At 42.6% G+C, this 71,854-nt stretch overlaps 2 protein-coding genes across 2 annotated transcripts; one reads left to right on the top strand and one right to left on the bottom strand.

The window, feature by feature from the left end:
* Nucleotides 1-25,930: 25,930 nt before the first annotated feature.
* On the bottom strand, nt 25,931-50,104 carry NUFIP1 (nuclear FMR1 interacting protein 1). The gene is made up of 10 exons (XM_027815648.2): nt 49,795-50,104; nt 49,465-49,553; nt 48,214-48,318; nt 47,539-47,601; nt 47,131-47,207; nt 39,817-39,909; nt 35,694-35,956; nt 31,666-31,794; nt 29,684-29,916; nt 25,931-26,370 (listed from the first exon to the last, which is right to left on the bottom strand). The coding sequence occupies exons 1-10, from the start codon at nt 50,018-50,020 to the stop codon at nt 26,032-26,034; spliced, it is 1,617 nt and encodes a 538-aa protein (XP_027671449.2). The 5' UTR covers nt 50,021-50,104; the 3' UTR covers nt 25,931-26,031.
* Nucleotides 50,105-50,220: 116 nt separating this feature from the next.
* On the top strand, nt 50,221-70,367 carry GPALPP1 (GPALPP motifs containing 1). Its single transcript, XM_055701584.1, has 8 exons — nt 50,221-50,411; nt 57,886-58,030; nt 59,018-59,113; nt 63,079-63,187; nt 66,745-66,879; nt 67,104-67,268; nt 67,680-67,778; nt 70,040-70,367. Exons 1-8 carry the CDS (start codon nt 50,327-50,329, stop codon nt 70,256-70,258), a joined length of 1,053 nt encoding a protein of 350 aa, XP_055557559.1. The 5' UTR covers nt 50,221-50,326; the 3' UTR covers nt 70,259-70,367.
* The last annotated feature ends 1,487 nt before the right edge of the window (nt 70,368-71,854 follow it).

The following is a 71,854-nucleotide window of genomic DNA, read 5'->3' as shown; positions in this document are numbered from 1 at the left end:
CAGCTTTGCCACCAGCTTCCAGAGCTGCTCAACCATTTCCTGTTGAACACTCCTATTCCACAGCACATTTCTACATGGATAGGAAAGATAATTGCTTTAATTAAATATGAAAGAACCCATTATTCTGCAACGCACAGAAAATACAAAAAATATCCGGGACTTAAACCACATTTTTTGTGCACGGTACACCTGGCAGAAGTTGGGTTGGCTCCATGTATTTCACGTTGCTCAGCTTCACCTCCATGAACCCTCCTGGAACAACTCACAGACAATTTTTTAAGTGCTTGGAAGAAAACAAAGAGATTGATAACAGCCAGCATGCATCAAACTGATCTAATTGTGTTATGTCAGACCAATCTAAATTTGTTTTCACAACAAGATAGTGGGAGAATCAGTAAATGTCACATATCTTGACTTTCCAAAGATGGGAAAGTGTAGTCTAGATTAAATTATTTGAGATGGTTGCCAGAGTGGCTGGAAAATCATAGCTGAAGAGAACCCTCAGTGCCATAGTCTCACCTCACAGTCAGACTGAAAGGACATTCAGGCAGCAGTCTGTGTGCTCTGGCCCAAGTCTGATGGCACTCCACATTTTCAATAACAACCTGGGAACAGAAAAGAAGGGACATTTGCTAGTGATGTGAAGCTGGAAGAGGTTGCATGTAAGTTAGTGTACAGATGAAAAAAAATTATTTTAAGAAATCCCCTGCAAAACAGTGTAATTTGGTTTTGACTAGTCAAACACGAAGTTCTGCAAACTTCACAAAATCACACCAGGGAATTACCAGGTCAGGAGGACTTTGGGGAAAGTGGACCCCAGGCAGAGCATAACTCAATGATAACAAACCTTGTTGCTGTAAAAATATAAAGTTTGTACTGGATGTATAAACACAAGTGTCCCGATGTGAAAACACAAAATTATTCCACTCTTCTCTGTTTAATGATCTTCTTTCAAAGCCCTCAGTGGGCTTGAACTGCTCAATTTGGGCAACAGTACTTCAGGCACAAACTGTATGATGGGTAGACCAAGCAGGGAGAGGTCAGAGGAGAACAGAATTACTTAATGGTAGAAGTGAGAAGTTAGACGTTAGGGCATGGACAGCTTTCTAAAACTGAACATAAGGAAGCACTGTAGAAGATTGTCTGAGAAAGCTGTGGTTTCTCCATCGCTGAAGGTCTCTACCAGGTGGGCAGACATCTGTCAGGAATCATGATGCCTTTGTGCAGAAGATGGAAGATGGACCAGAGACCAGACCCTCTCCCTGCAGAGCTGGTGCTTGCCCTGGGACAGGCAGCATTTCAGAGAAATCCAGGCATGAAGCCAGGCTCCTGGTTTGAGAGGACCAGAATGCTAGCTTTAAAAATGCGGTGGAGGTGCTCCATCCTTAACTTCAGATCAGCATTGGCTGTCAAGGACTTTGAGAGGTGACATGAAAGGCAGCAGTGATAGCTTCATTTTCACTCTCCTCCATCCATTTGTGTGCACTGTCCACATTACGGCTCAGGGGTTTGTGCCAGCGCAGCTGATGCACAACCAGAGGAGGAACATCAAAGCAGTAGCTCTAATTTTAATTTCACTGCCCGGGAAGAATGTCAGCCTGGCAGCTCGGAGTCTGGCTGGTTTGTTTACAAACCAAGTGCACCACGAGTTTGGTGATGCCAAATCTGATGGTGCAGAGTAGGGTTGAAGTGCCTGGGCAGGGAGGGAGCAAGGAGTAATGTCTCTCCAGCCCAGCCACAGACCTCTTGGGCAGCGGTTCTCGCCATCAGAAGGTTTTAACCCTGTGGCCAATCACTGCATTTCACAACTGCTCAGCACACAGCCAGTGGCGAGGTCTGCCAGCCAGTGAAGCTGGGCTTGGCCATATGTCTGGATTGGGGATAGTCACCCGCAGCTCGCTCTGCACTCAGAAAACATAGTCCTTGTTTCACAGCCTGTCCACCTCCATCCCTCCTGTTAGACAGAGACATTTTGTGGCGATTTCACACCAGGTCCATCTCACTTCCAAACACAGCCTGGGGATCGCAGCCCACAGGAGATGGTGGTGGCCAGGCATGGCTCCTGCCCTTGCAGGGAGCCCCAGTGAGACCTCAAAATAACGTGCACCGTTGTGGTCTTTACTATTCAAGCTTCAACAGGACAGAGGACAGATGGACAGAGCAATTTTTTTTAGCCTTCTTTAGCAAACACATAGTAAAAGCTGCAGAGAAACCCACATGGCTGCATCCAGACGTATTTTTCACCCTGAAGAAAAAAATCAAGCTGGCTCCAGTTCGGAAGGTGAAAACCATGTGGTAGCTAGTTAAAGAGCACATGCGATTAATAATTTACCGCAGCTATTTAGGGCTTGAAGCCCTTACCCAGCTAATACCAGGAAGGAGAAAGGGAGCCGTGCAAGCCACGCGTGCTGCCCTGTGACCCACAGATGATGTTTTGCGTAGGTCAGAGGTGGAAATGATTTACAGCTGCTTCAAGCTAGAAAACCACAAAGCTTGGAGGGAGTGGCAAACTTTGCTAGTTACCATCATTTATCTCTCCTGTCTCTTGTGTTAGTCTCTAATTTTAAAAGTCAGTTTCTTTTAAGAGCCATCATTATGTTTTCAATTTCCAAACCTTTCGGTTTCTCTGGAGAAACAAATGAGGGGAAAAAAAATTTCAGAGCTCAGGAGGAAATAATGGGTTTAGTGTGATCATTTCCTTCTAGGAGATGGGTTGGTAAAGGATTTCTAAGAACAGACTCAAATCAGTGTGGGTTTTGTGTTCAGCAGTATTGCTGGGGAATTTACACACCTGTCATCTAATTGCTGCTTCCTTTGTAAAAGAGAAATGACAAACCCAAGTCATTTGCTTTTATTGTCTTTTTTTTTCTTTTTTCTTAATAGCAAAGTGCTTGACACCCTTTTGAAAAGAAACAGCAGATTTCCTCCGCACTTTGGGATTCAACATAGGCTGCAATCTTCAAGGTGTAAGCAGAGTGGGTTTCCTTTGAGTCAGCGCGGTATCAGATGGTGCAATGTATTATTAAAATCCAATTTAAACTTCCTATTCTCAGGTGCCAGATGGCCAAACTATGTTTGCAGTCCTGGAGCAGAGCTAGCATGGGCTTGTCACATGCTTCTGTTATTGTCACATCTATCTAAATAGAAAATTCTAGTATCACTTTGGTTTTTAAGTAGTTTGAAGCCTCTTGATCATTTCAGCTCTAGGATGTCTAAGTGCTTTACAGGTCTCGGTCACGATGCACAAATATTCCCAAGACTGTAGAGATCCTGCTTAATTCTGGCAAAACTGAGGTTGTCCTTTACCGAGTGGTGGGAATAAAACTGGGGCTGGACTTTAGTATTTGTCTCCTGTTCCTCTGCCTTCATTGCAAAGCCATGAAAAAACAGAAGCAATGTGCACAAAGAGACTGCATTCCCAGGGCCCGACCAGACTTTCCAGCTTGTAACCAAACATGAGGTTGGGAACAGCTTGTTAAACAATAAAAAGAGAAAGAAATCAAGGAAATAAATTTTTTATGTCTCCAAAGCTCAGCAGATTTCTGCCAGGAAAGTTTTCTTATTTTTTTCATCTGCATGTATTTCTCACTGGAATTTTCTGTGCTCCATTACGTTCCCCGTTGCTTTGTAATTGAGGATTTTAGAAGACAGGACAACTTCTGAGCTGGCAGGGTAACAAGGACTAGAAAATTATATAGGACATGGCTTGGGTGGAATTTAGTCCAATGACATCATGGCTGCACTACAACACCTTCTGAAAAAAAGCGGCCTCCAGGTCACCTATGGAGCAGGGCATCCTCTCTGGAGAACTGTCCCACGGTTGTCCCTGGGACAAACAGGATGGGGCAGATGCAGATGCAGTGTGATGACAAGGGAGGTGGCACGTACCTAGCTACAGTGCCATGGGCTGGAGCTCCTCCACTGTGCTCAACCGTATGTACATTGCTTCCAGGGAGGGATACGCTGCAGCTCTGGGCTCATGAAGAGCACTCAAGCACTTCACCACTGAAGGCTCCACACATCTAAGAGTTGTCTGCATCTTCCTCAGAGAGAGGAGCCAAAAAACCCCGCCCCATGAGGATGTCTCATGGAGCCTCCTGCAGGCTTTCTCTATGTATTTCCTTCAGAAAAACAAAGATCAAGCCGGGTTTCTCATCTGTAATCAGGAGAAAGGAGATCCCTCATGGAAGGGAGGAATAAGGAGAACCCCAATCACTACACAGGTCATCACATGTGGATCGGGAAGCACTCAAAATGTTTGGAGGCACAATCTGCCCTCCCTCACAGCTAACTCTGTGTTCAGTAGCACGGCAACATGACCGAGCCATCCTTGAAGCTAATACCACATGAGGAGATTAACTGCAAGCAAGCAGGCAACAATAACAGGCTCATTGAAATGCAAGGAGAGCTCTGCCTCGGCCACATTGAAATATCCATTTTCCACTTTGAGCTTCTCTCCTGCTGCTGGCGCAGGTGCCCTGCCCATGTGGCACGGGGAAGCCCCCCCTTTATGTGGTGGTTTCCACCAGCTCCGCGCCTCTGACAGCAGCACGCCCAGGAGGTGTCGGAGAGGGATGTGAGACAGTGGGATGATGACAGGGAAGTCCCCAACCTGGCACAAAGTTGGGGCGGGAAAAGGAGAGCGGGGAAGGGGTTGTAAAGCTGGGGGCAGATGCCAAACTGGGATGCAATTCCCAGCAGGGCTTCCTGGAAGAGGCCAACCGACACACTGCAGAGAGGGGATTTATCCTCTCCTCCTCCTCCCTGCAGGCCCCCAGAATAAGTTAAACAAGGCATCAGATGTTTCTATTTTAAGAGCAACCAGGGCGGCTGGCAACTACAAAATGAAAAGGAGGGGAAGGCAGAAGCTGTCTAGTAAAATTAGCAACACATTTCCTTCCCTGCCTTCCAGAGTGCGTGCCCCCTTCCAGCAAGCCAGGGTCTGCACAGCATAAATTATTCCTGTCTAAATTTGAGCCTGTGCTGTTGTTTCTGCCAAGTGTTTACTCTTGAATGCCATATTTTTTCAGGCGCAGATGACAGTGGGTGACATATGTCATCACAGTACGTGTCCTTGAAAAATATGCACTGTGAAATTGCACTGACGTTCTCCAGGATGGGCTGCTCACGTGTGCAGGGAAAGCGCTCGGAAGGTCTCGGTCAAGAGACTTCTTGTCCATCCCACTGTGGCAAGGCTGGACTTTGGAGGGCTGGCAAAGCTCTCCGCTGCCAAATGTCACAAAGTTCACAGATCGTCACTGAACAGTGCATGTGTTTGGCTTATACAGATAAGACCTCTGGGCACCTTCTCCCTCAGATATCTCTGCACTGTTGCTTCCCTTGTGAGTGAGACCTGTCCTCCTCACTGCAGTGAGTGAAGCCACAACTTCAACATCTGCCACAGGTTCCTTAACATTCAGAAGCTGCTTCAGGTGCCCTCCACACAGCACGGTGACCGTGCACCACTAGCAATCACCGTAAGGGAAAAGAGAGATGCTCCTAAATATTTAACAACTATTTTCATTCTCCCAAACACACATTCCTGTTAACCCCTGTTGGCCACATGCCACCTGCCAGCACTGAGACCGGAGCTCTTTGAGAAGGTTGGATGGTCCCTTTTCAGTCGTATTCAGATTGCTGAGAGTCCAGATCCATGCAGTATGACCAACAAACCAAATCACTCCAGTAGTGTACAGGTCTGCTTTGATTGTGCCAAGTAACAGGCTTTTACAGCTGGGGATGCAGCGGCAGTATTCTGTCACCAGAACAAAGATCTCTGGGCTGAGCAGGCCCACCTGGCTGCTAATTAGCTTTGGCTTTTAACCGCTCATAGGTTTCTGTCCAATATAAGGCACATGGATTAAAATAAACTGTACATTTAAAGAGAAGGCTTCAAACCCCCAGTTATGGAAAAATATTTTAAGTTACTGTCTTAAGCCCCAGCATGTCAAGATAAGAAAAGTTTTTATTTCATTGCTCTGACACCATATGGCCAAAGTCAACAAGAGGCTGATGTGTTTGCTGTATGGCAGCCCAGCATGATGTCACCTTTGGGAGGTCATGGGATTAGTGCATTAAACAACCAGATACAATCAACATTAGGCACTATATCTGTGCAGATGGATCGGTCCGTTCACTGCGACTACAGATGGGAAGCCAAAGTTGGATGAAGGTCATACAGGGCACCGTAACTGTCAGAACCTGTGACTTCCTATCCCATGTGGTGCTACTGGTAGAGGAAAGCCACTTGTCCCAGAATGTCTCTCACTGCTATTAGCATTATTGTGCTTCGCAGCTTAGGTTCACCCAGCACACCTGTCTGTTCCAACAGCACACAGCAAATGGAGGAGGACATCTGTGCTGGGGAATTGGTTTCTGCCATCTTCTGCTATTTTTACAGGGTGGCTGTGAAAGCTTCCAGAATGAGATGCATTGCCACAATTAAACTGAATGGATTTAATAACAAACTGTATCGCAAATTGCAGAGTGAAGCCACTTCATATTTCCGTGGGGCTTGCTGGAAAAATAGCTCCAATTAATGAGGCACATAGTAGACTTGTTTATATTCAGCTGACTCTGTTTGAGCAACAAATTATCTCTGTGTGATTATGAGGTCAAATTTGCCCTATAATTTTTCATTTAGCCTTCTTTTACTGCCTGGCCTGCTCCACCGAGCTGAGGAGGTATTCGTGGAGCAAAACCTCCCTGTCCTCACCCCCAAGCTTCAGAGGACTTTACAGGTGTTGTACAAGTCACAGCATCCCGTGCATAGCCCCTGCTCATTAGTACCACCTTCCAGGCTCAGAGTTAGCAGGCAGAGGGCTGGGTCACCCTTCTGGCTGGGTTTGCTTCTCCCTGGGCTCAGTAACCAGAAACAAAGCAGAGAGGATATTCTGGCGTCAGCTTGGAGTGGTAAAACTCATTTCATGAGTGTGCACCAGCCCCAGACAGATGTGGGGCCTCAGCATTTGGAGGGAAAGAGCATGGTGTGCTTTACCACCTTCCCCATGACACCCGTGGGGAGGCACGTCCCCGGCATGCCCGCGCAGGCCATCCACGTCCCAGCGCTGTAATTCAAACCACCTAATGCTGCAGCACCCGGCCACGAAAAGCAGCAGAGGTTGCATTTTATCCCTAATCTTGTGGTTTTGCTCAGAGCTACAAGTAGTCTTCCCAGGAAAACAGGCGCAGGCAAATTTTTGTGTGCTTTTCACGTAGCCGTGTGGGAGGGTCTCTGGGCAGAAGCCTTCCCAGGATTGAGTGTTTTGGCGTAATTCAGGTCTCATAACGATGTTTCACTGCACGTTTTAGAACAAGCTGTCTCTGCCCCAGTCACTCACTGCTGTAGGCACACTGGGATTTCCATGATAGGGCAGGGATGAAGAGAGGAAAAATAGCTGTATGTTACAATCCTGAATTAGGACAAATGTCCCCAGCCCTTATATAGTCCCATCGCTTGGCCCACATAAGCAGTACCAACCTCAAAACCTCAGGTTTCTCTTTTCCCTTCCCTAAGCTGCTGGAAGAGGCATCCCAGAGCAGCCCAGTAGCAGAGCCCCCCATCACGGCACCTATGCCTGGTGCACACCTTGGCACTCAATCCCAAGCACAGGGGCATGGGAACCCTCATTTCCATAGTGGAAATTGCACAGACTCTGTGTATTTATAGCCTCCTACAAATGTCCTGAAGAGGAAAAGGGACAACAGAAAAGCACCAACCAGAAAAGCAAACAGAGAAGAGCAATGCCTTGTCCATGTGGTTCCACTTGTTGCTCAGATGCCTTTTATTTTTGGTCCTTGTTCTAGCAGTTTCCAAGAAATTTTCCCCTATCCTATTTCTATGGGAAGGTATAGCATTACATTCCAACCCTTTAGGCACAAACATTTGAAGACAGAGTCAAGCCACAAGGTCAAGCCTGTATGTATAATATGAGATGTGAGTGGGGTCAGGTCACTGGAGCAGGCTGCACTTTCCTGAAAAACTAAAAGATACTCCAAGGGTTCCCAGGACGATCAGGAATTACCAGTACAGTCCTGTGTAGGTTCTGTAGGTTTGCATCATGCAGAAGAGCCGGATGGGGAGTTGCACTGCCCCGCTGCCACCAGACACATGTCACCTCACCCCTTCCCTGAGCAAGCCAGCGCCTCTCGGTCGGGGTCAGCAGGGGATGGGCAAAACTGCCCAGCTCTAAACCCAGGTCAAATCTTGAGTCTCTGCTGTTTCACCTGGTTTGGTTTTTAGTGGGAAGACTTTCTTTTATTATACCAGTAAAAGCATGTCAAGTGACATTCATCATTGTTACTTCTACAGGATTAAAGCATGGGGTGCCTTTTGCCATTTCAGATTTTTGTTAAAATTTGTATAGCTTATCAATTTCTCCTTGGCAATAAGGACCAAGTAAGACAGAGACAGACATAAGCCAGACATACCAAGAGCAAATTTACTCGGGAGCATTCCTGTGGGCAAAGCTTCACCTAAGTGCCTCTTTTTCTTTTAATAAATATGTCTTAGAGACATTTTAATGTGTGGAAGAAAAACACCTCTTATAGGTTCCACTGATCCTGCTCATTTCTCACGTGGAGCCACAATCCTTTCCAGTAGTAACTAGTTGAGATGTCACAAATAAAGGATTATACCTTCAGGTGAGGCAGAGCTTCTTATGAGCTTACTGCTTAGCTATTATAGTTACTGTTCTCATGCAGAAATTACATGCACATACAGATGTGTGCATTAAGACAGAACAGCAAGACTGTGTACAGATGGATAGCTCAGGAAAGCAGGAATACTAATTATTGTTCTTCTCATGTAGCCATTCAATGCTGATGTGGGGAAAATTATGTACGTGGCATTAATCGATCTTTCAGATATACTTTTTAAACAGACTATTCAGCAGGGGAGGAAATGTTACCATCAAGATGTGTTTCTTGTAGTCAAGTAACCAACACTGGATTTGGCTTGATGTTTTGACAGGCTGCAGTTGTCAACCCCACAGGCAGGTTATTCCATTTGGATATTTCTGACCTTGTGCTAAAATTTCAAGACAAAAGTACACTTACATTTTTAATGTGCATCCTGCTGATATACTACCTTTCCCGGTGGGAGAAGCAGTGCACGAGGAGGGAAGAGTAAAAAAGACGATAAGTTATTCCTCTCAGTTGGATAAAGTAATTGACTTCATATGCACAAGTTAAAAAAAAAAAAAAAAAAGGAAGCCATCATTGTATGGTGTTTATTATTTCAGTATGTGGCAAAATTTCATTCTAAAAGTAATAATAACCTACCATGAGAAGCCACATAATTTTTATCAGGGTAATTGATAAATCAGACCTCTACCTAATGTTTCTCTTCGTAGCAAATTACAGCCTTGGAGAACAGCACATTATTACAGAGAACATCAGAGTGAGCACTGAAGAGCTGACAGCCCTGGCTGGAGACAGAGGTTGCTTTTCATGGGTAATGCAATGTTTTACCAGCGCTAAACTGATTTGGACCATATGACAACCAAAGTAACAACATTTATAAAGCTTAATCTGCTCTACAACCCAAACAGTTGCAAGAAGCTTGCCCTTTCACTGCACTTATCATCGAAACGTGTAATATATTTAAAAACACAAAGTTGGAGGAAGTCTCCAATGATCATGTGTTTTCCATCATTTCTCCCCCAGAGAAGAAAGACCTGCCACTCTGACACCAGATGAAACCATTCGTGGGACCTTTTTTCTAGCATCGCCCGGGCAGAAAGCCCACTGCAACGGCAAGCGCTTGGAACAGCTAGTCTGCAACCGCTTCCGACAGCCTCGGTCATGGCTCCCCTCTTCCATTTCCTCTTCTCCAAAAGGGAAGCCAGACAGCTGTTTAGGAAGCTCTGGAAAAAAAAAAAATGTCAAGAATTTAAAAGAAGAAGGAGACGGTGTGAGAGTGTGTGTGTGTGTGTGTGTGTCTCCAGGTCTTGGCCCATCTCCAGCTGGCTGACAGTATGGCACTGGCTTTCTTCTTTGTTTCCAAGCTGCAAAATAACCATAAAAACAAAAACCTAAGTAATGTATTAATGGGCCTGCTTAGTTTCACTTTTTCCATGTATTCCGGTACTCATGCAGCCCCAGAGATGGATGTTTCACTGTGTAACTATAAAAATAGGAGTCTTTAACTGTGGAAGGGGACAGAAGAGCTTCAAGAGTTTACCAACAGTAAATAACACTGCTGTTTCACACCTACAGCTTGCAAAAAATAAAAAAGGGGAGGTTTCAGTTCAGGGAAAATTAAGTACTCTCTGAAATTTTCCCTGAGTGCCTGAGAGCACAATAAAATGCAAGCAAGCATTTCCAGGAATGCCTGAGAAGATGGGTACACGCTGCCTTGGGTTCACAAGGAGACTCCTGTTCCTTTGTAGCCCTAGAAGGGCTGGATTTGTACTGCTCCTGCTGACCTTGCGATGGTCATCCTGAAGGCCAAGCCTGCTTTTTAGAAACTCTTTTCTTAAGAAAGCAAGTCCCAAGAAAGGCAATAGGGAATAGTTTATCTTTTGCTTCACTGCTTAGCTGAATTCTGGTTAATATTTTAAAAAATCACTCCTGAATCACTCAAAATTATTGTTGGTATTCAGATCTTCATAAGCCAGAGCAAATGTTGCACCTTGCCCTTGACCTGCCACTTTGTAAGTTCCCCATAAATTTACAAATCTAAACTAAATTTAATTTAGTTGAGATCCTAGCTCTGTATCCACCAGAACACACACAAGCAGACACACCCCCTTTCGTTATCTGCGTTGCAGAATGCACACACCATTTTAAGTGACACAAGAACCCACTAACACAGTTATGGTCAGCACTACAGACAAGAATCTTTTAGCGATGCTTTTATTTCCTCTGCTGGCAAATTATCACTTCTCGTGGTGCTTTCCCCAAATATTACTCATTTTCTGTCACTGAGCTGCAAGAAATCATCTGTCTTCTATCAGAAGAAATCAGCAAAGGAAGACAGACAACCTAAATCCTGACTCTAGTCCTTCTGCAGAGAGGGGCCGGGTTAAGGAAGCAGGGTTTGACATAGCCTGGCATCCACCTGCGTTTTATGCCCTTCTGGCTTTACTGGTCATGAAATGTCCATGCAAAGCCAAAGGACCCTCCTAAACACTTGATTTGTTTTGCTGTGAGTTTTTTATTCTGCAGAAGACCAAATTAACAGCAATGCTAGATAAACTACCCAGTCTTTCCCAAGACATACCACTACTGTTTTCGGCTTTGGAGTCCACAAGAGCAGCATGATGCCCTTGCCTTTTAATTAGCTTAAGCCAGAGGGAGCGAAGATCTGAGCTCTTGGACTGTACTGGAGAGATCGAGAGCTGAAGAGCAGAGGCAGAGCTGCTGCCACCCGCCATAACCCCCCCGTGCCATCAAGTCCCCATCAGTGTGAATTCCCATCAGTGGGTGAAATCAGAGCCCTCGTGCAATTTCTGTCAACAATTACTTACTTGATCACCCTATTTTTGTGCAGGTCTGATGATTGCAGCACAGCATCTCTGTCAGGGGACGGGTGAGAGGCTGGAAGAGATCAACCTATTGCTTAAAAACAGAGTGTGACAGCTAGAAGTGTGTGTTTTGCAGAGCTTTTTTATTCATGTGCTAAAATCATTTCATATTAAAGAAGCTAAGCTAATAGATGTGGCAAATTAAATGCTAAGTCAAGCCTGCCTTGGCCCGCTGCTGCAGCTGTTAATCTGATTTTTGAAGCCACCAGCTTACTGGGCGGTATGAACACAGTTTGCTGGATGCTCTCATGGCTGGTGGTGCAATGTAAGCACAACACTTGGAATACAATCCACCAGTGTCCCCACGCCAGATCCCATAACCTACTTCCTAGGCCTGCTGCCAGTGTTGTGCTATGAGTCACGAAGAGAAACAAACACAAGGAATGTCAAATTAAATAGGACGCAATGCTTTCGCAGCATTTAAAAGCAGAGCAATTGTGCTGCAGTGTACAAACCTCCCTGGACTCCTCTTGGACTGCTTCTCATCTTGGTAATAAGAAACATCCCTTTAATTAGTTCCACCTAATGAAATTCATAAGCCAGGGAGTGGGAGTTTTGCTCCTGGGTAGAAACTGAAAACTTCTCTCCACTCGATCTGCCCATTTTCTGCAGCAGTCATTAGCAAATTTTATCAAATCTCTGCATTAAACAGTAACAACTATTGTTCACCAGAACACAAGTCCATTTATGAGCTGCAATACAACACATCTTGGAAACCCCAGACTGAAAGGCACTTGTAAAAAAAAATTAGGACTGGCAAGAAGAAGTAGTTTCAAATTTTCAAGAATAAACAATAGAGAAACTTCTACCTGATCTTTTCAGCTGCTGAGATCGGAGAGGTTCTTTTACCTTTCTGAGTTTGGGCAAAATAATTTACGAAATATTCCAGCTTTCCTTACAGTTCAAGGGCATCCATTACCTCTCCAGCTGAAGCTCTGGGTGCTTCATCCTCCTTGCATGAGGGACAAGTAAAATAGTTCTAGGAAGCCTCAAGATATGCATTTACTCCTATGGAAATATTGACCCACGAGGGTCTGTTTAAATCAATTTTGGTTATGTGTCTCTCAAGACAAAGTGATATCCATGGCAACAAACAATTTCACTGCAGAAGAGAGAGCACATCCAGAAAGAGCATGTAATCGCTCTGTTTATTGATGACTAAAAGCCTGAAAGCACAAAGTTTGAGCCCTCAGGCGCAGCACCACTGCTCTGCAGAATGCCAGGGCCTTTTATCAGGACACTTTTGCAAATGTCCATCACAGAGGACAGCAAGGGAAATCGAAGCCTTGCCCACTGTTTTCATTTCCAAACTCTTGCAAAGAGACACGGCTCACTGTGCTGCTGCTGTTGCCCTTTGAGAATGTAACAGAGGAGGGTGAGGAGGAGGGAGCCGATTCTCAGCTGCACTCGGAGACAGCAAAAGCACAAGTCATGATTAAGACAGGCTCTTAGGATGATCGGGATTTTGGTACAAACTGTTTTCAGCTGGGGCCCTTCGGTGTATTTGCATGTTTTCCTCAAAGTGGCTGCTGACCGATATGTTCATCCTGTTATTCCACGTTGGGTCCCATAAATACAGAGCCTGATTTACAGGGTTGGTTATAGCTGCTATTACGGGAAGCTACAACGCTGGATGCAGCTGTAATGCTGGTGGGGAAAAGAGGGAGGAAGATCACACACGGCAGCTCTTGCATGAACACTTGTTGCACTGGGCAATGTCAAGAGAGAGAAGGGAGGAGGAAGCCACAGCCGCCCTAGGGTCCTCCCAAGACTCCTACCCATTTATAAAGACAACTTTTATTTGGGCTGCAAGGCGTGATTTTCTAGTTTATCAGTCAGGTGTGAGTTTCTCAGAGCTCAAACCAGCTCTGTTCTCAGGACCTGCTAGAGAAAGGTATTGGTGCAGAGTATGTCTTGCTGTGCTCCCACCGGAGCTAAGGGACTGCTTTTCAGGTTCTGTGCATTTTAACCCAGGAGTGTCTTACCCTGACCTGTATCCCCTTCCCCTCCAAATCTGGCTGCCTGCCAACACTTGCTGTGCTCTCTAACCTCTGTGCTCTGGTCTCCACCCCATTGAGATAAAAAGCTCCCACCAGCATTGCTCAAAGCCTTCAAGACAATTTCATGAGCTGTTGGCATGCTTGTACCTGCAAACCAGAGCCAGCACTCACTTTTAACCTTGAAGACTTGTGGAGGGTGGGTGCGGGTTTGCCAGCCAGCCAGATACTGCTGTGGAGGGAACACAAGAGAGACCCAAGGCTAAATTTTTCAAGTAGTGTTCTGGTGCCATGACCCATCTAAACACTACATATCCACTTGAAAATGATTTGATTGATTACAAATTACATCAACACCACCCCATCGGACCTTCTTGCCTACAGTGGTGCTGACAGAACACCCTCCAGCTTAATTTCCAAGAACCCATAAATGCAAAAGCTATAAGGTCATCACCCTCACAGGCAAAAGAAGGGACCCTTGTTTTGAAAGCCAAGGTGGCTGTATTAGGAATTCAAAGTCAAGATACTTGAAGGGGCACACACTGTCCCCTAAAGATGTAGCCAGGGTGAGCACACCTCCCACAGAAAACATGAAGGACAAGAAGTTTGCTTGGTCAGGGAGAAAGACCAGGGGTGATGGTTTCTTTCAGGGGTTTGGCTTCTTATACTGGGGCTTCTTTTCCCAAAGAAGAACAGGTCCTACTTCTGGAGGCCAAAGTTTATCCATTGAGGAGAGCAAATTATTTGAAGACTAATACTGAATTTAGCATCTCTAGTTGAGTTCAGGAGGTGATTTTAGGGATTAGACTCACCTGAGTGAAAAAAAAACCACAAAACCAGAAGCATTGCCTCCTCCACCCATGCACTTGCAAGTGCCTATGACTCCCCCTCCCGTATCCACCTCACCCCACCACCATCCATCCGAGAAACCCCACCTCCGTTACTGCAGGGGTTTCCATTTCAGCTGCAATAGAGGGTAGCCTCTCGCTCTGCAGCAGCAGTGATATATTACCCACCCAGGTACTGACCAGGCTCTGTGCATCAGCTTATCTGCCAAGGTCTAGTCCCATGACCCTTTGTCCCTGTTAGCCTGCTGAATTTATGCTCCTTCTCTGATGTATTGCTACATGAAGCTGAAGGCAACAATGAAGTTTTTCCTGGTGATGCAGTTAAAACCATTAAGGGGAAAAAAAACAAAACCAAAAGCACAAGCAACTGTGTCACTTTGCTGAGAGCAGGTGGGGTGCAACCTTACTCTCTTGTTTGGAACACAGCAAATATCAGTTGATCAAAACAGCTTCAGGTATAGCATTTTTAATACAAATTTGAAAGAGCTACAAGAAAACATCAGTGCTGCCTTGGGGGGATGCTGGCCTGAATTTTGAGACCTTCAAGTGACTGGAGTTCAACTACATGGCTTAGAGTGAAAATCTCTACTTCAGTGATTCTCAGTGAAAAGACACAATGACAAGTTAGGTTTTTATTATATTTAACCCTTTTGCTGCTTACTGTTGGAGTAATGGATTTAGAGGCATATTTAGATCCTGTCATTGGCTGCTAGTATAAACAGCATCTTCTTGAGCCCAGGAACTGATGGCTGGCTGCCCTTCTGTCTGTGGGGTCTCTTCTCCCAAGAAATTGTGGGTATTTATAAGTCAGCACCTTCTCATTTGCTTGCCCTTACTAGGGCAGTGCATTCCCAAAGCCATCTGTCAGAGCTGGGCTGGCTGAGGAGACTGAACTGTCTCCTTCTTCTCCCTCCCCTCCTCTCCCACATCATACCCTGTAATGCCTCCCTTAGTGGTGGCCAACATCCTGCTGAAGCAGACCAAATTTCAGACGCCTCAGCAATCCCAGCTCTCAGGGGAGCACGAGACACAGGCTACAGAAGCCTCTCCTATCACTACTCCTTGGAGCCACTAACAGTCAAGAAGTAGTTCTGCTGGATCTCAGCTCCTCTCTGCTTACATCTCCACCATCCATGACCCTAACCAGGAATCCCAGACTTATAAAATTAAACAGACCATTCCCACAAACCACCCTGGGACTCCACGGTTGGATGGGATCAGGGGAAAGAGCAGAGAAATGTCTGCTCCCAGAGCAGTGCAGAATAAGCAGTGTACAAACGCAGGCTCCAAGATTCCCTGGTCCTGTTTTTCCCACTGCAAGTCTAACTGGACATGGATGTTGCACAGTAACCTATTGAACCAGATCTCATTAGCTAACTACAGAGCAGTCTAGCAGACCATTAAAAATTCAGCTAAATATAGGCACACATCAAAAAAACCATAATGCTAAAGCTCTGAGCCTCATTCATCAGGGAGCAGAAAATCATAACACACGGGATGTTCTTCAGAGGAGCCAACTGCAGCTCTAGTGAGCCAGAAAATTTTAACCAGATCTCCCCAGAATCACAGTGAGGAATGCTGTGCCTCTGCTCTGCTGCCAAAAAACCCATCCTCCTGCATGCCTGGTTATTTTCCACGCTCAGACATGCACGAGCTCACACGGCAACCGAGGGATGTGCTACCCTTTCCAGCCTCCTCTGGCTCACTCCTGCTTTCAAGACTTGCTTGGTAGCCCAGAGGACAGCACAGGTCATATTTCCCTCAAAACCAGACGTGTTGGTGGCAATCAGTCACGAGTAGGACCGGCAACCGGGGACAGCTTTCAAACAGCCATTGTCACTGGGACAACCTCCTGGTCTGACCCTGTGAAGCCACTGCTGTCGCTGCTGCTTTTGGCTCACACCTGGGCAGTAAGGACACCCGACTGACAGTGCTGGGTGTCACGTACAAAGAAAACATCTTTTAATTGAGAGGCAGGTATTGTGCAGTGCTCTGAGCACAAGGCTCAGTGGCAAGAGCTACGGACCTCCCCACCTACAGCCTTCAGGTTTCACCAGGATCTCATGGAGGCAGAATTAATGGAACAGACCAAGGAGAGACCCTACCAGATATAAAACAGGACCCTCACAGTGGTCACATAGGGTTAAATCAGTTTGTGCAAAGACTTTGGGATCACAAGTAATTTTCTGGTTCAAACCTCCAACATTATATGCAACACAGTCCTTTGATAAGGGCTGAATTACTCCAGGAAACTTCAAAGCCATCAAAGAACTTGTGCTCAGTGACGTTTGTGCGCAGGGCTTTGAGTGAGTTTTCTCTGTTTTTCCTAGTCACTGCACAACAGTCAATTAAAAAGCACTGCTCTCTTTGTAGCCTTTGCTGCAGTACCAGGTTTATTATCCTATTTATCACCGTTGAACTGCCTCTAGCTGAATTATTTATAGCGCTGGAGAAGATGAATTAAGTGGTAAATTCAAAGTGGGTCACAGGGATGTTGCCTTGGCCTTACAACCCAGACATGTCGGTGGGCTGATGCCTCGGCATCCTTGGCTTCACAGGAGGGAGCATCATTGTCTGTGCCTGCCCTGAAACCTCGAGCTGCCTGCACCCAGCCAGTGCTCCCCTCCCTTTGGGCCAGAGGGGTAGGAACAAGTACCAGCACCCTGCGTTATCCTCCACAGGTGACTTGCCCCCACCTTTTTATCTGTGCATACTCTGGTATTTCCATTAAGGAGATCACTGCATCACCCTCAGGAAGAAACTCCATGACAGAGCTGCATTTCTAGCATGCGGCACGGCGTGCCACTACACTGCAGTGCCGGTGACAGGCTGCAGTGTGAGTCAAAATGCCCCAAAAATTCAGAAAGCAGCCCACCAGCCCGAGTTTTTTAGTTTTTAGCGTAGGAACAAAACAGCTACTTAAGCACGGGGTTTTTAAAAGGAAACCCTGCATGCATTTCCATCCCTAAACCCCAAATGAATCTTGTAATCCCCCAGCCAAGAACAGCCTGTGCTCCACAACACCTCCAATTTCGATGACAACAATGATTCAGTTGTATCCATAAGAGGAGAATCGCTATTCACATTACTGCTTTTCTTACACCACATCTGACTGCGTAGCAGAGGCTCCAGCAAAATGCTTATGCTGGGAGTCCCCTGGATACTCTCCATGTCAGAAGGTGGGGAGCCTTCCCACAAGCAAAGGGGATGGGGCACCTGCCTGGTATGGCCCTGGAACCACCAATATGAGGGCATTAATCTCATAATATTGGAGATTTACATTATTTTACCAATATCTATGTTCAAATATTATGCCCAAGCATTTTTTAAATCCACCTTAAAAATACATACATATATGAGGTGGAACACTGCTCCCTCCACACCACCCTTGTTCCTTGGAAAGAACCAGATGTGTTGATTCTGGTCACCTTTGGGTGTCATGGGAGCTCAGAGACCAGCTATGACCTCCTGTGTGTGGATGGAGGTCCTGGGCTAACAGGCACCAGGTTCTCAGAAACGGTCATCTGAAACTGAGATGGAAAACATGCTTATGGCCGTGAAACCAAAGGGCAATAAAAGAAGAGTCTTTTTCCTGTGTTATTGGTATTTTCTTTCCGTGGTGCAAGGGCAGACAAATTTCATTATCTCTTGAGAAAATCTGTATCAACAGTATCACCTAATAGCACAAAAGACAAGGCAGGCACCAACATTCAGAATGAATTGGCTTTAATAGAAAGGTTAGGAAACAACCTCCACTTTTGGAAAGCTGCAATAACATTTGGTCGCTGTATGATGCAATCACCTTCCCTCCAACATTGCCTGGTGCAATACTGACATCTTGCCCTCGAAAGTCAAAATCTCTTGGCTAAGAGACCAAATGCAAATAAAGAAGAGGGTTTAGGTTTAAGTACAGCAGGATGAAGAGTTTTAGCAACAGCGAACTTGCTGAGAAATGTGGTTTAAGTAATCCCACTGCTATTTTCAAATTCAGGTTGAATTTACTTAATAGCTCCAGCAAGCGGGAGAGCGTGGACCAGACTCCCCATCCTGGTCAGAGACAGAGGAGGAGGAAAGCAGACAACTTTAATTAGGAGGCAAGTCAATGAAAGCACTTGCTCAGGAGGGGATCATCCCAAGGACGTGGACCCCCACATCTTCCTGCTCAGGAATACTCCAAGCACCACATTGCCTCCCTCCAGCATCCTCTGGCTTTTTGTTTGTTTTTGTTTGTTTGGGTTTTTTTAATTCCATTTTACAGAGGTCCAGCCTTTCAGATTTGTAGCCAGTCAGCAAAGCAGCCTGGTTCTTCCTCCACTGGGAGGGAAGCACTTTGGGTCAAGTGAAGTCATGAGGAGGCAGGAGATGGGGCTGGCCAGACACACATACCCCAAGGGCACCGCTTGGGCACCCCTCTCTTGGGAGCCTGGGGATGGGGGTCACCTCCTCCCATGCTGAGGATCTATTCTGGCTTCCTCATTTCTGTTAAAATGGAAACAGAATGCTTTTGTCCCAAGTGAAAAAAGAGGTTTCACCAATCTAAAACGAATGTCTCCAAAATATTATACTCTGCTCAGACATATTAGAAAGAAATCTCTGAAATTATTACAAACTGGCATACTTGGGGATGTTTCAGGCTATCACTGGAACTCCTTGCTTGCCCAGATCCATCCCTAAATCAACCCAGTGGGAAATCTAGTTCTTTCGCCCCAACCATTTGCCGAGGAAGCAGAGTTTAAAAGGCACCCAGTCTGAACAGATGCCTGCTGGTCACAGGAGTAGTGGCCCAGCACAGACAAATATTGGTGGCAATTTTCTTTCAGCCTCCCCAAAACTAAGGCTACACTTCCATTATTCAGGCAGATCACCCCGTGTTTATAAAGTAAGTGGAGAGACTGGAGTGGGGGAAACAGGTTTAACAACTTGGTATCTACCTTGCTGCAACAAAGAGAAAACAAATCTGCTGTTTTCCTCCGACTACATATTGCATTTGTGCCAATTTCTTGTCTCATTTTCCAAAAGTACCCAGATCAGTGTCTTCATGGTGATGCCAGAGGCAAAGCATCCCAACAAAGAGGAAGTCAGGAAAAAAAGTCAGGAGGCCTGCATGGATGAACAAGGAGCTCCTGGAAAAACTCAAACACAAAAATGAAGCCTGCAGAGGGCGGAAACAAGGACAGACAGGCTAGAAGTAATACAGAGAAACTGTCTGAGCAGCCAGGGATCAGGCTAGGAAAGCTAAAGCCCTGGTAGAATTAAATCTGGCCAGGGACATCAAGGGCAACAAGAAAAGCTTCTATAGGTATGTCGGCAATAAAAGGAAGACTAGGGAAAAAGCGGGCCCTCTCCAGAAGGAAACGGGAGACCTGGTTACCTCAGACATAGAAAAGGCTGAGGTTCTCAACTTTTTTGCCTTAGTCTTCACTGGCAAGTACTCCAGCCACACCAGCCAAGCTTCAAAAGGCAAAGGCAGGGACTTGGAGAATGAAGAACCTCCCACTATCGAAGATCAGTTTTGAGAACATCAAAGGAACCTGAAGTTGCACAAGTCCATGGGACCTGATGAGATGCATCTGTGGGTCCCAAGGGAACTGGCAGATGAAGTTGCTAAGCCACTATCCATCATATTTGGAAGTTGTGGCAGTGTGGTGAAGTTCCCATGACCAGAGAGGAGGAAACATAACCCCCATTTTTAAAAAGGGAAATAAGGAAGACTCTGGAAACTATAGCCAGTCAGTCTCACCTCTGTGCACAGCAAGATCATGGATCAGATCTTCCTAAGGCACATAGAAAATAAGGAGGTGATTGTTAACAGGCAAATTGTGCCTGACAAATCTGGTGGCCTTCTACAATGGGGTTACAGCATTGCTGGATAAGGGAAAAGTGGCTAATTCTGCATTTGCATGTGCAAAACATTTGACACTGTCCCACATGACATCCTTGTCTCTAAAATGGAGACACAGGGATTTGATGGATGGACCGCTTGGTGGATGAGAAATTGGCTGGATGGTCGCTCTCAAAGAGTTACAGTCAACATCTTGATGCCCAAGTGGAGACCAGCGATGAGTAGCATTCCTCAGGGGTATGTACTGGGGCTACTGCTGTTAACTTCTTTGCTGGTGACACAGACACTGGGATTGAGTGCACCCTCAGCAAGTTTGCCAACGACACCAAGTTGAGCCTGGAGAAGAGAAGGCTCCCAGGAGACTATAGCAGCCTGCCAGTGCCTGAAGGGGGCCTACAGGAAAGCTGGGGAAGGGCTTTTACAAGGGCATGTAGCGATAGGGCAAGGGGGAACGGCTTTGAACTAAAAGAGGGTGGATTGAGATCAGGCATTAGGAAGAAATTCTTTCCTGTGAGGGTGGTGAGACCCTGGCACAGATTGCCCAGAGAAGCTGTGGATGCCCCATCCCTGGCAGTGTTCAAGGCCAGGCTGGACGGGGCTTTGAGCAACCTGGTGTAGTGGAAGGTGTCCCTGCCCGTGACAAGGGGTTGGAACTGGATGATATTTAAGGTCCCTTCCAACCCAAACCATTCTACGATTCTATGACAACAGTTAACCCGAAAAATGTTCAGCTGAAATGTCTACTGAATTTCCCCTCACCCAAAACAACAACTGCTCCTATGACTACTTAGGGGTTTCAGCATGTCAGATACACCTCAACAGAAGCTTTATTTTTCTGAGCTCGTATTGCTTTCATACAAGAGCCCGTGCACATACAGAGCCTATACAGCTTCCTTTAAATATACAATAAGGATAGAAAGATTATACCAAGCCAAAAAAGCTGTCTAACCAAAAAAGGGCTTCCACCTGAAGAGTGTATTTAGAAACTAGAGGACAAATGAGGAAAAGTCACACAGCATAAGCCAGAAGAGTGATGAGATGTAGGGAGAGTGGGAGTTTCTTTCAGGTACTGAGCACTCCCCGACTGCATCAGCGATACCAGCCTGACAACTCTTTCTCACCTCACCCAGTAACAGCAAAACACAGCACTTAGATGCAGCATTTTTCATTCATCCATCTCAAATTGCATCGCAAGGGAAGCAAAAGCACTGTAATTAGCATCCCGGTCTGCAAACTGATGCATGGACCTGAAGTCCAAGGTCATGCAAAGGCAAACACTAGGGACAAACATAGGCCATGGAATCGTGTCCATTGTCATGGATGCCAAGTTTGGACTTTCTCTTCAATCCCTGAAGCAGCCTGTCAGCTTTGTAGGGGCCGGGCAGCCTGCGCGGTTTGACTGCTCAGTCGTTTCAGTAGGGGCAGCGCTTCCAAGGCAGGTGTCTTACACTGGGAAGTAATTTCAAGCAGCACATCCAGTTTAGCCCACAGTCCCAGGGCTGCTGAGGCTGACAGGCACCTCTGGAGACCATCCAGTGCTCACAGTGGGGTCAGCCACAGCAGGCTGCTGGGGGCTGCGGCCTGTCAGGTTTTGACTATCCCCAAGGATATTCACAAGCTCTCTGGGAAACCCATTCCAGTGTTTGAACCCTCTCAGAGTAAAAATGTTTCTTCCTGTATTTAAAAGAAATTCCCCGTATTTTGATTACTGTCCCTTGCCTCAAGTCCTGGGCACCACTGGGAAAAACCTGCCTCCATCTTGTTTACTTCTCCCATCAGGTATCTATCCACATGGATAAGACCCTCCTGAGTCTTCTCCTCTCCAAGCTCTCCCAGCCCCATCCCAAAGATGCTCCAGGTCCTTCATCATCTTTGTGGCCCCACACTGGAGTTGCTCCAGTACGTCCCCGTCTCTCCTGTACTGGTGAGCCCAGCACTGGACCCAGCAATCCAGGTGTGCCTCACCAGTGCTGAAGAGAGAGAAAGGACCAGCTCCCTCAGCCTACTGGTGACTGATCACAACCCTCTGAGCCCACGCTTCAGCTAATGTTTGATCTATCTCAGCATCCACCTAACTAGCCCACACTACACCCATGAGGATTTTACAGGACACAGTATCAAAAGCCTTGCTAAAGCTACAAGCAACATCCACTGCCCTCACCCCAGCCACCAAGCAAGTAATCTCACTGTAGAAGACCTGCCAGTTGATCAAGCATTTCTCCTTCATAAATCCATGCTGACTAAGCCCAAACACCTTCTTGGCCTTACTACATCTAGACATGGTTTCCAGGCTCATCTGTTCTACCACCTTTCCTGAGGTCAAGGTGAAGCTGATGACCTTTAGGTCTCCAGATCCTCCTGAACTGGTATTCGTTTTCCTTACAGTCCTCAGGAACTCTCTCCAATTGTCTTGTGCTTTTAACGATATTCAGAAGTAGCCTCATGATGACACCGGTCCACAGTATGACAGATTGCCACTTCTAGATAGCTTGGGGAATACAGAATTCTAGCCCAGACTTCTGCCTTTAACAGAACAACCTGCCCAAAGCGTTTGTATTTGTGCCTCAATACTTTTCAAACACTTAAGATCTGCTAGGACTTTACGACTGTTATTCCTGAATAACGACTGCACCGCATGACTTGGACTAGTGGTGACAGGAACAGAGGGAGCAGAGGGACACCCCTTGTAAGGAGATGACACAGAGGATTGGAGCCAGCCCTGACAGCACCTCCCTTTGGAGCAGAGCTAATCAAACCGCCCTATCCCCTATGCTCCCAATGCAAGGACTGCAACGTCAACACACAAAATCTGTTGCAAAAGCCCTCTCTGACCAAGAAATCATAGGTTAGAAATGCACACCACTTGTTTCCCTTACCCTCATCTCAGGAGTAGCTAGCTGTGCTGTAATGTCAGTGATTTTGTTCACAGGGAAGCCTAGATTGCCTAAGCTGCACCACCACGACTGAGTAAAGCCTGATTTTAGTGTTTTTTTCTTCTCTCAACTGTTCTAGCTCAGTAGGTGAGATGGATTTAAAACAAAAAAAATGACCAAAGCCCAGGAGTACCAAATTTAAACTAGACACCCACAATTACATATTCAGTAGCCAAGTTAGAAGATAAAAATATTTCAGTGACAACCTTCACACTTCTGAAATTTTATTTTTATCTGAAGTGAGTCAAAAGCCTGAGAAGTAGGATTTTTTTTTTTCCTAATAACACTTGAAAAAACCTCACCACAAACCCACCACCCTACACCAAAACAATGAGAAAGTGAAAAACTACACAAAGCTTAATCAAGACTTTGGTTCCTGCAGTGTGTCAGAAGCAACAGGTTCTTCTTACACAGACACAGAGACCCGTCTTATTAGAAAGGAGTAAACAAAACCCACCCCTCTTAACACAGAGCAGGAAAGCTGCAGGGACCAGAGAAGCCTATAGGCATTTGATAGTACCAGAAAAAGGTCATTGTGGTAGCTTTCTTATCCTAAGGCTGAATCCAAAGTACTAAGCACATTCTTGAATAGCAGGAAGGGGTATATGATGTCTGAACACAGCCTGGAAGAACAGGAAAAGTAGGTGAGAGGAAGGGGCAGAGACCTTCCACTCATTGATCAAGACTGCAATTCAGAGTTTAACATTATTGCAGCAAATGCCTCCACATGCCTGAAATGGTTCAATATGAGAACAGCAGCAATTCTGCATGTACGCAGCAAGCCCTAGGTTAAAATGCCTGATGCATGCCATAAACTGACCTTGCCCCAAAAGAAACCTACCTCCTCCCATCTACATTGAATCAGACTTTTAATATATATTTCTTCTGACAGTTTTTGGTTTTGTGTGAAAGTTTAATATGCTTAAGTCCATAATGACAACATCATAAAGAATTCAGGTTAAAGTTTTTTTCTGGTTCTGGGGATTTTTTCGGTGGGTCCCCTCCCCCCCTTTTTTTTTTTTAAAACACAGGGTTAGCACACAATCAAAGAAAGCTCTGCCATCAACTCAATAGGGACAGAAACACATTAAGGGTTGTTTAAAGTGCAATTTAGTAGCAGTCCTAAGACATCCATTTCTTTTCCTGCAGCTGTTACCCATGCTTTCAACAGCACTGGTACCACTCCACTCCAAAAATCACGTTCTGTCCGAGTGCCAGATCTCCGTGGCTGAGAGTCCTTCGCTGGTATTTTCATTGCAGTAAAACTGTAAGAGCCTTAAGAAAGTCCATGAGATTGAAATGGCTCGTGGGATCATCATGGGAAGAATGAATCATCTGCCTTAGAAATATAATGTTTATGATCAGTGCTTCTATTCTGCACATATATTCTTGAGACACAACTTTTACAAGGGTGTTGATATTTATATAATTCCATAAATTTAGACAGTGCATTACAAACACAATATGCAGTCATAGCTATAAATAGCAGAGCAGTGGGACAGAATTTTCAACTATTTCTTGTTTTCTGTGCACCACAAATGAGATGTATGGCACAAGTTAAGGAACTAGAGGAAAGAAAATCATTATTAGGCAACAAAACAACCCCATGTGAGCCTGTATTTTAGATGGTGGAATAGAAGGCTAGACTTCTACCAAACAACAACAACCACCAAAAAAAAATCAGTCCCCAAGATTTAACTCCAACATTTAGCCATGACTAAAAGACAAAGAGCAGAATCTTTTGTCAAAACCTCCACTTCAGAATATTTTCATGGCATTGTTTTCAGTTTTCAATGTCAATGTGACAAACTAACATCTGCCCTTGACAAGGATTCTGACAAACAAATGCACAATGTAATCAAGACTAAACTTGTTTCTAAACCTGGGCTGATGCTTTTTTAGTGCTCACAACACTATGGATGTATGCACAGATCGGGGGGGGGGGGGGGGGGTAGGGGGTGATAAACCACAGGATGCTATAGGAGCACCATAATGTACCAAGGAAGACATTCTTCCAGAAGGCAAACTAATAAATTCCCAATGCATATTAAAAAGGGACAAACCGGTAACTCTTGGTAAGCCTACAAACCAGTAACTCCTAGTAAGCCTTCTAAACTTTAATACCAAGAGTTTTCTTCAAGAGTTAAGATTTGTCAGGCAATGACTGTAACTGCAGTTAAGGCCCAAGGCTTAATGCTGGGTACCCGAGGTCAACCAGCAACCTAGCACTGATGCAAGCAGTTACTTTGTTAATTTTTTAAAAACGCCTTCTCACATCAGTCTGCACCCTCACTCCTGTTTCTCTGCTCAATTAACAAACTAGTTCAGAAAGCAGGAGACTCCTGGTACAAGCAGTACTTTTACAGCCAGGTCAGTTGTATCTTCCATTTCATACTAGATGTATTACACTTGTATTAGCTATATTGTATTAGTAACAGCTGTGGAAAAAAATGTTAACTGAATCGTCATTTCAAGAGTACACCGAAACACTTTTGGATGCTCAGATACATGGCAGACCATGATTTCACACAAGGAAGACCCATCCTACCGCAAGACTACCTGGCTCTGGTGATGGACTGACACACATTTCACAATGAGGTAAAACAGAGCTCTGAAGCTCAAAAGCAACAATCTGCACCTACTCTAGGGAAGGTCATACTCTGTGCCACTGCTGCCTTTCTGCCATGGAGAAATGCAATTACTCAACACAGATGCTGTTTTCACAAGGAAACTGCCACTTCAGACAGACCCGATCAGAAAAGTGGTTTCAGGGCTCTCAGGATGTACTTAAATGATTATTTTATTTTGCTTTTTGAAAGACACCAGTATGAGTCAGGCAGAAGATGTTAGCCTGTGCTTTATTGTCCACAACAGACATCCATTCTACACTGCATCTTCACACTGAATTGATGGGGTTTCCCATGTGTCCTCATCTGCCACATGAACAATCTGTGAAGTCTGATCCATGGGCACTTTCTCACCCTGGGCTATTAATAATGTATCATCTTCTCCTCCTGCTAACTGAAGGTCAGAGCTACAAGAATGATTAGATTCATCAAGTTTGTCCATCAAAGACTCTGTTGTGGTTGTAGTGGACTGTTCAGTCTCTGATTCAGCTTGTGGTTCTGTTTTACAATGAAGTCCAAACATGTTGTTCTGGATGAGGTATCGAACACACTGTAAAATCACATTCCTTTCATGTCGGATGTCCTGGGCCAGTAACTGGAAAGAAAGAAAAGAAGTTGACGCACATTTGCTTCTGGCTTTGTAGCTGATACAAGCCTAGCAAGATGTATGGCTCTACTCAGTGATTTTGAACATCTCTAAAATTAAGTATTGATTTGGCACTCTCACACAAGTCCTGGACACAGAGCAGGAGACTGCCTTACCAGACACAACACAGGAAAGCCATATATTCCCACCTTTCGTGCCTTTCCACTGACTGACCAGGACTCTGGCAGAGCCAGCAAGCATGTTTGACAGCACTACTATGCAGCTTGCTGAGCTGGGTGATCCAAGGGCTCATTCCCCTCCCTCACACCAGCTTGGGCTAATCAGACCCCTTACTATATCAGTTCATCTCACCAGCCAGGAGAAAATGAACCTGACAATTAGCAGCAAGCAGTCAGGTGTTCTGGGATTTTTTTTATTGTTTGTTCAGGCATTTTTTTTCAGGGGCACACATGTCAAAACCTGACTAGTGTCAGCAAAAGGCCCAGCATAGCAGAGAAGAGGTGGGAGGAGGCAGCAGGGAGGGAGTTGCCCTCCTGGGCAGCAGCAGGCTGCTAGAGCAGCGCAGGCTGGTGGCCAACCACCACATCTAGTGATAGAGGTTCACATTAGTCATGATTCACTATGGTACTGGCACATGACTATCACTGAAAAGGATGAAAAGTACGTGCCCAAAGTGCACGTTCCAGCACCGCTCACTCAGTGCCAATAACACACTAAGGCAGGTAGAACAAGCCAACAAATCTGATGGTACCTTTGGATTAAGCTTTCAGTCTCAGTTTGCTCAGGTGATGGAGAATGTCACTGAACATACTGGAATATTAGGAATTTCCTCCCCAGTTACCTGACTGTAGACCCACGAGATAATGTTCTCATATCACAAATAGTAGGCCATGCATGCCAGTACATCAGGATAGCAAGTCTATTAACATCTCTTACACTTTCCAGGTTATACTGCATCTGTAATTTAATATCCTATGCATTTTTAATTAGAAAATCCCTATGAGTAAAAGATAAATACAAGGAAAGGGCATGTTTCATATCAGGTACCAGATTGCAGATTTAAATAGCAATAAATGGTTTGGGCTATAATCCACCAACATAAGTCTAGTAGCTTAAAGTGCTGGAGGCCTCCCTCATCTCCTTTAACCTCACTGAAGTTCATTTTGGTATTTTAAAATAAGAAAAAAATTAAAGAAAAGAAATCAGCCAGAAGACTAAAGGACCTTTTGTCATTGAGTGTCAGCAGAATCTAGTACTCTGAACAAACAAGTTTAAAGCAAGTAGCTAATCTGTAACCATCTGATCATTTGCGGGAGATCTGTATTACACATTGCAGAAGATCTAGCTAAATTTGGCTTGTAATGTCACAAATAAGCTTTCTTGGTTTTGTTCTAAGTTTCAACAGTGGTTTAATCAGCCACTTTAAAGTGCATGTTTCTCTTTAGACTAGTTACTAAGAGATGTTACAAGCACCTGACACCCAGAACAGGCCTTCAGAAACCTCCCATCTGAATTAAGAGGTGCATGTTAGGGCAGATGGAACAGCACAGTGATGTTCTCTCTTTGCCGGACTGACAGAAACTGCTTAATTCCCAAATGGCCAAATAAAGGCACAGATGGGATGCCCCATCACCCTATCGAGACTGTATCATTGCATTGTATCTTTTAATGCAGGGATGGATCTCAGTGGAGTGATGCTACACAAGCTTTTTATTTTGTCAGCATACAAAATGAATAAACACACATTACTGTTTTTGCATGGCTACAATAAACACGTTTTAGTAGTGCCCAAGCTTACTGCCAAATGACTGCCAATAGACGTCTGCTGCTATTCTCTTACCTCCCTTTTCATATTATTTTTTTACAGCACCATTTCACTGACACAACATCCTTTTCTTAGCAGTTCTACTTCCTCGCTTTTTGGATAAATTCTCAACAGTGACTCCTCACTGTAAAATTTCAGCCTTGCTTCCTTGAAGTTTTATATGCTGACCATTTGCAACAGTGGAAGCCTACCTGTGAATCTCAGGCACTCCCCCCGCAATTCACAGCTACAGTACATGCCCTTTAACAACAGTTTTGAGCACTATTAAAGGCAAAAAAACCCACCAAAATGCTATTTTGAAAATGGACTATACTGGCAAGCTACAATTCAGGCTTCCAATATTCTGTCAGCTTCTCTTGGCATGTGGGACTTCATCGAACTTTCTTCAAAGCAGTGAGGACTCTGGATCACCAACAGCTTTGAAGAGCAAGAGATAGACAACTGCATGCTTAGGGAGCTACACAAAGGGCAAATACTTCCTTTTCAGTCACTAGGAGCTTTAATTCTTGGCAGCAACAGTACTACATGCTAAAAGGACTATCAAGGGATTTCTCCTACATCTGCAGCTTGGGATATGCTTTATCAGGTACCTCTTGCCTAAACGTCCTGTGTCGTTTCAGAGCCCTGATGTCAGTGGCACGCTGCTTTCTGCTGTGTTCCGCCCACAGCAAGTCTTCCCTTGATGGAGGAGCTCTTCACTGGCTATTTACAGAACCACAAGGGTAATCTACCTATCCGATAATCTTTTGAACACTAAATGCAATAAAAGCTTCGAAGTTTTGTTTACACTAAAGCAAGTCACCAAGCCTCCAAATAAGATGCTTTGCACTGCTATTCAGAACAGACTTATAACACCTTGGACTCACCCCTACAACCCTCTTCTTGCTCCTGTAAGACACCAACCTGCTCTTCAAGGTACCCGTGCTATCACTTCCTCAGATTGAGTTAAACATGTCTACAAAGAAGAAACACACATACCCCTACAGATTGCAGCTCAACACCACTCCACAGTTCAAGGCACCAGCAGCCTTATCAACAAGATCTCTTTGCATCTGAAAAACTTGTGTGCTCCTCAATCAGAGGAAGGCAGCTGAATAGCAAAGCTGAAAGCTAAGGAAGATCAGAGTAAGGCCGATGGGATCACACACAAACAAAAACCTAATTGATACTACCACAGGGAGCAGAGAGGAAGGAATAAAGGTTCTGTCATTTGTGCAGCTCATTTTAGGCACACGATTAAGTTGTCACCTCTTGCTCACTTTATGAGCTTGACATCAGTCACTACCTGAATGCACCCCAGGGTATTTCTATTTGTTTATTTAAGCCATCTACACCTTCTCTGAGTGAAATGCTCGCTGGCTATTTTTAAGACAGGACCTTTGCTAACAGACTGCTCTAACCTCCCACAGCAAAGAGAACCACTCACAAACAGTGCTAATCCTGCACAAGAGGCATTGTTTTAGTACTAAGACTTACCATTTCCAGAAGAGTTGGACGGCGCTTTGGAAGGAGAGGTAATGTTTTCTTGCCCCAGTTATCAGGCCTTCTGGGGCGACGTGCATTTGAATTCGAGCTTCTTAACATTGTGCCTGCATATTCTGAGCGTTTCTGATTCCAGTTTCGACTCCAAGTAACAGAAGTAGTTTGCGGTGTATTTCTGAGCGCAGCCTGGTTTTTCTCAGCTTTTGTTGCAGTCTTGACAGAGATTTCTTAAAGAAAAAGAACACACTTTCATCTCAAACTTAAAAGCTTCTTTAACGTGCTTGTATCTCCATGCACTGGCAGTTTGTTAGTACTATTCTTGCTCACATAACCTGATGTGAAGATGTTCAAGGTTTACTTAGAGGAAGGGTGGGTTTTGTTTGGTTTGAGTTTGGGGCTTCTTTTAAAATAATAATCTCTAAACATTCACAGAAAGGAAAACAAGATATTTAAATTCTGCAATACAAAAAAGTAGAAGTAGTACGAGCTGAACAAGATTTTTTAAACTGCAGCCTTGTTATCACTTAGCAAGTACATTGCTTCCACTTCACAATATAGTTTGCTGCAAATTTGGCTGCTGAGAAAATCATGATGCAGTTAGGGCAGAGGATGCCCAAGTTCAATCCCCTGCCTGCCAGATGCTCTCTGTAACTTTGGGTAGGCTACCTAAGGCAAGTAAGCCATAGTAACTACCTGCAAAAACAAGAAGTAGCAGCAGTTCTCTACCATACACTGATGGATACACTCAGAGAAGCACAAAATCTACGCACTAGAGAGTTCAAGCCTTACTTCAACACCCAGCAGCTTTGTGGAAAAAGCCCTTAAAGACATGGAAATTAGGGTGAGCATAACAGCTTTTTCCTGGCACTATTCAAACATGATTTGAAGCAAGGCTGCTTCCCGCACCCCCCCACGCCCACCCCCCCCCAACTAAAGGAAAAAAGGCTTGGGAAACTCAATGACACACACCCTAACCAAAGACATTTTATATCCCCCACTTCAACCCAGGGCATGCTGCTGAGAAAAGGCAAAGATGGGGGGAAAAACTCCACCCAGTCTTTCAGGAAAGTCTGTTTGAGGCTTTCTAAAGTATGCTGTAGAACTGGGGCAGTGGGGGAGGGAGAAGGCATTAGTGTGACAGGTCAAGTGGACAAGGCCATCCCCATGCAGCAACTGCCTCCACAAATGCAGTGTTCTGTCCAGGTGCTTCTCTGAGACTGGGAGCTATCACCATACTGGTAACAAGTAATGGCTCACCCAGTAACCCCAGCTAACGCTCAAAACTAGGAGGGAGGAATGGGGAAACAAGAGGAGCAGAACAACAGCATACCCTTTTACACGTCCTAGCCTGTCTTTATGCATAGCTTACAGCAGTACTAGCATACACTGTCACGGAAAGCAAACTGGAAAGAATGTGTACATGGACTGCAAAAACATCCCCGTGCATAACTAACAAGCTTGTCTGTTTACTTGTATAAGCGTAAAAATCAGCAGGTACCAGGCAGCTCTGAATTACAGCAGTGGCAGAGAGGCCAGAAATCAAAAGGCATCTCCACAGCCAAGAGTTTCAAAGATAAAGCCACTGAACTACTGGTTACTTTAACATCTTTGCTAAATGTAAGCCACAGCTTACATGCTATATTTTCTTCTGCAACACCTTTGATTTCTTTTACATTTTTTCCTCAAGAAATTGTAAGTACTGCATAGGTTCTGACCGATAGCCTGCAGCTTTCAGCAGCTGGGAACGCAGCTGTAAAGAGCTACTGCTCTCACAAATGCTGTATTTATAAATACACAGGGATGGGACAACGGGGTGAGAGAGGGCAGAGAGGAGATACAGGAGAGGTTAAGTCCCCAGCCCTCCCCAAAGAAGGGTAATTTGCCATCAGGTTTTATCATTACTTGCAGTCCACACCAGTGCAGTGATGCAGGGTAGAAGGGGAGGGGAGAAGGGCAGAGGATGCGCTTCTACACACCTTCAGGCTCACTGTCAGATGCGCTGCCGTAGTTGGCCGACAATGAACTCAGGGCAGAGGTGACCTGCTTGGGAACAACAGTCAATCCCAGCCTCCTGTCTTCAGCTGCTGCTTCATCCTTGTCGGACTCTACAGGGAAAGAAAAGGCAAGAGGAATTTTTTTCCCCAATACTCCTACAACAACAGCCAGCTGCCCATCCCATCACTACAGAAACCCAACACCAGGCACCGTTTGTTGCTCAGCACCATGAACTGACAGGAAAACCCCACATTTGCCTACCCTCTAGAGGCATTCAGCTGCAAGGTTGTCTCACCGCTGGTTTGCAGTCCTGCCAGCAAAGCTACAGAAGCAAAAAGTTTCCTGAACAACAGCTTGGGCTTTCTGGTTCTTTCTTCACATACCAAACATAATTATAGGTTTTATTATCAAGTGTAGGTAAAGAGAGAGAGAGAGGATTTCATAACACGTTTTGAAGTCTTGCTGGATGTAGTCCTGCGGAGGCAGGGGGTGGGGGAGAAGTATTCAAAAGCTGGTAAGGGAGGTGGAGGGAAAGAGAATTAGGCTCATTCAAAGTGAGAATTGAAGAGCAAAGAAATTTTTTGATATTAAAGTTGTAAGGGACATTGAGAACCAAGGCTTCAAATTAGAAGATTGGTTTTCAGCAGTACTTCAGACTGTCCGATACTTAAATCCCTGCTGAGCATTATGAACATGCCTAAGTAAGCAAGATATTACAGTCTCAAACTACCCCAAAAGAGAATACTGGGAAGATAGGAGCCAAGTGGACCAAAAATGCGGAAATTGAGGCTAGTAGGAAAAAAGAGCCCTACCAGAGAAAGATTCCTTGAAAATAAACATGCAAAAACTGTGATGGCTTTAGTTTGAAACAAATCTATATGCACTAAAATCCTGGACTCAAGTGAACAGTGCTAGAGTTAGCAGGAAAACTAGGAAATGCTTTCCAGCAATACACCTGCACACAAGTTTCATACATATATACACATACATACGAACTCCCCACTACTAGTAACATTCTGAGAAACCAGCCTGTTGAGACTTCTAGAAAAAGACCAGTTGCAATCTTATTTTCACAAAAAGAGTTGGGCCCTCTTATTCCCTGTCTGTCTAAGCCTGCCCCATAGGAAAGCTGCCTCCTTAAGAAGATTTTACCAAAATAAACACTTTTGAGATCTTTTATTTTGAAATCACAAACGTTTCTCTATTCTCTTCTAAATAGCATTAGCAATTGGCAATTTGATTCACTGGCACTCATGCTGCTGAGTAAAACAGTTTAGAAAAATACAGAGATATTTACCTAAATACCTGCCTCTTTTTACTTTGAGGTCTTTTTGAGAAAGGTTGACTCTTGCTCATTTACTAAATCATGCCAATTTGCAATTACATTGGAAGCTTATGCTAAACACAGTGCACTTTCCTCATGGAGAACACACAGCACTTGCATATACTTTAACAATGATAAAACCAGCATTTACTTCAAATTATTTTGATTCATTGCTGCTTTTTTCTATCTCATGCAAAATGCTGAGTGCATATTGTAGTTGGGTGCCTTTTTTTATTTTCTTCAAAACTTAAAGAATTACTTTTAAATTGCTTTTCAGGAAATTGGAAGAACACATTTACTGGAATACATTTTCTCTATGACGGTAACATGTGGAGAAAGTGTTATGCACTACTGAATACAACCAACTTTCTAGTTAGTAGATCCCTCAAAATTTTACACCTGGCAGGCTCATCACCTTACCTCATTTCTGCTTATCATCTCCCATTCAATTTCTTAGCTTTGAAGGAACTAGCCACTAAACAAAACTGAAGTGAATGCATTATGCAAAAATATATTCCCTCTAGAGAAAGGGCTGCTGCTGTTAGAAAGGTTTAAATATCCAACAAAATGTATCTGTACAGTAAAATCACAGACTTCCGTTGTAGGATTTTTTAAATAATTCTACTTAGTTACGTTGTGTTTGTTATGACTATATTTCTCAATAGTATAAAAAACCAGCAACTGGCTTTAATAATATGTAATAAGCAAGTACTACATTCCTTTTCCATCTATTATAACAGAAGTTACTAGCTGTACTTTGGTATAATTAGACTTCTTATCATGAAGTAGAACATAAGCACTTGCAGGAAAATAGAGTTATATTTAAGTATACTCAAGTTTCTCAACATGCAGAGATTAGTGGAATAAACAAATTGCATAGGGATACTGGGTTCTTGTTCCCACTAATTGAAGATTACGTTTTCAAGCGGAAAAACCCAGCATCAGACATCTTTCCAGGGGATGCATTCTAGCCTTGCTACTAAAAATAGCTAGAGTATAAGTCAGCTTACATGCCATATACTAAGAGTACTGCAACACTGCTGACTATAAGTAGTTATATCTGGAGATTTTATATTGCTGCCAGCATGTGGAAACAAGACATGCTCACCAAAAAAACCTAAGCAGCGATACTTCAGAAAACACACACATATGGAGAGTATCAAAAGTAATAATACAGAAAAAAAACAGAATGAGAAGAAAAATACTGACATTTTACGTAATTCACTTAACTCATACAAGGAAATGTATTTGTTTTCACATTTTAAATACTGTTATTTTCAAAACCACAATGGGTAATTTAACAGTTTTTCAAAAAATAACTTGATTGTTGATGTACTTAATTCTTCTTCTGGCTTTATAAAGATTTTCTTATTTCACACAGTTTAGCAACCTAAGATGGTACACGTTCTTTAGATTACTGTACAGTACTTACATCAGAACATGTAATGCTGCACACAAACTTTATGGAAGCACTTCCAAAATCCTGACTTGTAAGCAAAAGCTATTTCTTCTCCTCTCCTTCATAATGTTACTACAGCATCACTTCCCTATGTAACAAAGGGCTTTCCTTGTGCTGCCTCTCCCAGCTGTTTTGCACAAAAAAGCATTCCTAGGCAGGAGATTACAGGTAAAATAAGATTATTATGGCAAAGTACTTGTTAAAGATAAATTGAGGTGCTCCATTAGGAGCCCAGAAACCCTCTTTGATTAGTTACATAATACCGATTTAAAACTAGTAACATATTTCAAAACATACAAAGCTAAGAAAACTAAGTATCCAGAGTAGTTATTTTTCAAATCCAAGACACACATCCTGTCTCCCAGCATCTTCTCCCATTCATATAAACATTTTCTGATGACAAGAGAATAAAATTTAATGCTTCCTAATTCTCAGAGAAAAAGACAGACATAAAAGTAGTCTGCTAGATTTTCCCTGTGTTTATAATACAATTAACATGGCTTGCAAGCAAGTTTATGTAGAAGTGCTTAACGCTGGTAGTATCTTAAACGTTCTTGTGTCAGCCTTTCTAATCAGAATTTTTCTTCAGCTTTTCCAAAACTTATCTCAGCCAAGTGCACATGTGGACACGAATTCAGTAAGACACATACATGTATCTCTAAGTCCTCTAGACTACTGAGATATTTTCCTCCATAACAGGCCAAGTCTACCAGGACAGAAGCTCCCCAAAATGCATTTACCCCATTTTAGATAAAGCACTGACCAACTCTTTTACAATAATTACACCAGGAATTTCCTTCAAAGACCATGTCCTGAATCGGGATATGTTTCAGTAGAAATTTCCATTTAAAAGGAAGTTTTAAGTGCAAGTTTTAGGCACAGGGATGTTGGACTACATTCAAAGCTCATAACCCTGTTGGCCCTGGCACTATTCTAGCCGCAATACAGCAATCCTGAGCATTTTTGTTAGTAACAATGAGGAAATAAGCGTGACAACAGGCTTCCCAGTATTCTTCTCCAAGAATACTGTAAAGCTTTGAATCAATCTTCTGTTAAGAGAGTTTCCCCATTTTAAACGTACACTGTTAGCCCTCTTTCAATCAAGGACAAAGTTTACACGGTTTTGGAAATCCCCAGCTCTCCCCAGAAGTTCCTAGTTACACAAAATATCTGTAATCACTTCAGTAGTACTACTAAAAATAATTCTCCAAGTTCCTTCATCTTACCAACATCACTGTTTGCCAGAAAACTCAGAGGATCTGTGTCCTTCACATCGGGCTGAGCTGCTGAAGCATGCTGGTTTTCATGTTCCTTTTCACACATGCTGTTTTCTGGTCCATTGGCTTCATTTTGAGTTCTATGTACATTATGATCACCATCATTTTTTCTAAATTTCTTCCAGAACGGGTGCCTTTGTCTTCTCCTTTGCCTTCCTCGCTGCCCAAACTTCTCTTCATTTTCTGGAGGTTTCCACATCCCCTTCATTTTGCTGGAGAATAGAAACACAAAGCTCATACAAGTGACAAGCTATGAGAATAAAATCAACTGATGTAACCAAATCGCTCAGGCCCACATTTAAGGTTCAGTGACACAGCATGATGCCAGGACTTACTCCAGCTCAGCTAACATGTGGTGACAGACCAGACAGGCAGTCACAGCTCATCTCATTGGCAGTGCAATGTGACAAAGCTGGAACATAAATGAAGAGTTTGAAGTTCATTACTTTTATTTTTTAAAAAGGCAAAGGGCACACAGGCTAAGCAAGCTCCTTGATCTACAGTGTGAGGACACTGTTTTCATTTCACATTATGAAGTTAACAAATATTCTCTTCACTTAAGCAATTAGGTCATTCAAAACAGGAGGAACATGGAATTCAAAGAGAAGCACCTACAATAAACATACTTCCACTGCTTAAGTCTCCTTTTTCCAGTTACAGCTCAGAGAAGGATCTTGCTGCACTAAATCCATTCAGCCACCTGACACCATCAGTCGCAATGACTGCCTGCTTTTGCCTCCAACTAACATGCCATTCATATCTTTCACTCCAATGGAAAAGGAATAAAAAACTTCTGATCAGGACAATGGATTTTTAAAAACCTGAAACAAAACAACAAGTTCTAAACGAGGGGAACAGCACAGCATGCTGGTTCCATAATCTTCCAGGTTACCCTATAACCACAAAACATGTTTATAGGAAGGTACCTGGAGAGCTTAAACTCTTGTCAAAGTCTACATAGAGAAGAATAGGTACGACCTAGAAAAAAAAAGCAAGTAATGAAGGGACAGCCTAAGCTTTCTGAAAATACTTCTTTTCAAGCAACAGAAACTTAATTCAGCAGAACAAGACAACCACAAAAGACACAGAAGATCTACTGTCCTGGATGAGCCCCACGGTTTGTTCTGCCCAGTACTCTCCCTCAGCCTCATCTACATACATGGCAGAGGTCCTGCTACCCCTAGTCAACCATATAATGCCATACTGGGACAAGAGCTTCTTCCTGAAACTTCTTCCTGGGTCTAGTCATGCATATGCAAGCAATCTCAGGTGTATTTCTAACCTGGTACCTTGTCACTGATAAGCAGCCAGTGAAACAGGCGAGGAAAGGAAAAAAAAGCACAAAAGCAGGGTAAATGGTCACCCTTCTTCTCACCTGCTTTTCCATGGTGTACCACACAGAGACCCTCTCTGACTAGAGATGCTCCCAAGACACTGATGGTTTTGCATCTCGTGCTGCAGGATGCAGTGTGAATGTCTGGCACACTTGAAATCTTGCAGCAAGGTATTAATAATTTGTGAAAAAGGATCTCTTTCAGTTTGCCTTCATTCTGGTGTCTAAAATAGTCATTTGGTACCTCCATCCTTCCCAAGTTACAAGAACCAGCGTATAACTGCAATCTATTCACCTCTTCCCACCTGTGTAATTCTTCTAGACCGCCATCATGCAGCCCTTCCAAGCCACACACTTTGCTTGTACAGAAACGTTCCCATTACCAATAGATCTCTCTTCTGATCCTTTCTAGCCTAATTAGGTCCTTCCTGAGAGAACAGCACCTGCAATAGCATTTAAAATGGCTTTATATCACAACAAAGGATATTTCATTCCATTCTCCAGTCATTTCATGACTGCGTCTAACACTGGTCACTCAGCCAGGATAGTGCCATCCACCAGTGCTCCTGTGGCACACAAGGCAAGCCACCACTTTCATGAGCATCAGTCTCTCACCCACAAAAGAGGACTAATATTAGCTCCCATAATTCAATTCCATCGAGCACAGAATTGCATTTCTGAAATTGTACAACTGGGCTCAAAATTTAGGGTATTGTTGTATAACCTAGAAGACACTGAACAAATAAAGGCTGAATTAGAGGTGTTGTCCTTGACCAAGGGTTAAATACAACATTCCAATTTCCCCGAGGCCTCAAACACCTAAAAAGAAACCCCCAAGGTCACAAACACATCCCAACAAATGTCAGCCTGGCACCTGCCCTTCCTCTTGTGAAAGATATACTACTCTTCACTTCCCATTCAGACTGGATAGAGCACCATGCACTGTTAACTCAGCTGTTGCAAGACACCAGACAGACTACTAAGGCAGTCCTTCTGCATCTCTAATCTCACATGTGGGGACAGTGAGAATTAGCAGTTGTAAAGCACTTCAGAGAACCACAAATGGAAAGCACCGTAGAAGCGTTAAGTATCTAATCCTTTCTAAATCTTACTTAGCTATTTGCTTTAATAGTACAGCTTGCAGAGAACAAGCTGTATTCTATTTTTGCCTCACACATCAGTAAATTTGCCAGATAAGCACCAATTTGAGAATCTTTACTGTTGACATACAAAGCAGAAATGACAGCTTTTTGGAGAGTTCATCAAGCCTATAGTGCTAGCAGCTCAGGGGAGGGGGGTGGAGATTTCTAGAATCAACCAGAGTTAAAGGTCACTAAGTGAAAGCAAACAACCTATAATTTCAAGGGCTTTTTTTCCAAACAATTTTCCAGATATGAAGTTACTAGAAATGTAATAGTATGGAATTGCTGATGGACATTTAAGACTACATAATGCATCCAACTCACAGCCACAAGAGCCACCAAATAAATTGGTAGACACCAGTTGTGTTTCTGTGACAAGAAAAACTCCTCTTTGCTCATAACAATCTCCAAATACAGTATTACATGTGTGCAGCTTTAGCTTCTGTGTCTAGGTTTGGTTCCTTGGGCCCAAAGCACTTCTGAAACTTTATATCCTTAGAAGGAAGTTTTACTTCAGTCTTTTATATACCTTTCCTTTCAAAGTCACGAAAGGCAACCAGCTGGAGGGGGTAGGTAGGTGCTGGGTCTTCTGAAGCACATGCTGCACTAAAATTATACTAGCCTGACATGAATCCTGTTCTGCCCTAGTTCAACCACTTCACCATGGTGCAAGTTTTATTTTGTTTGCTGTCATCCCCTATAGAAAGGGAAAAAAAGAAAAAAAAGACTCAACTAATCCCAGGTAAGCTCCAGCTTCACTTCCATGCAGCAGCAAATAGATTTTAGCATGAGCCCCTTAGGACTGAGTTCACTTGTGCCTTCCAGCTCAGTTTTTCTAGTTTAGTGATATTCTAGTAGCATGGATCACAACAACATTTTTTTTAAGAAGTCCTCCCACAGGCTTTAAAGTACAGCTAATGAAGTTAGCTGGGTCCACATAACACTGACACTGAGGGGGAGAAAAAAAGAACAAAGACCATACTGGAAAGCAATTCACAATACAAGGGAGAAAAGGTAAAAATCCAAAAGGACTAAGTATTAGGCTCAGAACAAAGGTAGCAGACAGATCAAAATGATAGAGGGTAGAAGAAAAAAACAGCACTACTTAAGTTACAAAAATAAAGTTAAATCTCCCTCCCCTCTTCACTTGATTATTGATTTATCATCTGAAAGGAGAGAGTAAGACAAATCCACTCACAAATGCCATTTTCAGGCATTAAAGGATTAGACCACATGGATTCATTATGTTGCTTGACTTCTGTCCCCATTACTTCTTTTTCAGAGACTAAGGTTACACGGATCTAATGAATGGCCACTAGAATGTGATTCTCTCAAACAAGCCAGAGTGCAGAATTCAGCAAGAATTCACCACTCTGATTTCTAATACAATTATTGTTTAATTTAACCGAAGTGGACTATGAAGAACTGTAAACAAAAGAACATTACATCTGCAGTTTTTTCAAATGACCTGTCCTCTGTTAAAGGGTAGCTAGATCATGTGTACAGTAGAAGCAGTAAGTGCTGGGAAAACAAACTAAGAGAGGATACTTCTGAACTCATTAGCAGGAAAGTGACAAGCTTGTTTCAAAACACTTACCCAAACTGTTGGGTAGTCAGTACTTCTCCCCTTTCTTCCTTCTCTATCTGCATCGCCTTCTTCCTTTCGATGTTTGCAAATGTAGGATAATTTCTAGAAGAAAAAAAAATTACTGGCTCGTAAGTGATTCACTGTTCTTTGTAAATTCCCCCTTTACCAAACCAGCATCCTCTAAATGTTAATAAATCTTTAAGATGTTTTGTGGAAGTTTAACAGACTGTTTCCTTCTTAAAAAAGTTGTTAGCGAGGAAAAGAAACCCTAGTGCACTTACGCTTACATGCTCAGATCAAATAAATAAATAAGCCTACCAAATTAGCACAATTAGATCTACAAAACTATCAAACAAGCTACAAACGAACAGTTCAGTAACACTTATGGACCTTCTGCCTACCCCTGCACATAACAGCACTATTTCGTCCTGCAATGTGACTTTTTATGGTGCGTCAATTGGACTATTTGAATTATCTCAAAAGGTACAACATGCCTTTAGCAAACCAACTGCTGAGTTCTTGGAATAGCAAAAAAAAGCTTATAAGAACAGCTTCTGGGTGCACAAGATTTCTTTAATGTGACAGTTCAAGAAAAGCATCCAAGTTTCCTCTCGAGCAATATTCAGTACTGTGCTTGCACACTGACCTCTAGTTCAAAGTTACTGCCCCTTTTTCATTGCAGCTTCAAGAAAAATTGCTAAGTCATGCACATCAAAACAAATCTACTGTTATAACCATCTCCCAAACCATCCCTCTCTTCCATTCCCCACACCTCCCTCACCATCCCTCCCTACAGACAAACCCCATGCTGGTTCTAACATGCAAAGCCTGCTGCAAGTTACCACCAAAGCCCCAAAATGGCTACACTAGTCGCCCTGTAAACATTAGCTAGCTAAATCCCAGTGCTTTGCGATAAAGGAGGTAAATGATAAACACATGCATCCACACACACTCCAGCTTCTGGATAGAAACACAAATTATAAATATTTGATAAGTCTATTAAAATAGAGTAACAACAAACTTAGAGCAACTGCCTCCTAAATATAGGTATCAAAAAGGACACATATCTTTCTTTAAATATTTAATCTTATCACATGCATCTTCCCCAATTTACAACATGAACGTTAAATGTCACACCAATGCAATACAGCCTGACCACATACCAAGGCAAAAACATGAGAAGCATTTCCTACAATAGACACCTGAACACACTACAGAACTTTTCTCCTTTAAGAGGATTTGAACACAGGCTGTCAGTGTCGATTTTCATTGGATTTCTCCCAGAAATCCACCATACAGTTCAAGTGAGCACAGGGGTGTGATGTTTTATCTCCACTCTTTCCTGTTAGCTACATTTGTTCATCCATGTTATAACACTCCCAGCACACAGCAAGCAGGATTAAATAATTCATTGCACAAGAGCTTTGTGTTGACAAAGACCCCCGTGCTTGGCACCTGTACACAATTTTAGGATAAGGTGCCTTCCTTCACAGTAATAAGGCTCACTGGAGGAGAGCAAGCTATAGAATAAGTAGTTATGCTCAAAAAAAGCCTCAAGCTTGTGCTAGAAATTTTTATTTTAAAAAGACAAAAGGGAAGACCCTTAGTCCTAGAGCAAAGGAGTCTTCAAAGTGCTGTTGTAGTTATGCTGATTAAAGACATATTCAGACACGCTCTCACAACATGGTTTGAGACGTCACTGCCTCCCACTTTCATTCCTATGTGTTACCACTCCCTCCACTGAGCCACCATAATGGACTCCACGAACACTTTCAGTTCGATTCAACGCCAAGACAGACAGATTTCTCCTAAACCACCCTTCCAGTTGACACAGGCAGTAACTAACAGCTAAGGAGAGCTCAGGCCATAAGTCCAAGTATTGCTGCAAAAGCATATCTGAGAGCACCTGAAGTAGCTGTGGGTTTTTTTCTCCAGCTCTTCTCAAATAAATTATTCTCAAGTAAAATAGCATTTTACTCACTGCCTTTACCTTACACAGAAAACTTACCTATTTTCACAGCACACGTGCAGTGCTTCATTCACAGCGAGCAAACGAGCATCTGCTAGTTTATTTTTCCATCTAAGGGCTTGTCAGGCAGCAAGCTCTAGATGTTCACAGGTCACTAGCCTCACTACTAGGTAGACTGAGTTCACTTCTCCCCCAGGTGCTCTCCTATGCAACAACGTCTGGGCTAAGCCCAGCTGGTGTGACCTAGCCAAGCCAACCCTAGCTGTCCCTACAAAGAGCAAGTGGATGAGATAGGCGCAGACCAAAGTTACCCATCCACCCCAATGTACCAGCTCCAATGCAACTCCACAACTGGTCAGGTACCGCAGCCCCAGCACAGAGGTCTGTACGCCTCCTAGCATCAGCTAGCTCTGCCCACAGAGGCAACAAAATTCAACCGGACCCTAAGTGGAGGCAGACGTCTACAATGGTAACAGTATGGTCTTGAAATACAACTTTACGGCACACTTTGCAAACTTCACTATCTAAGGACAGCCACAAAATACTCAATAGAGGTCAAAAATCAACAAGAGGGGATTTTTTTTTTGATACAGAGAATTCTTATTCAGGAAGACAACATTTAGGAAGACTGTTTCTGGACAGAGGTGTGACAAAGCAAAAGGAAGAGCCTATACTGAATCTCTGCACATAAAAGGGTATGTGTTAGTCTGAAGAGCTGATTTGGGTTTGAATCCTTCTCAGAAGGCATGCCCTCCTCCTCCTCCCCTAACAATATGAGGTTCTTAAGACGTTACCTACAAACATCAGTGAAGTAGAAATATGCCAGCACCTAAACCCTGCAAACAACTTGTCAGAGCTTGAGTACAGACAGCTTCATCAGTCACCACAAAGGCTTTATGAGCCTACACAACTCACAGTAAGAGGGAGTTAAACCAGGATGTAATGATCTGGCACAGCAGATTTCACGGAGGGGCCAGTACTGCCCAAGAACGCAGCCCCATTTCACAGCAGCTGCAGTTTCCAACCACAGACACTTCTATAATCCATACTGGAAGTTCCTCAGTATAAATTGTCAGGTTAATAGCCTGAAAACCCATTTTTCTGGTAATAAGAGTATATTACTTACACACCAATAGGTAAAGGATACCCTAAATTTCCAGAGATGGCACTGAGCATGATCACTAACATGTGCCTTAGTGAATAGACTTTTTTTTCCAATAAATGAGTGCACTAGCAGGAGTCATACATGCTTTATAGGCCAGCATACTCCATCTTGCTCACATAAATATCAGTGAACTAGCTTTTAGCAAGAAGTGGAAAAACAGAGCTTTACCAATGTCTAACAGAAGAAAAACCTGTCTCTACAGCAGCTTACACAATAAATTTCTGAGTGAAAAGCTATACAAGTTTATCTTTATAGGAACAGCACAGTGATCAAATTGCCTCAATTTCTTGAGCTGGTCTTCATTGCATGCACACAACCAACAGCAAGGAGGACATGGATAGCCCAAAGGGAAAAAGATGGCCCAACAGAGAGCTGATAAAATCATCATTTTAGACTCCCTGGCACTTTACCAAGCATTGCATCTCTAGCGTGAATTTATCGTATGTTAGCTGAGGCAGTCTTATTGCCAATACATCCCTGCAGCTTAGAAGAAACTTTACTGTATCTATGTTCACCTTGATCTACCAACACATTCCTTCTACTTTGCTTCATTGTCTCTACTTTTACCAGGTGCTAAGAAATTACTTTCCTTATTTCAACTACTATGAATGAAACTCTGGAAAGATTCCAAGCAACTCTAAGATTATCATTATTCAACCAGAGAACCACAAATTAATTAAAAGTGGTGTGGTTGACAGTACTGGCCTTCATTCACTACATACATGTCAGCCTACGAGATGCACTGCAAGGAAATACAGCTGTCAATCCCTAACTGAACAACAAAGCCCTCAACAGATTAAAGAAGGGAGGGGAGGTGGGGGAGAATTTACAAGCGATACACAAGATCAAGAAAATCCTATGGTGTTGTATTAGGAACTAAGGAAAAGTAAATTTAACAATTCAGTTTAACACCACAGCAACCTTGCCACATTCTTTCTAATAATCTTTGCTCAAGAAGAGCTGGTTAGAAACAGATGGGCTAGCAGGACCCAGATCTCACTTGGTAAGAAGGGAACACAGCAGTACCCCATTCTGACACATTATGGAAATGTACTGTAGAAAATTCCCTTTAAGCTCATGTTTAAGAAAAAATATGCTAAGAACAGCACACTTATTTGGAAGGGAAAGACAAATCAAAACAGGAGAAGTAATTGTATCACCAGAACTGATGTCAGACTTCACAACCACCCAACTGCAAAGCATAGGGAAGCCCTGAGATCTTGGGGAACTTTATCTGTATTGCTCTTCACTTAGATTGCCTCACTCAGCAGGTTCAATGGGCCACAAACCATTAAAAAGTCTTTTAGGTAAGCACATATGCTTGTTGCAGCAATGAACAGGGCATTGTACAGAATCAAAGGAAAACATAATTCTGACCCAGCATATTTCATTCAGAGATGCTCACCCATTACCAGCTCTCCCCTTTCTCTTCCCTCTACATGAGTAAGGCTGCACTTTAAACACAAGCTCTTTCTAAATGACTTTAAGTGGGATACACAACTGAGCAACACAAGAGCTAATTAAGAAGAAAAATCTAGCTCTGTAAGCAATTATTTATAACGGCTGAAAGAACAAGGACAGGAATGTTAGGGATGCAGCATGGAAACACACATGCTAAATCACTGCAACCTAATTAGAAACAAACTACTAATGACCTAAAAAGATTCATTCTTAGCTCTAACTGGAGCTTCTGGAAAGAAAAAGGCTTTTTCCTGTCACCATAAACCAAAACTGCCTAATAGCTCAGACTCCCTCTGGTGTCCTTTTTTTCCTGTACAATGCAATGTTTATTGCGAGTCAACAACAAACCTTCAGTACTAAACTGATGTTTTGCTGGTGACCCAATTAAAGCTTCACAAAAGTTTCAGCTGGGTTTCTCCCACTTTTTTTTTTTAAAAAAGGATGTTAGTACAGCTACCTTGGTGTACAAAGAGTAACAAAAGCCACCCAGGTAGTCATTCTACACTCATCCTTTATAGTTAAGATGCCCACAGAAGAACTAGGTACCGAAATAGTCCACAGCATTACTCCATCTAGTGGCCTTGGCTTAGAAGGTCCTAACCCCGTATTGCCTCTTTCGGTTGGCGATCGTGACGGCAAGACTTATTTCCATGGATTTCACTCTGCTGTAGTGAACAAAGGCTTTCAGCAATGTTGTAACACAGCCAAATTACATTCATCTGCAGAAAACCAACAATACCCACCATGAGATCCTCTAGAAACTCAGTAAAAAAAAAATCTCAGGCAGAGTATCATCCTTAATATTAACTGCAGATACAAGTTGCTTTGATTGGCTGCACCTATTTCTCAAGCAAACAGCATCTAAAACATGACTATATATTCAGTTCCTGCTTCCCTAATGTTTTACTGTACAGTAGAGCTGGTATTGACACACACACCTTAAACATAATTTCCACACTTAAACCTTAGCATCAGCCACTAGACATGAACTCTCCCAAACATCCCCCAGAGTGTATGAAAAGTTAAAACTGAGTAGGAAAGACTGCACGCAAGTATTCTTGCTTTTCCTCAGAGCTACTGTTACAAAATAAAGTGTAGGCCACCAGAAAGACAAATCTAAGGACATTTTGGGCTTTGCTAATCTTGGTAATGCTTCGTATTGTAAGTGATAAAGACATGTAAGCATCACTGTTGGGGGAAGGGGAGGACAGCAACACATAGACCGAAAGCAAATAAAAAACAAGCCTTGGAGTCATCTTTTCAATAAAAGAATAAAAGGGAAACCTGGAACCAAAACTAATCTAACACCAAACCATACCTGAACAGACCACAAGCAATTTTTTTCTGGTTAACTGGCATTTTAAACACAGGAGAAAAAATTTTGTTTCTTCATCAAGAACAGCCATTTTTAAAAAGAGAGGAGCCTACAGATTCCCTTGATTTTTAAGAAATGAACAGCAGGTGCAACAGTTGACTGCTGAGATGTGCTGACACAGTGGTAAGACTTCCCGTTGCCTTGCTGAAACCATGTCCAAAGGAAAGGTAAAACTTGCAGGGATGAACTTACATGGGGAAGAATTTTGCTTCTCAATACAGCAAAAACTGATGGAAAGTATTAAAAAAATCTCCTACCATACATTCCACTTTTTTTACAAAGCCACTGTGTAAAAATTTGTTAAGGGAAGTCAGGTTCAAAGCAAGAACGCTTTAACATTACTTTGTGACAAAAATTTAAGTTGGATTCATCCGTAAGACTGCATTACACAACTGTGCTTATTTTAATTTAAAAAAAAAACCAAACAGATTACTTGTACATTCCCCTAGCTCTTTGCCAGTGATCTTGAAATTAAATTTGTTGCACTTCTCACACTGCATATAGGACTCTTGCTCATGGAAACAAAACCCATGTACTGATCATTCACTTGCAAAACTATATTCTAAGTCACAAACAGAAGCGAAGACAACCTACAGCATCTTTCACCTGCTGGGAAAGGGAGGATTTTAACCTGTTCAACTCAGGAAAAAGAAGTGGAAAAGGTCTATGGAAGTACAGCATGAATTTTTAAACACTTCAGTGCTGGTCAACCATAAAAAAAAGTTATACCACCTCACATCACAGAACGAAAAATAATGAGAAATACTGCTTACATGGGAACTTCACCTTGCACCCTAGGTACAATATCAGTTAAACTACCTGAGACAGCATCACTCATGGATTCTGTTCTCTTTCAGCAGAAAAGTGTCAAGCGATGCACAAAGTTCCTTAAAACTAGGAAAACTCACTGTTGAGGGTCTATTGGGACAACTTAAGCTGTAGAAATTAGCACACATTGGGATGTGTTAAGATTACAGTCAGTATAATAGTTCCAGGTTTCTTAGCTATTAAAAAAAATCACCAAGCACACACAGTTTTGTGACCTAAAATACCTCAGCAATCAGACTAAAAGGAATCAAGTCATTCAACTAAGCTGTGGTACCAAACCAAATGTGTGGGAAAGCTACTTCTTTCTCAGTTGATATCTTGCCTTCTACTATAATAAAGCAAATGATTATAGTCTCTGCAGCTCGCACTCTCCTGGCTCATTCTGACACAGGCCACTCATGCAGGAGTTCTGTGGAGTCAAAGGAGCAGCCGTGGCAAGTATATGCTGCTGCTGCCTTTCAGCTGTCATCTAATGATCACACTGGGAAAATATAGTACAACAAATTCATAGGTCACAAGTCTTACCTTTTTCTTTCTTCTCTCCATCTAGCAATCTCTTCTGGACTATCTAATTTTATTCTTTTAGCACCAGGTGCATGTGCCTAAAGAAAAAGTATTCATAGGTGTTTAAAAGGGGAAGGAAATAACCCATAAGGAAAAACAAAAAAAGCATAATTCTGTCAACTGTAGTAGTATCACACCGTTTCATCTCCAAAAGAGGTGAGACTGTACACAGCGATAACAAAATGAATCCATTAAGAAAAAGTCATAGCATTCAACATCTTTTCATCCACAATATTGTCTTACAACAGATCCTACTCAGAAGCAATACGTTTTCCTTTCAGGATGAAAGCAAGCCTCTGAAGAATGAGAAAAGGGGACTAAAGTAAAAGATTGCGTAGACTTGTATCTTGGGCCTGGGGAGATACCTACATTCTTCCAGTGTATCTGAACTATCTTCTCATGTGCGCTGAAACTGCAACCTTCTTCTGTGCACTGCAAGATAAGGAAGTGAACTTAAGACACACCAGATCATGCAATTATAAACAAGTATTCAAGCACACTTCAAATAAAGTTGGTACCAGACACCTGTACAGTTAGTTATACAGCACTTCTAAGCTACCCAGTTTCAAAACAAATGTGATTGTCAAAACAGTAAGAAGGGATAATGTACTTCTAAACTTAATCTTGTTTCAACATAATCAGTGAAGCTAATGTATCCGATAATTGGAGATAAAGTGAAGTTAACCTAAAAGAAAGATTTACAAGACTCTCCAATTTCAAATTTTGATACTTCTTTGCAATAAAGGAGTGGATTTTTGAAATATGTTTTTCACACAAAAATTTTACATGCTATACTGTCAATAAAGTAGTTCCTACCACTTTGTAATACATCAGGAGAAAAAAAGATTACTTCAACAATAAAACCAAACATACAACTAAGACCTCCCCTACACAGAGCATTCAGAAAAAAAACCCTATGAACACTTTCTGTAGCTCTGGAATCTCTTTGCCAAGTCTTCCATTCAAAAAGTGACTACAGCTAACTACTTATCAGGCAGAAAGTTAAAAATCAAAGTGTAAATAAAACAAGCTAAATTCATCAACCTGTTTGTGTTGTGAAACATGCTCATCATACTTCTCCTGGTTTTTATAGCCACGGTCACAGGTATCACAATAATGAGAGAAAATAGGCTCTTTTTTCTTTTTGGTCTGAAAGAAAAACAAGAAATCATCTCAGGGCTGCAGTAACAAGATTACTAGATATTTTTAATTAAGTGTGAAACACATGAATAAGTATTTATGTTAATAAAACCGTCAATTAAAACAGGCTTCAAAGATAAGCTAACATAACATGGAAGTGAAGTTCAAATCCCTTACCTTCCAAACAAAGCGCCCTGCACTCAACTCTTTCCACTACCACCTTTTCCTCAATTATCGCTTCTGCAAACACACCAGGCTGGCACAGATTTATTGAGGGCTAGGAAGTGAGTTAGGCTACAGCCTTGGGTATCTTCCCTACAAAGTCAGACCACGCCTGTTCTCACATCACATGTAAGAGCTCATAGGGTAGCAGAGATCCTTCCTTTTCCCACTACACACATCAGGGTGATCTGGCTGTCTGGCCCTGATAATATATAAGAGCACTAATCTAATTTAGGCACTCAGGCATCACCACAGCAAGGGCTTTTCTAAAGTAAACCTGTATTAGGATTTGGTTGAAGTGTATCTTTCTTTCAGCAGGCACAAGATTTGCAGACTGATTGTCATCCATCTGCTCTCTTGCAAGGGCAGTCACATTAGACAAGAGTATGGAGTCTCTGCGGTACCATGGGGCAAATCTCACACACCTGCTACCACCACAGAATGACAAAAAGGTTTGGATTGGAAGGGACCTTTAAAGATCATCTAGTCCCAACCCCCTGCAATGGTCAGGGCCGCCTGTCACTAGACTAAGTTACTCAAAGCTCCACCCAACCTGGCCTTGAACGCTTCCAGGGATGGGGCATCCACAGCTTCTCTGGGCAACCTGTGCTAGTGTCTTGCCACCTGTACCATAATACGTTTCTTATCTCCAAACTAAATCTACCTTCTTTTAGTTTAAAACCATTACTCCTTATACTATCACTACAGGTAACCTGCTAAGAAGCTTGTTCCCGTCTTTCTTTCGGTGCTCTTTAAGCACTCAAAGGCTGCAATAAGGTCTCCCCAGAGCTCTCTTCTCCAGGCTGAATGCCAGCTCTCTCAGCTTTTCCTCACAGCAGAAAGGTTCCGGTACTATGACCATTTTTGTGGCACTCCTCTGGGCCCAATCTAATACATCCATGTCTTTCTTGCACTGGGGACTCCAGTTCATACCTTTGGCTTGTTATTTTCTTCTGGAAGATGTTTAGTAAACCCAGGAGCTTGCTTGCCTTGCCATTTCTGGGAGAAATTACCATTTCCACCTTTGGAAAAAAAAAAAAAAAAAAAAGAGCCAGTCACACATGCAGCCGGTACAACACCCCCTGCTACCTCGGTGGGCCCACCAGAGACGAGACGGGCCTGCACGACCAGCACGAACATGCCTGGAAGGAGGGAGAGTCCCCCACCCACCCTCCAAGGCTTAGGGAAAGCTCCAGGGTCCGTGCCGTTAAGGGATGGGAAGGAGCCCACGGGCCCGAGAGACGCCCGCCCCACACCCCTCACCAGCGTGCGGGCCCTGCGGCGGCTCCCCGTAGGCCGGCGGGTTCCAGGCAGCGGGTGGCGCGCAGCTGCCGGGCTGCGGGTAGCTCTCGGCGGGCTGCGGGTAGCTGCCAGGCGGCGGGTAGGGCCCGGCGGGCGTCCAGAAGCCGGGCTCCCAGAGGGGCGGCGGGCAGAAGAAGGGCGGGGGGAGCCCCGGCGGGGGCGGCGGGTACCAGGCGAAAGGATTCATGTCGGGCCCGGACGCAGCCCCCACTCCGCGACCCGCTTCCACCACCACGTGGGGCCGCACCGGCAGCCGCTACGAAAAGACGTCACTTCCAGGCCTGAGCCACTCGCCTAGCGATTTATCAACCCCGGCCAGCGCAGGCGATTGCGTCATTCCGTAGCACCGGAAGCGAGGCGGCGGGGGGCGGGGAAGCGGAGCGGGACGGGACGGGGCGGGACGGGGCGGGAGAGAGGGGCTGCGCCGCCACCCCGGGCCAGGCGCGACGCCGCGTGCCCCCCACCCGCCCCCTTCCCCGCCCCCTTCCCCGCCATGGCCCGCGAGCTCATCGGCCCCGCTCTGCCGCCCGGCTTCCCGCGCTGCGCCGAGGCGGACCCGGATGAGGACTTCAGCCAAGGTAGAGCGCGGGCTGGGGGCGGCTGCGTCCCCGTCCCCGGTCCCCGGCGGCGGGGGGCGCCCCCCGTGTTTCACCTCAGGCGGCGCGGCTGGCAGCGGGGGGCGAGCGTGGCCCCTCGGGGCCCCGGGGCCGCTCCCGAGGCCGGGGGGACGTGGCTGCGCGGCGGGTTTGCGTGAATCTGAGCGTCGCGAGCCGTTCTTACAGCGGCTTCTTAAGGAACAGGAACAGAAGTAGAAGGTCTTGCCTGATGGGGTGCTATCGATAGGAGACGGTCTAAAACTTTTTTTTTAAAAAATACTGCGTCGATCCGTTGATGATTTTCCTGCTCCAGCTCTACATGTGCTCTTCGGCCTGAGTTCTTCAGTAGCTCGGTGTGGTGGCAGGAGGGAGGGCCGCTGGGCAGGCGGCTGCGGCCTGCTGGCCTTTGTCAGAGCAAAACGCTTCACGAGCCTGTCGTTTCTCGGTCGCTTTCCTCGGCATGCGGAGGCGGCTGGCGCCCGGCGGGGCTGCGGTGACTCGCCTGCCAGCAGGGTCGCCGGGGTCTCTTATGCTGACACAGGGGGCACGGCAGAAGTGGGACCTCGCCGAGACCAGCTGACAGCCAGACTGGCTCTCCTGCGGTGGAGCAGTTTCCCCCACTTGGACTCTTACGTGTTCTGTGTTAATAGTATCTCTGGAAGTAGCAGTTTGAGCGTTAGTACTCCTTGCCTTTAACCCAGGTTCATGTTATATTCATAATAATATGTTCAGTTTCTGGCACTGTTCCATTCAGTTATTCTAAACAAAGCAGCTCCGATGGGAATGGCTTGCTGTGCTTGTCTGCTCTTCTCATTTTTTTAATCCAGAAGAGGGAGCAATAGGAAGAGAGAGCTGGCACTACAGCAACATCGAGCTCCGGGTCGGCAGCTCGGCTCTGTACTGAAGCCCTGACTACACGCTAGTTTCAGCTGATGCAGCCTTTCCTACTCCTGTTTGTGTCGATGGCTTACTCACTTTCTTTCTAACAATGTCCTGTTACACATCGCAAGTATCTATACTGTGTGTGAATCCACTGAACAAAATAAGTTACATTTATCAGTAGGCTGTGGTTTCGTGATATCAAGTGTTTTGGCAGTATGTGGTCTAGGTCATTCAGCCTAGTTTGTTCACATTCTGTCTCACTGTACATCAGCTCCATAGCACTACAGTTACACTGGCAGATCTTGGGGATTTGTGTGTGAAGTGGATGAAGGAATTTATTTGCCTTTAAAAAGAAAAAACAAAATCAAAACAAAAAAAAAAAAACCACCAAAACCCAGCTATTAGGGGTTGTTTATTTGTTTTTATAACTTCTATAAATGTTTCCTGACATACAACAGCTTGGTACAAGTAAGTGTACCTGCTCAACACAAGGCATACTGCTGCAGTGTAGAGAAGGAAGAGAGAGCAAGCACTTTGTTGTAACATACTTTGTTGTACAGAATTACAGCTCGAGTTGGATCCCAGCACCTGGAGGTTCTGAGTGGCAAAATTGTGTGGTGGGGCTGCTACAAGCATCTTCTGCACTGTAACGCTTGCCGGGTCTTGAGACAGAATGGGCCTAGAAGTAATTCTGCAACTATTTCTTTTATATTCTAGTTATTTTAAGGGATACTTCCCCTTTTAAAGCTGAACAGCTTTTCCACTATGTTTTCTTTCCTTGTGGTCTCACCAATATTTGCACTGCTCTTTGCTTTTCTGTAAGAACACTTGGGGTTTTTATTCTACTTCCATTGTTTCCGCCTCTGAACAGCAGAAAGTAGGACTTTGAGCAGCTGTTCTGAGAATTCTGTCAAAAAGGTTTCATTCAGAACTATAAGATAAGGGAATAGAATAGATTATTTCAGTTGGAAGTGACCTATGACAATGATCTAGTCCAACTGCCTGACCACTTTAGGGCTGACCAAAAGTTAAAAAACATGCTGTTAAGGGCTTCTTAAACACTGACGGGCTTGGGGCATCAACCACCTCTCTAGGAATCACAGAATGGTTGGGCTTAGAAGGAACCGCTGGATATCATCTAGCCAAGCCCCTGCTAAAGCAGGTTCACCTAGGGCAGGTTGCACAGTCATGTCCAGGCGGGTTTTGAATGTCTCCAGAGAAGGAGACTCCACAACCTCTTTGGGCCACCTGTTCCAGTGCTTTGCCATCCTCAGGGTAAAAATTTACCTTATGTTTAGATGGAACTTATTGTGCTGCAGTTTGTGCCTGTTGCCTCTTGTCCTGTCACTGGGCACCACTGAAAAGAGCCTGGCCCCGTCCTCCTGACACTTGCCCTGAAGATATTTATATGCATTGATAAGGTCCCCTCTCAGTCTTCTCTTCTCCAGGCTAAACAGGCTCAGCTCTCTCAGCCTTTTCTAGTGAGGGAGATGCTCCAGTCCTCTAATCACCTTCATAGCCCTCCTCTGGACCTTCTGCAGTAGTTGCCTGTCTCTCTGGAACTGGGGAGCCCAGAACTGGACACAGCACTCCAGATGCGGCCTCACTAGGGCAGAGCAGAGGGGAGGATCACCTCTCTCAACCTGCTGGCCATGCTCCTCCTAATGCACCCCAGGATCCCATGGGCCTTCATGGCCACCAGGGCATGCTGCTGGCTCACGGGCATCTTGCTGTTCACCAGAACTGCCAGGTCCTTCTCTGCAGAGCTGCCCTCCAGAAGGTCAGCCCCAGCCCATGCTGGTACGTGGGATTATTCCTCCCTTGATGTAGGACCCTACACTTGCCTTTGTTGAACTTCTGTTAGGTTGCTCTCTGCCCAACTCTCCAGCATGTCCAGGTCTTGCTGAGTGGCAGTGCAGCCTTCTGGTGTATCAGCCACTCCTCCCAGTATTGTATCATCATGAGACTTGCTCAGGGTACGCTCTGTCCCTTCATTGATGAATAAATGTAACAGGATAGGACCCAGTACTGACCCAGGGAACACCGCTGACTACAGGCCTCCAGCTGGACTCTGTGCTGCTGATCACAACCCTCTGAGCTCTTGACATTCAGCCAGTTCTCAGCCCACCTCACTGTCCACCTATCTCACCCACCCTTCCAGAGCTTGCCTATAAGGTTGTTACGGGAGACAGTGTCAGAAGCCTTGCTGAGGTCAAGGTAGACAACATCCACAGCTCTCCCCTTGTCTACCCAGCCAGTCATTTCATCGTAGAAGGCTATCACATTGGTCAGGCGTGATTTTCACTTGATGAATCCATGTTAACTACTCCTGGAAGCCTGTTCCAGTGTTTGACCGCCTTCTCAGTAAAGCAGTGCTTCCTAATGTCCGGTCTGAACATCCACTGGTGCAGCTTTGAACAATTCCTACATGTCCTATCACTGGATACTGGGGCGATCAGCACCTCCCTCTCCACTTCCCCTCCTCAAGCAGCTACAGAGAGCAATCAGGTCACTTCTCAGCCTCCTTTTCTCTAAATTAAACTAGCCCAAACTCCTTAGCCATTCCTTACAGGACATTCCTTGCAGGCCTTTCACCAGCTTTGTTGCCCTCCTATGGACACATTCAAGGACCTTTACATCCTTCTTAAATTGTGGGGCCTAGAACTGCCCACAGTACTCAAGTGAGGCCACACCAATGCTGAATACACAGGATGATCATCTCTCTTGACCAGCTGGTTATGCTGTGTTTGATGCACCCCAGGATGTGGTTTGCCCTCTTGGCAGTCAGATAAGCATTTGTCTTACATCTGGGATATGACACTGCCATGCTAGATGTAGTGGGAAAAAAAAAGTGTCTGTTGATCCATTCGTAAATTTGTATTTCTTTCATCTTTATATGAATAACACAGAATTACGGAAAGGTTGTGGTTGGAAGGGGCCTTTAAAGATCATTTAGTTCCAACCCCTGACATAAGAGCTCTGTTGTAACTTGTAGCATGCAAATTCTTGCTTTTTTTTTTTTTTTTTTTTTTTTTTTTTTGTTAAAAGAAGAAAAACTGAAAATGTAGTAATTGTAGCTTGTGTAATCACATTGATGTTGATGTGTGGTATTTTGTATTGTGAAACGTGAGTGGAGTTAAAAGCTGCCTTGTTCATTTCCCTGTGCATCCCTGCCTCGGAAGATAAGGGAGTAACTTAAGATAAAGTGCCAGTTGCCAGTTGCTGCTCTACCTGTAGGTCAGCACAGAGGGAGGGAGTTGAAATGGACTTCATCAAGAGATACAAATGTCCGTTGGTGTCAGAGAACTGCTGCTCCTTGAACCCTGTGACCCTTAATCATGACCAGAATTGGGAGCAAGTGATAGCTGGACAGACTCAAAAGCTCAAACCCTGCCAAATATTTTACCTTTCCTTCTTCAGCTTGCACTGCCCAACCTATGGGACGCACTCATCTCCTGATTCTTTTTTCTCATGATGATGCTTTGAAGCTGGCCTAAATGTGTTCCTGCTGGAAGACTTCTACTTCCTTTGGCCCTTTTGTCCCTGCCTCTGTGTTGTCCTTGTACCAGCAGGAGAGAAATACTAGGAAAGGGCTAAAACTAACCAGAGATACAGAAGAGATTTTGGCTATTTCAGCATTGAGGCCCCATTTGTTGAAGTACAGAGGCATTGATGTGATATGTCTGAGTTGATCTGTCGCTGTTGCTGAAGGTGAAAGGCCGTACTCCTGTCTGTCCTTGGAGGTTCCCAGTGCCTGTCTGATGGCATGGTAGATTGCTTAGAATCGCCAAATACAGCAGAGATTAACCTAGCAAAAACAGACAAAGCAAAAAGTAGTTTTCCATTTGGATTCTGAGTTGAATTGACTTAATTTTCAGGTGGATAGTCACCAGAGCCTGCTCAATGGAGAGAGCAAGTCAGAGCAACAATGGTAGGATGGCCACTTCTAGCAACTGTGAAACATTCATTCTGACTTTAGACATATCCTTGGCTCTGTTTCTCTCCTCTCCATCCCCAAAATTTTCTTCTGACACTTTTATATCCCACTGTCCTGCTCTGAGTTGTTCTCAGTTCTGGTTAATTCCTCACTTTCCTGTTCTGTCATTGGTACGTCCATATCTCTTCCTGACCTCGTTGGTTTTAGTTTCCTGATACTGACCTCTCCTCCATTCCTCCTTTGGTCTGTATCTCTACTTTTCATTGGCTTTCAGGGAATTTCATTCCCATCAGATCTTGGCCTCCCTTCTTACCCTTCCCTTTCTTTGCTCCCAGAATCTATGCTTAGCAATTCCCATCCCTTCCTCTCTACTAATCACTGTGGCTCCCCACCCCAACCTAATCCATAACTGTATCCTCACCTGTGCTGATTATTAGTCTCAGTCAGTACCATGACCATAATTAATTTTTAATCCCTATTCTCCCAAGGCTTTCTCTTCCATCCACTTCTTTCACCAGGTCCAATGACTGTTTCTTGCCAAGGCTTTAAATGCCATTTTCCTTTCATGAACCAGTCTGACTCTTACTTTGTTTCTGGTTGTCCTGCTTAGGCTGCAGTTCCACGAACAAACAGTTCCTTCAGGGTAGTGCTGGGTTTTGCAGTGTTATTTTTATACTTCTTAAGTTCCCTGATCCAGTTTATTGCATAGCCCATGCAAATGGCTGTGCCAGCGTAACAGACAGGAGGTGGGATAGAAAGCGTATATCTTAGCCCTGATGCTGGACAACGTGTCAGTGGGGCCAGTCTCCTTCCTTAGATAGTTTTGGTTACTAGTTCTTTCCAGCTCACAAAGCTGATCCCTATTTCTCTCTTCCTCTGCAGTATCAGACTTACCAAACTGCATCTCAGTTTGCTTCTTTCACTCCAAGTCCTTTCTTTTGTCTGTCTGCATTCAGACCAAATGAAGCTCTGCTTTTATGGTATCAGGGCACCAGGTGGCTGGAGAAGGCTGTTGTGCAGGTTTTGTCGGGTTTTTAAGTGGTTTTTTTATCCAGTGGTGCTTCTCATACCAAAATGGGAGACTTCTTGATACCAGTCTTTATTTCTATTTATCATTCATCTGTTTGTTCCTTCTCATCTTGAACTTACTTTACCTTTATAGGCTGGGGTGTTGTGGGTTATTTTTTTTTTTCCTACTTCGTGCCGAAATGGATTTTTTGTGTCCTGGTTTAAGCCTTTCCCATTAAAACAGAAAACAAAACACGTGGCAGATCTGTCTGGCTGCTTTGTAGCTAGTAAGCTGTCCTTGTTCTGTGTCATGTGCTAAAGATGAGTAAAAGCTTTATGAAGCTCACTTGAAGGACTCAATTTCTGCCTAGCTTTTGTCAGCTAACAATGGAACCATAATCTGTATCAGGTTTTATTTTGCACCATCAAAAAGTTGTAGCTCTTTAACTGGAAGTGCAATTTTCTGGTACCCTTCATTTATGTGGTTTTATTGTATCTCATCTTTTCATCTAATCCTTGACTATTCATAAAGCTAACAATGTCTTTTCCCTCCAAAACATCTTTCTGTCCTGTCAGTCTTGGACTCAAGGCTTGAAATATTAAAAGGAGGAATGGTGCCTGTGTTTCAGGATGCAAAATGATCGATCTCCATTTTATCGGACAGCTGTTTATGCTGTGTGTGTCAACTGGTGCTGGCCCTGCATGCACTACCCTGGATCTGGGAAGGCCTCTTATCTTGGGATCATTGCTGGTCTTTGCCTACTCCAGGTGGCTCTGTGTTGATTGAGCCTGTGAGGGTATCTGTATTAAATGTCTCATTTAGGGGGCGTTTGCTGTTAGGATCAGTGGCTAAGCTGCTTCTGGACACAGTGTATGTGGTACTGTATCCAAATAAGTGTACAAAGGGCTGTGCCTGCTGGTGAATAACAGTGCCAGAAACAGCTCAGACCTGTTAGCAGTCTTAGGGTCTGATTTTTTCCTTTGCTGAGATATCTGTCCCCTTCTGATGCTTCAGAGGTTGAAGGGTTGACTGGAACATGGAAGCTTCATCCACGGCCCCGGCCTTCTGACAGCAATGATTCTTCCAAGTCTGAATGCCTAAATCATCTTTTTCAGCAGAGGACATAAGTCTGTGCCTGCTGCTCATGCTTAGCTGAACTGGGAATAACCTTAATCATTAAACCATTCCTAAAGCAGGCTGGCGATCAAATTTAACTAACCTATGGTCTCCCATGCTGTGTACATACAAGTGATGTGACTCTTCACTAGTAAGCTTCAAATGCTTTATTAAGGTGGTAGTTTCTTTTTAAGTATACCGGTTTATAATATATGTGTTGTAAATCAGTTGTTAGATGAAACAAGGTTTTCTAGTCCTGTTCCAGAAGACACTCTGTAGTAATGGATTAGTAATGTACTAATTTAATTGGGGGGGGGGGGGGGGGTTGTTCATTGAAATATGGAGCTGAAAAAAGTTACTTCTAGCAGTTTGTTAAATATGTTCTTAAATGCTAGACAAAGCAATGATTGAATAAATTGAATTCCAGGTAGATAGGTATTTTGGGAATGCTAGGATAGATCATATTTATTTGAAACATTTAATAAGTATCCCAGATAACTCTGAATGTTCAGTTGCAGGACCAGCACTGCCTCCAGGCTATAAAAGCAGCTGTGGCTCAGAAACTCCTGACAGTGATGATGACTTGGAATCTCTTCCTCTACCCAGAGACACAAGCAGAGATTCTGAAGAGGAGACAGAAGGAGATCCAGCACCCAAGTGAGTATGTTCTTAGATTAGTTGTATATTTATGTTGTATTACAAATGAAATGTGTCTATAAATTGTGAGAAAGGGATGGTATTATAGAAATAAAAAGTAAACCCTGTAAAGAAAAAGGGTAAAGCCTGTGTAAAATCAAGAATGTTCAGCTGACTGTTTGACAGTTGAATTAAGTTATGTAAGGCAACCAGATTGCTGTAGTTACATGTTTTGTTTTAGTTCTGCAATTAAAGTAATAAAATCCTTAATGTTCTGCTTGTTTATACTAAGGATACCACTTACCACATCTGTAAGTATTTGGTACTTGAGTTTTGCCCTGTGTCTCATATACTACATCTCATTGGAAGGTCATAAGAAGTATTTTTGGGCATGAATTTATGCATTCAATTGAGTCAACTCTGATGAAAAAATCCAAATTGTTCAGCAAATAACAGGAGTCTGCACGTACTCGCATTTGGCGAGGTTGATTACTCACAATTGCTGTGTTATGAACTTGTGTGTGTTTGTGCTAGGGCTTGTATAAGGGACGTGGAGGGCGTTATGCCATATTAATGAGTGTTAGAGTAATTTCATCACTTTTTTCTTCTTGTCTTATTCAACAGTTTTTCAGTTAATTAAAATTGAACGGGGAAAAATACTAGTCAAAATGCAGACTGTATAAAAATGGAGAAAGAAGTGTGCTAAATTTAAAATTACTTTGTGACTAGAAAATGGTAATTCAACATAATATTACTTTTCTTTTTACAGCAAAAGCATTCTTAATTTTTTTTAAATGTCAAAGCATTTTTGGACTGAAGCTTATGCTCCCAATTTTTTAATTGCTTCAAATTATTTTGGATCCTTTTGCACTGTTTCCTTGGTAACAGCAGGATATTTAGTACATAAGACTGTCTGAAATAATTTTACATATTTTTTTTCCTTTTTAAAATGTAGATAATTGCTATGCATGTCAAGGTAATTATTAAGCGAAATCTTTATATTTGCAGAAAGCCAAAAAGAATTCAGGAAGATGATGATGATGATGGCTTTTTTGGGCCTGCTCTTCCTCCTGGGTTTAAAAAACAGGATGATTCTCCAGAGAGGTAATAAAAATGGAATTATATTCAGGTGCTTTTCCTTAAAACACAATTATTTTAGATAAAATATTTTGTAGCACTATTACAGAACACTTCAATTGTGCACTTTGGATTCAGATGATTAGAATTGCTTCCTCCACATCCTGAGAATAGGAACAGCATTCCCTTGAAACAGAACACACAGCCCTCCTAGTCCTGGTTGGAAGATTGGAGAGAAAAAGAAAAAATGTGAATTGTCCGATTTGTATTTTTAATGTCAGATTTCTTCCATTTCTTATGATAGGTCTCAGATCAGTGCAGAAAAAACAAATTACAGTACAAGGACCCATAGTTCTATAGTTCATTCTGGACTGTGAGGGAGTAGGGCAGTAAGTTTTTGTGTGGTGCAATACAGTGCAGATTATTGGAATTGTAATTTACTAATGCACCAAGGATTACTGTTTATGTCTGGAAAGCAAGCTGTCAGGTGTAAGTAAATAAGCATTATTTACAGCCTTTGTCAGGAAGCTTTCCATTTGATTACACACAATTATAAAATACTTCCCCAAAAAAATATTTATGGATTTTCTATGCAGACTTTAGCCATGTCTTGCAGCCTTCTAGTCTTTACATTAATCTGTGCACTTCCTTCTATAATTTGAAGTTATGATCTGTAGTTAAATTGGGACTTCCAAGGGGATGCCTATTGATGAAAGGTACGGGAGAGTCCATCGGTCACTATTATTTTCCTCAGAGCAATAGGGAGCTGGTAGATAAAATTAAGTTAATACCTTCCTCTCAGGTGTGAGTTTTCAGTTCTAGGAAAGGGACTCAATTTTTTGTCAAGCTGTGTGTATAGTATACCATCTCAAAGGAAATTTTAAAGTTGAATATTTTTTTTTTTAGTTTGGATAAATTTTTATGATGCTTGGCAGCAGTTAGGAAAACAAGAATTTATCTAACTAAGCTTATTTGGAAGTATCCTCTTTGTGTCTGTTTAACTACGCTTTGCTGTAATCAACAAACTTTATAATTGTGGGTATCATGCTCAGTGGGCTTGTTTGGTGCTTTGATGGTCCCAAGAGTAACTAATATTTTTCGCTTCTGTTTCATATGCACTATGTGTTATTTTAATTATAAAACTTAAGAAGTCACTAAAAATAATGTGATCTCTAATAAAGCAAATAAATGCTTGTACCTTTTAATACCGGCAGGGGTAGCTTTCTTGATTTTTGACATGAATACTCCTGTGGTAAAATGTTTTGTCAAAGTGTGCAAAAGAAAAAGAGGAAGAAAAGAGGCAAATTGTAGTTTGAAGGTTAGAGAGATGAGCAGTGACACAGGCAGTCACCCATCATATAATCTTAGTCTTTTGTATGTTCACCCAACTTTTATTTCTACTTAGCAGTTTATTTCCAAAATGTTGGGTAACACTCAGAGGCAAGAGTCTGCCCTGTGTCAGAGTGTAAGAGATTAAAGCAATAAAAGGCACTTGGTAGTTTGTCGGGGGTTTTTTGTCCTAGCTCACCATACAACCGCTCCTAGCACACACGGAGAAAGCAGATTGAGCAGAGCTGTTTTGCACCCAGCCTGATTCCCTGAATAGGTGGGAAAGGTGTGATGTGTGGGAAGAGCCTTGTCTGTCTGCCACCCCCATACACCTGGTAGTCTAGTTGTCCTGACACACTGAGGCGTGTAAGCTGTGCAGGGTATAGACACAGTGTGTTAACCGTGTCCCCACTGCACTGCTGAGTGTTGAGCAGATTGCTGCTGATGAGCTAGCCACAAATAATTGAAACAAATGCAAGCTGTTTGTTTCAATATATGGACAAACTGTTTGTTAGCTCTGTGTGACCTATTCATTCTTTTAGAAAAGCATTCGTTCTGTTACATCTTCTCCAGACTTGTCAAAGCAACATATTCATGATTAGGAGCAGCTCGTGTGCCAATTTGCAGCTTGTTAAAAATTGTTTGAATAATTCCAGCATAAAATACATGTATGAACTGTTTTCCTTCAACTTTGATAACCAGCAATGTTTAGATAACTATGTTTTAACTAACAATGTTAGACACAAGTGCAGCACTCAGATATTCCCGAGGTATGCGCACATCAAGGTAAAGAGCAAAGGTTATCCTAAAAAATGTTTTGTTATACATCAGAAGAATGCTGAAATGCCTATTTTATAATACACATTAGCAAAGACTCCCAAGCCCAAAACCAGAGAAACATTCTTTGCCATATATGAAATTCAATATTTTTTAAATTAAAGCTTAATTCATTGTAAGTTTGGGGGTTGTTTTTGAATGTGTCTAGATAGGTACCAAAGCTACCCAGAGCAGCAAAATGTGTTTAACAGAGTTTTATTTAGATTCACTTCACCTTTCAGGGAACCTTTGGACATCCAGGAGGCTGTCAAGAATCACACTGGCTGTGCGCTGCTGGGGAAAGACCCAAGCAACAGGGTTTTTCATGTGGAGAGAAAAAAAAAAAAAGCATAGAAATAGAAAGTGTGGGAGGGATGAATATAGGAACCATTTTTCTACTCTTTGGAAGAGCCTTTGAGCTGTGACAGAAGCAAGGCAGAGTATTTGAGATCTGCTCTTTTTCACAAGTTGCACAGATACAGCCCACAACATAGATGTTCTTGTATATTTTAGCAGAAGGCTTTTTTATAGTTTGGTTTAACTGTCTCTCCATGCAAAATAAAGCTATTTGTGTACTAAAATAAAATATTATTTTGGACATATCTGTATAGGTTTAAATTCAATCTCTTTGAATTATATTGGGAATTTAAAATATCATCTCAACGAGAAAGCACTCAGAAAGGAGAAGAGGAAAATAAAAGCTGTTTCTTTTTTGCAGCAGTTAGGTGGGGGTGGAACTTCAGATTCAACCCAGACCTCTTGCCTGGGTTTGAAACCTCACCAGTGCCCTTGTCCTGGCCTGAGCTCAGTTTTATTGCTTTTGTCTGTCTGTCTGTGGTTGGCTTTCTGGCAGGACTTTCTGCTTTTTAATTCCCCTTTTCAAATGCTGACATTAATATCATTACAGCAGGACTGTACTGATTAGATTATGAGGGATTTAGTAGAAGACAATAATTAGCATAATTCAGTTTACATTGTGTTATGTTTTATTTCCCTAAAGTTCAAATGGAAGATAGTAATAAACGAAGTCTCTGCTGATACATTGTGAGGATGCTGTCACTTGGCTATTTCTTTAGGTGATAATTACTTGAGTTTTTAATTAGCTTTTATTAGCTTTAAAGAATATGATGCTAGATTATTAAGAGGAAATGGTATACAAAAGTCTTTTCAGTACTGCAAGCACAGTTTCTAGTGTGCTTTGAACTGTTTTCACCATTGAAAAGCGTTTCTCACCTTTCTGTGGCTCCTGGAGACAATTGAATTATACTGCTTGCAGAGCTGTTGCATAAGAACAAATCAGTGAAGTTGCCTGGGATCACAAAACTTTTCTTCTCCCATCCCCATTCCAAGGGAAAATAAACTTGAAATCAGAGCAGTTCACTGATTCTGTTTATTGAAGGACAGTGAAACTGTGGTGCAAAGCAAGAATGAACAAAATTGACTTTGTTGCTAGAGAAAAAGTAGCATATATTTGACCTCTCACCTTTCATTGCTCTTGAATCTGGTGAAGGAAGGTAGGGAAGAAAAAAGTGGATTTCCATGACTACATGCTGCAACTTCCCCAGTTTTCTTGCACCCCAGCTATCTGCAGAGGTCCTCCTGGAAGACAGAGAAGCTCTTACTCAGTTATTTTTATAGTGTGTGTGTAGGGGGCACACTTGGTATGGGGAGGAAGGAGAATCGCTTCTTATCAACATTTGATTTTTATTTTTATATTAATCCATTTAATTTTCCCTGCAGCAAATAGTAGAAGGCTATCATTTAATGTACTGTCCTTGTTGGTTATGTTACTTCCTTTTTTTCCTCCTCAACTGAAAATGAAGATAATTATTTTTTTTCCCCCTCAGGCCCATTATAGGTCCTGCATTACCACCTGGCTTTAGGAAACCTTCGCAGGACACTGGGAGTAGCAGATGTTCCATAGGACCATCTCTTTCATCAGAGTTCCGTACCCAGGTTTGTGAAAACAGAAGACTTTTTGTTTTAGTACAGTCTATCTGAAATGCTATAACAAGTAGGAGCCTGAAAAAGTCTACTAGACATACTTTTCAGCATCACAGTTTAATTTTAGACCAGAAAGTGTCTGGCATATTTTTGCCTGAGTCAAATACTGAAGCATAAATAAGCCTTAAAAAAAAGAAGGTGGCTGGTCTGGTTTGTTGTGATTTTGCTGTTAGACATATGAGGCACTCACCAAGTGCAAGAGATCTAGGCATCCTAAACTGCAGTCACAGTAATTCTTCCCAATGTTTTTCCATTCTTCTGGTGTGACATCCTTCACGAGTGGACATCTTGGCAAAGTTCAGATTTTTTGAAGATGTCAAAGAAGTAACGCAACCTGTTAGAATGAAAATATTTACCTGTAATTCAAGCTTTTACTCTGTTGCTGAAAAGGGAGCAAAATGATTGAATATTTCACATATCTTCACTCTTTTAAAATGTTTATTAGTGAATGTGTTAAATACATTTATTCAAAAGAACGCAATCAAGAATGACGCTACAGTATCACTAACTGTTTGTATCAATAGTAAGATGATACCTGTAACTAGGAGTAAGGCAGAGCAGAACAGTGACACTGATGCAGTATTTTGTGTTTTTTGACAGTTCTTCTCAGGTTAGGTAAAAAACTAGGTAGAAACCTAGTTTTTTACCTAACCTGCAAGTCCTATAGTGTAATCCATATTATTCTGTGGTTATATGTACTACCAAAGAACATTCAAGAGTAAGATGTGTGATAAAATACAGCTAGAAGTATGGGGAAGATTCAGCACCCTAAACATGGGCCTGTAGTATCATTCTGAGGGATCTGAATCATCTGCAGCAGGCTGGCAGATGGGGAGTAATGACTTAGAGAAGCTTGCATCCTTCTTGAACAGCACCACTTAACCCAGGCAGGATACCCTAAGACATGAAAAATGGTGCTGGATACCAGTTTTTAAGCAATTAGATCTCTCTCATGCTATGGTATAGTGAATATTAATTCCTTGTGAGAATTAACAGTTACTCTGTTTATTTCTAAAATACTTAAGTTTTAAGTTTAACTCCAGACACTGTGGGACATGCTAGGAAGGGATGAGGCAAAGGTTGCTTTGGAACTTCACTTTTTTGATTAGTAGTTGCAAAGTACATCATTCTTCAGCCTCCTACAGCGAGTGTTGTCATAATCCTTCATGAAGAATCAGTCTGACATTTTTAAGATCCTTGTCATCTTATAACTCCAAATAATGATTAAGCAATTTATCATAATGACAGATCTCTTGAGGCAGGAATGTCAAAACTGATCTGCTTATGTATTTTACAAACAAAAAAGTCTCTTTTGTCCTAAATAGATCTTCTAGCTTCAGCTTTGTTACAGATACTACAGAACTTATCTTACCTTATTTTTTTCCTCTTCTTAATGATACTCTAATCTTTTACCTTTGAACATGATGAGTAATTTTTCTGTTTATTTTGGTTTAATTTATTTATTTTGTATTCTAGTACATCTTTAGAGGCAGCTTATTCCATGCTGATTCTTCACTTTATATTGATTTCCCCTTCAAACTTGAAGGCAGTATTTCTCAATGTTTGTTTAATTTCATCTTGTTTGAGGTAGGTGGTAATGGAGTGAATTGAACTTAAGACTAATGAGAAAGGAAATGAGACATGCTTCTTCAATTAAAACTCAACATGGAATTTGTCTTTCATCCTCAACTACTTTACAATACAATTTATCATGAAAATCATATCTTTGCATTTTTTATTTGTTTGTACACAGAGAGAGGATGGTGGTCTTCTACCTTGGTTTCTCAAGACAGTTATTCCTCTTTCCTACCAGCTCTTTCCTTCCTTTTAAAAAAGAGAGAGAATGCAGTCACCCCATTCTCTAAAAGCTGAAGCAATATTGCAGTGGTAGATAATGAGTGAAAGCTTGACTATGTAAATGTTTTTGAGAAAAATGATGAGAGAAATTGGTATTACCACCTTGTTTTGGTGGTGTTTATAAATGACCAGCTGTTTCTCACCCTCCTCAGTCTTTCAGATCAGTTTCATGCAACTGGTCATACAGCCATTAAATTTGCTAAGCTGCTTCTTGCACCTTGTGGTCCACAGCCGTGTCTTTAGCTACCTGAAGCTTGCCTTCCCCACTATTTATACCTTTGCTGACTCCTAGAGGCAGACAGGGCCAACTGGCTTAGCTAGCTCAGAGCAGTGTCATTAAAGCATGCCAGTTTCTGTAGCAAGTGGCCCACATAGGAGTAAAGTAGCTTATTTCACACCTGCTGTCTTCCTTAGCCCAAATCCCTCAACAGCAGTGGGGTGCCAACTGCGAGCAGCCTGAAGTATTAGGCTTGAACTCAGTGTAGCAGGATACATTCCTGCTCTCCTCCTCCTTTCACTCATCCTGCGTCCCCTGTGCACCCATTAGTTGACTTCTAGTGAGGTTCTGTGCTCTGTTCTTGCATCTTCCACTGATCGCCTCTGCCTCAGGTGCCTTACTTTACATGGAAGGCTCCTAATAATGTTTTTACGCTGCTCATTGCTCTTGAGCCCTTATCTTCTCTCTAGGCTGTCTGCCTGATAACCAAAGTTTGGCATGACAAAAACAAGCCATTCACCCCCACCTTCTTCACCCTTCACTTAAAACTTCTTCGCCACCACCTTGTATTTTCAAGTAAAGCTCTGTGCTTCCTGAGTATACAGCCTTCTTGTCATCCTACTCCCATTGCTTCATCGCCCACATTCAGGCTGTAGCTAATTCTTTTCACTTTTGTAGATATTGGGCACCTTAGTTTTGCTTCCAGGGCACTGTGGCATCGCCATTTTCTGTCTAGTCCTGCCTCTGTCCACGTCTGTACTGTTTTAACTTGGAGGGACCCGTGAGATTTCTGTACAACTCCTGGCATCCACAGAGATTCTTGTTAACATCTAGTCCCTTTCAAACTAGGTTTTTTTGAGCTGTCCTCCAAATAATTGCTTAAAATGCAGTGCCAAAAGGGTTCGAAGAAGCAAATGTCAGAACCAAGAGAGCAGACTGGCAGATACTATGCACCCAGGAGTGTAGAACCATGTATACCACTGTACTCTAGCTTGCATGTTCATCTTTCTAGCATCCTTACAGAATCTGAGCTTGAAACAGGTCTTGTCATGTGAAACTGCGATCCTTATGGAAATACGTCCAATAATGATGGTAAACCCCAAAGTATCAAAGATGTATGCTTGTGTGTTTCAGATTTGCATATGGCCACAGATGTAAAGTAGCAGGACTTTGTGCTGCCACTATGTTTACCAGCGGTTTTGCCTCAGACAAGAGATGGTGTTTATGAAAACATGGAGACTTAAGTATCCATGTTAAAGTGTTGGAGCAGCTCTAATCTGGAGTGTTAATCCAGGTTTTTGTTGTGTGACTGCCAGATGCATTGTGTTAGGTTTGTGGGCTCTTACAGACAAAAGTCATTCTAATCCTATGAAGCTAAAAGTGTTCCTTGATGGTCTTAGCACTATGGTTGAGAGAAATGTTTTATTTTTGGAAGGTTACAGATAGTAGTGAGGAAGAAGACAATCTCATAGGCCCAATGCCTGCAAAAGGACCAGTAGAGTCTGATGTGACTAAAGACTTTGAACGCAGAGCTCAGAGAATGAAGGAAAAACTTACTTCAGCAGACAGCGTAAGTTGGATTTCTTTATTTCCAGTATTTTGTTGCTGGAGTGTATTTGTTTTTCTTTGCCTGTTTTCTGTGTGACACAGTTGCAGTTGCTCAGGATGCTCAGTGTTTGCGGTTGTCAAGACAAGGAAAAATCCATGATTTCTGCTGGTAGCCAAGAAATTCAGACAGCAATTTTTGATTCTGCTTTTTTTACTGTTCCCCCTGCCCCTATTTCTTTTGTAAAGGATGAATCCAAGCAAGTTACCAGGGAATTATGGATGACAGAACTTCCACCTGAATTGAAAAGCTTTGGATTTGGCCCAAGAACATTCAAGAGAAGAGCTGATGACAAATCAGGTGATAGATCTATTTGGACAGATACTCCAGCTGACAGAGAAAGAAAAGCCAAAGTGAGTGTTTATTCATTCATATACACCTGCAGGCAGCAGGTATGTGAAAACAAAGATACCCCGAGTTGTTCGGTGATTATTTTTTTTTTCCCAGATTTTTCTTTGTTGTCAAAACTTATGAATTCAAGGCTTAAAGGTAAAAGCAAGGAAATAATGATTTATATTTGCATTAATAATCATTTATTCCCTCTCCCTTCTACAGTAATCTGGTACTCTGTATCAGCTCATTGAATTACATACAGTGTGTCCAATGTGTAATTCACGATTACAGTGTGTCCAGTTTCTTCTTTGAGCAAAAAATACCTGGTGGCCTCTACCCTTCAGATTTAATTAAAAAATAAATATAGATTTCCCTGCTTTTTACTTCAGACACTGTGATTGTTATAGCATGTGATTTCTTCTACTTATCAGGAAAGAGAAGAGGCAAAAAAGTCAACCTGTAAGGATAATGAAGAAACTGTATTATCTGGGAGAGAAAAGAGACTTGTTGAGCAGGTGACTTCATACAATGTAAGTGTAATAGCAAAATATTTCCTCTTCCTGCGTTTCCCTTAATTCTTCACTCTTCTGGTTCTGATTTCCAGGGCTGCTGGTTTCCATGGTGATGCTGTTATAGTCTTCCCTTTTAGTGCCCAAACCTACTGCTGTTTAAGTCATTAAAACATTTCACTTCAACAAGAGCAGGACTGGGTCCTCCAGCTGCTGCTGAAAACAATGTGACAGAACTGGGATTTGTGTATATTGTCCCAGTTTTAGGTAGTGTTTTCCTTAAGTCATCCTCATGTCAGGACATGGTTGCTGGGAGCAGGCAACCTTAATTCAAATATTAGCTTGCTTCACCAAATTACCAACATCCCAAGAACAGAACAGTAGTACAGGTTTAACTTTTCAGACAAAGTATGCATTAACCCAAAATAAGCTTGATGGGCTAAGCGGATTGATGCATTAATTAGACCATGTAATTAATTACATCAACTGCTCATTACAACAGCTTTATTATATTAAATTTTTCTCAAGTCTCTGCAGAAGGCAATAATTTTCATAGGCAGATGTTGATTACTAGAAGTCTGAACTCCATGTCAAGTTCCATCTCGCTTTTCTGTCTGCCAACCCCATCCACCAGAGTATACGGACTGTTGCCTGCCTTGCAGGCGTTCGTGGCAGTTCTTCCCTGATTCATGGCCTGAAGTCTTATGGAAGGCAGTCTGGTCTCTTGAGAGTATCATTAACTTGAGAATTGGAGCCTTGGCTTATATTACATGATTGAAGTTTATCTGACAGTTTAAATAATTTATTTGTAGTTCATGAAATCACGTGTCCCTCTTGACTTAGAGCCTTGCAAATCCAGAGCTGTTAGCATAATGTCTTAATTTTTTTCTGTATTGTCTATGTTACTGTGAGTAGAATAGAACAATTTTAATGTAAAAATACAGAGTTTGCTCTGTACCATTGCCAGAATAAGACATATATTGGCCTTTACTGTTTCTAAGGTTAATAGAGTTCTCTCAAGAAAAATTGAAGAGGATATCTTATTTAAGAACAATGTTTCTTGGGTTGTTAGGTTTTGTTTTGGTTTTTCTTAAATCAGCTCTTTTCTGATTTTCAGGTGTTTTGTGTGTGTTTGGTTTTTTTCTTTTAAAGTTTTTTGCTCTCTCCTTTCCTGTTTCTTCCTGCACTGACCTTTATCAAGGATACTTTTCATTGAACAGGAGCTTTAACTCTTAAAATAGTTTCTTACAGTTAATTCTTTCAGTGCTGGTGCCTTATACTTTCTCTGGTGCAGTTCTGTCAACACTGATGTAGTTACATCATGAAGAAGTGTTGTCCATTTCCTATTTTTCCATGAGCATCATTTCTTATGTCATGTATTCATAATTATTTGTATGTGTGATGAAGTAAGTTTTTGCACAGGGAGTGAAGGAAGATGAACCTTCAGGATAAAGATCTCGTGTTCTCAGATAAGAGAAAACAGGGCTGCTCATCTTTTGCTCTTTATGATGAGAGAATTGGTTTGGACTGATGTTTTGGCTGGTTTGTAATGATTTGAGAGTCTGAGAAACTGATTACTTAAGGAAACACAAGTATGCTTTACCCGAGCAAAGGAGGGGCACATAGATTAGTTCTCACAAGACTATCTCCTGTGTGAAATCAGCAAAAGTTTTATGTTGTATTTGGGCTGGATCACACTCTTTAATAAATGCAACTAAAGTCCTTAACATAGCACAAAAGACATGATTTAGCTCAAACCTGTGGCTTTGTCCTGTGGTCTTGCAACAGATTATTCAAATACTGAAAAGTTATGAGCAGACGTTAAAAACAACAGTTCATGAGGGTAAGATTGAAAGGATATCTAGCTCATTCCTGCCCCTAGCAGTGACCGAAAACAGATGCTTAGGAGAAGCATGTAAGAAACCAGGCCTGTACTTTGAGATATTTCTCTTGTTGTCTTCATTTGTCTCTGCTAATAATGGCAGAGCAACTTTCATATTTCTATTGCATTATTTTATAATTTACCTCCACTGCGGATATTCAACAACTTTATGGGTACCTTTAACATCATTGAATTATTAGTATTTTATTCAGTGTAGATGAGATTACACATGCTTTCTGCTCTGTGTATGCTAAATTTATCACTCTATTTTCCAGTTACTAAGCTGTTGTCTTTTTCTGGAATTTTTAGCCTTCCCGATTCCAGTCTTTCCATTTGGATTTTCTATGTGGTTGATACTTTGTAATACTTTATTTCTTCTTCCTTCTTCCCACTCTCCCAGGAGTCAAAGAGGTCAGAATCTCTCATGGACATGCATCAGAAAAAGCTAAAGAGCAAAGCATTTGAAGAAAAGAACAAACCTCAAGAAAGAAGGCCATTTGACCGAGACCAGGATCTCAAAGTCAATCGATTTGATGAAGCACAAAAGAAAGCTCTTATAAGAAAATCCAGAGATCTGAATAGTAAATTTGAGCACAGTAAAGGCAATATGTTTTTATAACATAAAAGGATGAAGCTTTTTTGAAGTCAATTAAACTTTGAATACTTAATTTTATAAGTATTTTTCTGTAAATATTTGTATGCAAAATAAATACCCTAATGGTTAACTATTTTTCCTTGTCTGTAAGTACTCCGTTAGGTAGGATCATCTGTACTACAACTAAACTGAAAAGGAAAGTACTGGTGTAAAAAAAGGTAACGTAAATTTGCTACTTTAAAACATTGGTTGTTGTTTTGAGGTTTTTTGTTAGCATAAAAATAATTAATTAAAATCAGTATTATTTTAAGGATCTCTGGATTTGATCTTGCAATGGAGTTGGCAAGTTTTCCCCTATCGGCTGCCATGGAATATTCTTGCTGAGCCTGGCCTGAAGGCAGTGAAAAAATCCCCTTTAAGTTAATGGGCAGGACATTGAGTTCATACTACCCAGCAGGAGCTCCAGTCAAGCAAATGGCAGCTTTTATGTCCACCCAGTGCTTTTATTTCTCTGATTCTATGTCTGTACATAAATACAGGTTTATATGTATGCAGTATAATTTCTGTACCATAGCAGGAAGAGTTGTTGGTAGCAGAAGTAATAAAACCCCCAGATTTGCAGATTTTCTTATAGAATGTTAGTACACAAGAAGAGAAAATCTGAGTTTCAATTTGTAGGCCTTACCAACAGAAAATCCATCTTTTTTAAGCAAATACAATGTGAAAATTAAACGAATATAAAACTTGTCAGTTAGTTTGCAGAGCAGAACAGCTTTTTGATATCAAAAAGGAGATAAATCTGACATTTAAAAAAAATCTACATCCATGCTTAAGAGTTCCTCAGCTGCTCTGCACGTACACAGAGGAGCTAAAGGGGGAGTTCTGTTACTTATTTAAAATTGTACTTGCATTCTTTTTCTTTCAAGTAATGTTTGGGATCCTTTTTCAGGAGTTAGTGAAAGTATCTATATAAGAAAACAATTTTATATATGAGATGCTGGCAACTTGTTTGGAAGTGTGACACATTTCATGTATTCAGTATCATGGAGTTTACTGTAATTTCAAAAAAGGCTACAGTGACCAACAGTGTCTGGGTTGGTTCACATTAATGGAGCAGTGACCCAACAAGCCCCAGAAGAAAGTGGCTAAAAACTTGGTATTATTTTATTGCACATGTGCATGAGGCCAAAGCACGGCCTCCACATGCTGAAAAGTTTTGGAGGATTTTTCAAAGTTGCAAATGAATGCTTATGTACAATATATTTAGATACTGCTTTTTTTTTAATGGACAATCTATTTTGCTATCTGAAAAATCTGCTACCTTCAGGAAGAGGAGGGACTGGTTTTGTATTGTGTTTGATTTGTTTCTTTTTCTGTAATCAGTTTTGAGTTTATGAGCCTTTTTTGTTTTGAGGTGAGGAGGGTTTAAACAAGGGGCGTTTATTTTTTTTTTTTTTCTCCCTTAAAACAGACTTCTGTAAGTGCCTTCTGCTTTTTTAGCTCAGCAAGCAAGGCCTCGCTGGGTTTCTGTCTTCTGTATTTCTCCTTCCCCTTTTTGAGGAGCTCCTCTGCAGCTGGTTGTTAAATAACATCTCTAGTAATTCAGCAGATTAGATTTCT

Source organism: Falco cherrug, chromosome 2 (assembly GCF_023634085.1).
Source record: "Falco cherrug isolate bFalChe1 chromosome 2, bFalChe1.pri, whole genome shotgun sequence".
Taxonomy (NCBI): domain Eukaryota; kingdom Metazoa; phylum Chordata; class Aves; order Falconiformes; family Falconidae; genus Falco; species Falco cherrug.
Note: the sequence above shows the minus strand (reverse complement) of the source record. Positions and strands in the feature narration are given on the sequence as shown.

Excerpts from the sequence above, each read along its gene's own strand:
- GPALPP1 (XM_055701584.1), top strand. The coding sequence starts at position 50,327 with ATGGCCCGCGAGCTCATCGGCCCCGCTCTGCCGCCCGGCTTCCCGCGC. Across the intron at positions 63,188-66,744 it reads CATCAGAGTTCCGTACCCAG|GTTACAGATAGTAGTGAGGA; the intron begins GTTTGTGAAAAC and ends TATTTTTGGAAG. Across the intron at positions 67,779-70,039 it reads AGCAGGTGACTTCATACAAT|GAGTCAAAGAGGTCAGAATC; the intron begins GTAAGTGTAATA and ends CCACTCTCCCAG.
- NUFIP1 (XM_027815648.2), bottom strand. The coding sequence starts at position 50,020 with ATGAATCCTTTCGCCTGGTACCCGCCGCCCCCGCCGGGGCTCCCCCCG. Across the intron at positions 48,319-49,464 it reads AAGAAAATAACAAGCCAAAG|ACCAAAAAGAAAAAAGAGCC; the intron begins GTATGAACTGGA and ends TTTTTCTTTCAG. Across the intron at positions 35,957-39,816 it reads CTGACTACCCAACAGTTTGG|CAAAATGAAGGGGATGTGGA; the intron begins GTAAGTGTTTTG and ends TCTATTCTCCAG.